Here is a 60,698-nt window from a genome sequence, read left to right as displayed (position 1 = left end):
TCATTTTTTTTTCCAACTTCTTAATAAGTTTATTAGCATTAGCTTGCTAACTGAAATGCTGTAGCTACTGTAACAGTAATGCTTCAGCAGTATACAGTGTACTATAAACAGTATTTGATTAACATGATGTGTGCTGGCTGGTTTAATTGTGTGATGAACATTAGCTTCAACCAGGTAGCTAGCTGCATCAATAGGCTGGTGCGCAGTTTGCGTAGCCACTTGTGTTTTCAGATAAGCTAGCTAGCTTAAAGTTGCAGTATGTAGGATTTAGGGGGATATGACAGTTGTTGCGTTTTTGTTACCTTAGAATGAGCCTCAACATCTGCCATGTTGCACCACCATTTTTCTACAGTAGCCCAGAATGGACAAACAACCACTGGCTCTAGATAGAGCCATTTGTGTTTTCGCCTTGGCCATCATAGTTAGCAGCCTGGCGGTGACAAACAGATTTTTGTTTTAATGTGAAGCTGCTGTTTTCATGTGAAGAGGAAGAGACCACTACGGATAAATCAGCTCTTGGTAAAAAACCTCCTGAACAATGAACACTGAAGGAATTCTAACTGGGAGCTCACACTTGGCACACAGGAGAAGTTTCAGCTGGTTGCCATTTGCAGTTCTCACCACTAGATGCCACTCAATCCTACACACTGCTCCTTCAACAGTCTTCTCAAGGAATGAAAGATGCAATTGTCCTTTTTTCACTCAAATGAATAGAGGTAAAGGAAAAATTATGAAGTTGTTTCAGACAGTGTTTGAATCATACTGACTTCTACTCATTTCAGCACAGGGGTCAGAGGTCAGCGACAGGCAGAAGTAGGTCAGATCTGTGTCTTGTTAGTGGTCTGTAGCCACAATGCTGCACTTCCACAAAGGTGTTGACTAAAGACTGGTTTAAAATTCCTTTTATCAGTATGAATGATGTAGAAATCTGTAGCACTAATGACTTTTAAATACGACATGTATGATTTCATACTAAACCAAGATGCGCTTGTGTCCGATTACGTAACTTAAAACTGTGAGTTGAATTAAAGATGCTTGAAACCTTGAGAAAGTGTTTTCTTATTCCTTCAGATGTTCTTGTCCTTGAGTCCATCTGTGCCACAGATTTTTTTCTCCCCTGTAGCGATGTAATGTGGAAACACTGGTGTGCAGTATGTTTTTCCATATTCAGACAGCCATGAAAAGATTAATGGAGCCATGCAGAGGATTTTGCACAGACACATTAATAAAAGCCAAGAGCATCAGAGTTTTATGGGTACAAAACTGATTTTGCAAACAGCGGTTGGGACCATTTTAGAAATGCTTTCTTGAAACAGAATATGTAAACACCAACGGTGATAATTCGACCAGTGTGAGGGATTGTTTTTGTTGTGTTGATTTTTCAAATGACAAAAAAACCTAGAATGTTATGGTGTGCTGCTCACAGGTCCCTGTGTGTGTCTCATTACATTGAGAAGTAGCAAAAAAACATTCACCTGCAATAACTGATTTTGGCCACGTGAGGGCAGTGGGCAGAAACTGTAAGCAGCACTGACATCAACAACTTACGGCAAACTTGTCAGCAAACAGCTGCTCATTTACACATGTAGCAAATAAAATAGAATCCATGTGGAGTCATGGTTCTGTCCACCTGATGAATGTCCAATAGTATTTTTTTTTTACTCTCCAGCAGCTCCTGAAAGAAATATGTGTCTCATTATCTGCTAAAGTCTTACCAGCTAATGGATAACTTTGTCTTTTGCAGACAGTATGCACTGAGTTTTTAAAGCTTTGTTTTTTAGTTAAAACAGCTGCCTGATGCTGCTGAAAATAATTGTGAGTGTGAACAAAAACAGAAAAGTTGTGGGCCAGGAAACCAAGACAATGATGTAAACATTTCCTATATTAGTAGAGCAGAGGGAGTCAGGTGGATTCTGTGGGTTTATCATGTAATCATTTGATTCATTGTTCATAAATATTGATTATATCCACTTTGCTTTTCCGTAATGGCACCTAGGTGATTGTACATGAGAGGGATGGTTGACAGCAGCAGGTGAATCATCTTCCTGGAGGCTGTTTGTCAGACAGGCCTGCTCATCGGCCATTTTACTTGACTGCTCTTGTCACACTTTGGTGATGACATGCAGCTATTTGATGAGAAGCACTGGGGAAAAAAGACTTTCAGCAGTTTGTTAGCACAGTGCTGTCTTTAGCTTGGACTGCACGTAGGCAGAGCCTGAAGAGGGGAGAGCAGGGCTGGTTGGGACACTTTTGTATCAACACAAAATGACATTACTCACAGACCAGAGTGAAGGCGGGTAATTTGAAACACTTTTTAGTAGATTACCAAGAACACCACATAAAATTCCGCAGACTACCTCAAGTGTTATTTTTAGTGTATGTATCTCTGCTCCATCTCTATAAAGACAATATGTTGCCAACTAAAATACTAAATAAAATTTGAACTTTTAAACACATTGAGCGCCTCTACTTCACTCCCATGACATGTTCAGGTAAAATGACACTGTCATGTTTTTTTTTTGTTAAATGGTTAAATTAATGTATCAGTCCAATCATTGATTCATTAAATCATTAATATTATGTAACTATTCATTTGTCTACAATGGACATGAATATGTGTGCTTGTGTGTGTAACAATTATGGCTAATTGTGGACTGACATGGACCTGCTGCATCATCTTTAATATTTTAAAGTGACAAAAATTCAAAAAATGTGTGTTATAAGACAAGGTGACACACAACTGCACAAGTCATGATTTTATGGCACCTGGTGGCCTACAAACATACTGTTTTCACTTCAGAAAAATGTCCCATTTTTGCTTCATTTTTTGTCCCATTTACCTGAAGGCATCAAGTACTCACTCAAAACCCTAAAAATAAAAAGTAAAGTGTACTGTGAAAATATTTTGATCACAAGTCAAGCAGTTAATAAAAAACAAGATCTTACAACCAGGGCGGCACGGTGGTGTGGTGGTTAGCACTGTTCCCTCACAACAAAAGGGATCCTGGTTTGATCCCAGGAGGGAGCCCTTCTGTGCAGAGTTTGCATGTTCTCCCTGTGTCAGCGTGGGTTTTCTCCGGGTACTCCGGCTTCCTCCCACAGTCCAAAGACATGCAGATTGGGGGCAGGTTAATTGGTGAGTTGGTTAGTAAAACTAAATTGTCCGTAGGTGTGAATGTGAGCGTGAATGGTTGTCTGTCTCTACATGTCAGCCCTGTCCAGGGTGTACCCTGCCTCTCGCCCAATGTCAGGAAGTGCAAAATTCTGCCTGTGGACAGTTGGGACTCCTTATTCTGGGCTAAAAAGATACAATCATGTATATATAAACTTTACATGAAAAAAACCTTATTTGAAAACTCTACATTTGAAAACCTTATATTTACAATGTCATTTGTTCACACATTTCATAAATTGTTGAACTGTGCATATTCAAAGTATGCTCAGGGTTTGAAATGTAGGACTAAATGAAGTTCTTCCATTTTTTTTAAAATGGGTAATTAATTCAGCTTAACATTATAAATCATTTAATGAATGTAACGTTCACTCACTTACTTCACATGGGTCTTATTCAATCAAGATAATCAGTCTTTGTCTTGTTTTGTCTACATGTTGTTGATTTGTAACAAGGTCAGAACCAAAAACAATACTGTCTCAACCAACCCCACTCTCCCCTAACATAAGCCTTTTAGAGACAGATCTGTTGGACTGGCCCAGGATCAGATATTTTTCAGACATAACTGTTTACACAGCACATGGAATGGACGTTAGAGGTGTTCAAACCTCAGCAACTCTGCCACCATCCATGCTAACATCCATTCACCTTCATTTTAGTGCATTTATCCTGTTACGATGTGTGCTACAAAACATGGCCCTGGGAGCTTCATTAAGTCCCAGCCTGCACTTTGCTCACTGAAGAGGACCTTGGTGAACCATGTGTAGGGGTCTACAGAATAACAAGAGCACTTCACAAAATAATGCAGTCCGGCAACACTCAAATATGATCTTTCTGTTTTGCTGTTTTGAGTGTCAGATAAGTGTTTATCAATCTCTGGTAACTGGATAACCGTTGGTCCGACATAATAAGTGAGTAAGATTATCTGTACAACTGCTGGCCAAATAGGCATGACATAATGCACATCACTGTTGACATCAAAGAGTCTTTAAAGTCTTAAATGTTTTGAAGGAATTTTAAAAGTATCCAATGTTTTGCTCTCTCATCGTTAAAGGTCCAGTGTATAGAATTTAGGGGGAGATATAGGCATAAATGGAAAATAATATAAGTATGTTTTCTTTAGCCTATAATCACCTAAGAATAAGAACTGTCTTTTTGTTGCCTTAGAATGAGCCGTTTTTATCTATGTAGGGAGCGGGTCCATGTCCACAGAGTCCATCATGTTGCACTGCCATGATTCTACAGTAGCCCAGAACGGACAAACACTGGCTCTAGATAGGGCCATTCACATGGTCCACCATAAGAACATTTTTATTTGTGAATATGTGAAACTGCTTTATTCTGTGTTTTTACCCATTTAAATCACCAGGTATGATTGCTTTAAAGAGAAAGAGACCTCTGTGGATTATTTCAGCTCCTGGTAAAAAAACCTACTAAACAATGAACACCGAAGGAATTCTAACCAGGAGAAGTTTCAGCTGGTTGCAATCTGCAGTCCTCACCACTAGATGCCACTAAACCTCCATAAATCTTACACACTTGACCTTTAAGTACAATTGGCAGTAGAGTCTGACTCAAGTCCAAGTCATGTGACAACAACAAAGTATGTCTTTGCTGGTGTTTTTAATGAATGCCTGAACTTTTTGCACCAACATTTCCATTTGTACTCAAAAAATATCACATTTTCTTTTCATGTTCCACTCAGGATGAAACAATTTTAAACAGTCTTTCTCTTACACCATCATCGGCTCAAGATGCTTTGCACACAAGATATCTCATAGTCTAATAGATACCAACAGGCCTTGCCGTATGTTGAGCACCTTTACATTTCAATTTTGTATTGTTTTTTTTCAGTGTAGTGACGATTTCAGCCTGTAGGGGCCGCTATTTAGTCTTAAAGGAAAGAATTAAAGAGGGCCTGCAGATGGTGAAACAGTCTTGTGAAGTGCTGGGTGCTCTCTCTATACTTCCCCACAACATGTATCACCTGTGTTTCTGGGCTGTAATTCCTCACATCCCTCCCTCTTGGTCACAACATAAAAAAAAAACACTTAAAGCTGGAGTATTACAGTGTGTGCATGTGGCTCTTTTATGATGTCTATGTATGTATGTATGTATGTATGTATGTATGTACACTGCATGCGTGTCACAGTGAGTTCACAGTGGACACACCCAGTCTCAGTTAAACCCCAGTATTAGGGCTCCCTCTCTAAGCCCTCTGGATTCAACATCCCCCCCTCACCACAAACACACATTTCCCCTCCAGTGAATGAAGGACCTTAACGTATAGCATAATTACCCAGAGGCCCTTGGGGTGTGCTCAGCTTACTGGCAGCATGCCCACTTCACATGGCAGAGAACCCCCTCAACACACAGCTTGTATTGTATGCTCTGACATCAGCTAATTTTAGGTGTGGCTCCTGCAGACAGACTGGACCCCCGTGACCACATGATGGCAGGAGGGGGAGCAGCAGAGAGGGCTGAACCAACATGTCTGGATTTGTCTTACACCCCAGTTCAGGTTGAGGATGATACTAACCGTGCACCACATTCTTTAACAGTGATGAAATACACAAACTAACATGCGTTACTGTGGGATCAAATGTGCTCTAAAGAAGGCTCATTAGGGACTGTAGGAAACTGGCTGAACAGGGCTGAACCTATGCTTCAGTTCGTTTTCTTTCGATCCACTCCTTACCCGGCCAAAATGCATGCACTCCCTCTAACATGTCAAAATAAAATAAACATTAAAGTAGGAATAAGGAATATAAGATGAAGTACTCCATATTAAACATTTATTTCTTTATCAGATCATAAAAGTTCACGTTAGAAGTCAAATTAGCAATTATCAAACTTATATCAAATAAACAAAGCTTCCCGTTAACTAATGTGCCAGCCACTCTGTATCTTCAAGCCTCGACCTACTCAATAAAAACATGTTGAACTTGCGTTTAACAAGTTTACTCTCACAGTCAAGTTCTGCCTGCTCTTGGCTCTTTAGCTCAGCGCGTTGTTGCCACTGTTAGGAGCCTTGGAGTTATTTTGGATCAGAACCTCACTCCTGAGTCCCATGTTAAAAGGCTAACCCAGTCGTACCTTTTTCATTCGAGAAACATCTCTAGAATCAGATCTTTTACTTCTTTAATGATCTTCAAAAAGTGATTTATGCTTTTATAACATCTTGACTGGACTATCGTAATGCTGTGTTTACTTGCCTAGGACAAAACTTGATTCAACGGCTTCAGGGTGTCCAAAATGCTGCAGCCAGACTTTTAACTAGAGCACGAAACTAGAGCACATCTCACCTATTTTAGCTTAAGAGCTTCCCCTCATTGGTTACCTGTACGTTTTAGAATTGATTTTAAAGTTTTACTCTTGACTTTAAAAGCCCTGCATGGTTTGGCACCAAGCTACCTGGCTGAGCTTTTAATACGTTGCACTTTGTAACAGTTGTTTTGAACGATGCTATATAAATAAAGTTATTATTATTATTAGTTATTATTAATGCATTAGAGGGGTAACCCACTTTCACGCTTCACACATGTTATTCCTATGGTCAAAGACAGTCCAGAAAATACAAGTAAACATGAAGAACTCCAAAAACAGGAGTGCTAAACACCCAAACTTGTGATGTCATAGGGTATAAAGTCTGGAGCTGTTCTGACAGTATCATATGTAAGATATTACATATGATACTGATTTTTTTGTTTCACACTTTGATAAAATGAAGCTCATTTGAGTATAAAAAAGAAAACAAACACTGTGTGGGTCCATAAAATCAGCCTCCCATTCATTGTCTGTGGAGCAGCTCTAGTCTTTACACCCTATGACATCACAAGTTTGAGACTTACTTCTCTGGTTTCTGGCTTTGAGATAGAGCAGCTCATGTTCACAAATATTGATTGAACTTTCCTCAACTATGGAAATTACATATTGGAATTCTTAGTTTAGGTGGTGTTCCCCTTTAAGGGCCCTGGAACACCAAGCTGACAGCCGTTGGTCAATATTGGGCTGTTGGTTAGCGTCTGTCGCCCCAGTTTTTGCGGTGTGTGGCACACTGTTGGCACTGGTTGGTCCATGTCAGCACATAGTTTAATACCATGATGTGGGTTTTTACAGTTTATATTAAGACACATCAAAGGCCTACCAACAGAAGCCTCAGGGTTTTTTTTCTCTCTCTGGCCACTGTCAGGCCTCAAATCACAAATCTGATGACGTTAGACTCAACTTGGACACCTGTGACTCATGACTTCACTTGGACTTGAGCCTTTTGACTTGAAAATACTTGATACCTTCCCTCAAGCCCAAAGATTAAAAGGTTGTTAAAAGTGTGCCTGAATCAACTAACACTAACACTAACACTATTCATTCCCTGCAGGTTGACTCTTAGTTCCCCAACCAAGATGCAAGACGGTTACGTTACTGAGCGCCAGTTGGAAAAAATGATGGCAAAGATAATTTCGTTCTTGTACGAAAACTATGCGGTAGTCAACAAAAACTGAATTGCAGTATGCAAAATGTGTGGATCAAAAATTACTGACAGAGATGCAACAACTTCCAAGAAACTTGTTTTAAGAAATAAATACAAATTTTAAAAAGCATTCATGACTACTGTAAATTTTATCTTATTTTGCTGTTGTTAAACTGGCATGATATTGAGGAAAATGCACATTATGACTTGTTTGGGGATCAAAAGTCTAAGTTTATGAATTGGGACTTGAGTGGAAAGACTTGAGACTTACTTGTGACTTGCAAAACAATGCCTTGGGCCCACCTCTGACGGGACTCGGTGATATTGCCAGGTGAACAATATGTTGGGATGTATTCAGAGGCGAAAATCCAATTTCAGTGTAGGTGGAGGAAATCAAGAAGGGTTATGTCTTTTACTTTTTTTTGTTTGTTTTGGTGGAGAAGGTTGTAAAGCACACACCAAAATTCTCTTTTAGCCAGAAAAGGCTGATAATTATTTGTGGCTAGGGCATGCTAAATATGCTCAGGGAACACAAACTACTGCCACCTGCTGGTGTAGAGAGTTACTCCCTCTCATGCAGGCACAGAACATACATGCTAGTTGGCTATTGGCTGTGGTCTTTGCGGTGTGTTCAAGCACAACCTTCTGGCCAAGACATATAATAGGTGACATGAGGCGACGCAACAGTCAGCCTTTATTACCACCAGTTTTTTGATGTCAGTTTGGTGTGTCTGGGTCTTAAGTGTCTTAGTTATGGTGGGACAGCAAACAGTTATGTGTATGTGTTCATACGGCCCAGGGACTGGAGAAAATGCGCAGAAAGAAGTGATTATATTGGCAGCGTTCCAAACTGTAAACAGTCAATGTAAGCATGTTTCATTTTGCTGCTTCGATCAGTGGAACAAGATGGCAAGTGTGAACTTAAATTACATTCTGACTTTATATAACAAAGGAACTACTGTTCAACAAAGGGGACCTGTAAGTTTGAGGAGTCTACGCTGGTTGCCTGGCAACTTGTCCCAGTGCACAACTCACTGTAAAACAGCAAATTCTTGTTTTTACAGTTTTGTTTTTGTACATATTAAACAAAATGTTATGCATTCATTAGTGAGCTTTAGGTGGGCTAGTAAGTGGATTTTGTTTCCTTTAGATAGAGCTAGGCTCGCTGGTTTCCCCGTCTCCAGTCTTTTTGCTAAGTTGAACTAACCAGCCGCAGGTTGCTGCTACGTTTCGCCTACAGACGTGGAAAAAAAAAAGATCAAATTCTCTCATCTAACTCTCGACAGTAAAGCAGTCATATGTCCATGTCTCTTTGATTTTTTTCTATTTTTTTTGATAGTAAGTCTTCCAAAAATCCCTTCAGCAAAACGAAAAATGTACAATGTCGTACAGTCCCTTACCTCCAGACTGTGGGACAGAGAGCACTGCATGACTTCTGACAGACAGAGGGCTCGTCAGATGCACTCGCCCTGGCATCTCTGCGTACACATTTTCCTCAGTGACTTTGGGCAATAAGCTTGTGCTCCTTTGCACAAAACTATTCCTGTGTTCCATGGTGCTGCCTGTCTGATCTACCTATCTGACCTCACAGGCTGCCCTACATCCAAAGACCTACTTAACAATGATAAACTTGGGAGGCCGACAGATGCATTGAGGACAGTATCACCGGGATGCATTTCACAGCTCCAGCTTCAGTTTCAGCCAACATTCACACCTTTGGGTAACTGTAATGGTAATAAGCTCCCTGTGCATCCCTCTATATAATGATTGAGATTACACTGTTTGTTTATGCAGCAGACTAAATCAAGTATCACTTTAACATATAACCGTGTCGATTTAGTTTGAACTTCATGTATTGCTGTGTTTCTCTGACCTTAGTAAGAAGCTGAAATACTGTGTGTGGTTCATGATGAATGGCCTTGATATATGAATTAGCAGTGTCAACATATTTAGCCAAAGATTTGCTGAGACTGTGTGTTTTCCCCTGATGCGGTAATAAAGATGCACTGATTCACACCTGGGGGCTGCAAGCACAATCACACACACAGCCTGTAAGTACTGAGCAGAGGCACAGTGGGAAATTAACCACCTTAATCTTTAACAACAGCAGAAGCAGTACATCCCTGCTATCACATATTCTCCATGAAAACATCAAAATATTTATTTGAAGAATGAGACATGATACATCAAATTCCTGTGACCACGTGCTTCCTGCTTTTTTTCTTAGCAACACATGTTGTTCTGCAGCACCACCCTGGCCTTTGACCTTTCTGTGAACAGGCAAGAAACAACAATTAAATGTGCAAGCTCCCTATAGGTTTCATTGATCCAATATTTAGTCTTCACAAGGCAAAGCATGTTTTTTTTTTTTTTTTATCTCCGATACTGTCCCATACCCAACTGGAATGTGCATACAATCCGCCTGTCCTGTAAAATACTGGCTATTTGTATGTACTCCCAGCAACACAGATTCAGATTTCTTCAGGTACTTTGATCATAAATTAATTGCTGTTTTGATCATTTCAAATAAGACATTTCACTGCACTTTAAACTTCCTTCCTGATGCTTAAACAGCACTTTGCAAAACATCAGCTTGAGGTCCATGTGCTATCCACTCTGCAACTTTTGAAAACACCACACAGTCTTCAGCAGCAGTTGGAGTTTAGCTGGAGAGGATGAAGAGCGATGCAGAACTGGTCTGTTTTCTGTTGGACAGGTAGGTGCTGGTGGTAAGCTTAGTTAGCTTGCTAAAGTATTGGGTTTTCTATTACCACAAATGTAGTTTTGCATAGGCAGACATTTCCACAGCGCTGTCAATACTAGAGAAAGGTCTGAAAGCACCATTATCATTCTGGTATAGCGGGGAAAAACTCTTTGGGTTGTTTGTATTTCTCCAAACCAATCACAATCGTCTAGGGCAGTGCTAAACCCAGGGCGGTACCCTTGTAAAACGGTAGCACACAGACAGTGAAAGGGAAGAACAATACCAGCTGAAATGACCAGCCTATGGCAGCCTAATAGACTGTTTCAAACTTGACAATATAGAGGCTGATTCCAAATGTTCCAACCAGTCCTCAAGGGGCCTAAAGCGAACTTTCTGCAGACTTCCAGAAAGTCTGCTTGGGGTGCAGACTTCACTGATTTACATCGCCCCCAATTCATTGCAATATGGACATGAAGTTGTACTTTTTTTCCCACTTGCCAACCAAAAAAATAAAAACTTGTGTATGTAAAACAGTTACTCTAGCCTATTAAAACTCGATTTGAATTGTAAGCCAGAAATAATATTCAACATCCTGATACAGAAATATGTCGAAATAAAGGCTACAGAGGGAAATCAAAAGGCTTTGCATTATTGCAGCCTACCTTATAGGTTGCACAGTGTAATGCCAAATATATAGGCTCGAAACATGTTCGAAAAACAACAAAAGATCTACCCAGTTTATTTAGTCATAGCTCAGCCCTTATTTATTTATACCTGCAGTCTACACGTTATACAGAAATTTATTTTGTTCACCCGCAAAACAACCCTACAGACGGGATTCATATCTTATTATCTGCAGGGACAGATGAGCAGACCGCATATGACAGCAGTGATCATGGTGTACATGACTGTGACTGTTGCTCTAATGTTTCTACGGCAATGAGTGAAACAGACTTGAGGCCTGTCTATCAGCAGCTTGCAGACTTTATGTGATGACAGTGAACTCGTCACGGTATGTACGGCTGAAGTCCACGAGGGCTCAGAATAGCAATGAAACTGTCTACACCCCCAGTCTACATCCGGTGAGTCAGACTACAACAAATGTAACGGTCCTACAATAGTGGCTTGCAGTGTACGTACAAGCGGTGTAGGAAGGAGTAGCAAAGTTCCAATGCTGTGTTTACAAACAGTAGCTGACAATCCCTGCATCGTATACCTTTAAGCTAACATGGATGAGAAGTCCTTAATAACTACAACTCCATGATAACCTCGCAAAATTGGTCATTTGACATGATCAAAACCCAGAAATGCCACGACATGGACCTGGAGGTGAGGTGTTGTCCTACATTGTGTTGGGATTAAAAAGACACAGCAATAATCTGAATCAGAGTCCTACAATAAAAGAAAAGAAGAAAAGGCACCAGGTATGAAAAAGATAGATTTATTTAATGACAAATTAAAACAGAAAAAAAGTCAAGGAGTTGAGGGAGAGCAGCAACATTACTGAGACTCCACATGAAGAGGAAGGGAGAGATGATTGGCTTGACCTCCCTCCCTCCTCACAGACAAAAAGAAAAAGAAAAAGAAAAAGACTTACCACACAAACAAGGGGACGGAGAGACAAATAGATGAGGAAAAACAATTCAACTCGAGGGTGGGGGGGTCGGGGGGGGTGGGGGTGAGGGTGGTGGAAACAAACCTTCAGAAGAACGACACAACTTGCTTTTTAACTACAAACACTGAAGTTTAGCCACAAGTTTTACAACTGCCTTTTAATTTTTGTTTTTAAAAGTCATTACAAAAAATGATAATTATGATAATCTCCATTTAATAATAACAATAGCAACATTGTAACGGTAGAAACTGTCCCTCATTCCTGGTTGGGTGATCAGTCAATCAGTGGTTGAGGCTGACACTGGCAGACAGAGCGACATGGAGGCAGAGAAGAATTCAAAGAAGAGCGGAGAGAGAAGGGAGAAAGTGAGCAGAATTTTTGCCACATGTCCATCTCGTACACACACACATATACACACACATACACACACACACACACACACACACATCAGGAGTTCTTTGCTCCTCTCATACAAAAAAAAGACAACTAAAATAATTAAAAAGAAACAGACTTATAAAATAAACCCCAAAAGAAAACTGTGACTCAACTGAAATGCAGTGTTTTTTTTTCTTCCTCGTTCTGAAAAACAACAAAAAGACCCCTCTAATCCTCGGTCAAAGATGCTCCGACACGCACTCAACTCATTCGCTAGTACACCTGCACACATGGCCTGTAATGCAAGGAACAGGTGTGTGTTTTGTGTGTGTGAGAACTCCACTGTGGTGTCCATTCCATGAAAATAATAATAATAAAAAAAATCCAGGGCTGATGTAGCTGAGGGCCTTCTTAAATCCATACAGTATGAGAGCAGAGTCTGTTCTAAGAACTATCAACAACGACAGTCAACTATTTAAAGAGTGTCCAATGCACAATCTTTAGCTTCGGGTTGACCAGATGTGGGCCGGAAGGAAACCAGATGAGCCTGATGTTGTGTAGACCGACTGCTGTCTTGGACATAACTTGATGTCAATGGTTATGGGTGCTACAGCCGTCCATGTCTGTGGGCGGCGGTTCCAGTCCCAGCCATCGATAGCAAAGTCAGTCACAGGTGAAGCTAAATACCCAAATCTGCGACACAGAACTTCATGAGCTTTGGGTTCCACTCTGAGCTAGCTAATACATGAAGACGCCCGCTGAGGTGAAAGCCAGCCACGGTTGGAGCCCTACGAGTGTCGGTAGCGTGTGAACCGTTCAATCCAGGAGGTCTGAGTGGTACTGAGGTGGAATACAAACAGCAGGGAATCGGGGGGTTGGGGGTGGGTGGGGCTAGATAGCTGACTAGCACTGACCGGGAGTCCATATTGAAATATAGCTTGAGCCCTCCTCAGTGTGTGGCTGTCAGGGCGCAGGGCTGCTCAGTGATGACTGGCCTCCAGCGTCTCTGGGTGAAGGTCGCAGAGCTGTAGTGTCTGAAATGTCTGAGGATGACGGAGGGGAAGAGAAGAAAGAGAGACACTAAAATAAGAGCGGTGGGAAAAATCACTTGATGAGACGGGAGTTTGACAAGCGAGTTTGACTGAACAGCTTTTCAGTTTATGTCCTTGTTTTATGACCAAGAGAGGGCGAGACTGCATGTGCGTGCAAGAGTCTCACATATGTTTGTGTGTTTGTTAAGAAGTCTATAGCCATCACTACACAGTCATGTCCTTGTTTTATTCATCCATCCATCCATTCATCCATCCCACCCCCTGGGCCTCCGCGGCTGCCTGATCAGACAGTCCAGTTCCACGTCTCAAGGGGTGAGGCAGAAAGGGGGTTAGCGCTGTGAGGTCACAACCGATTTGACCCCCTTAAAAAATGCCCCCTGACAATCTGTAACTTTTTGACCCTCTTCTCTTCAAAGTTCTTAGCACATGGAGATGGTGACGTTGATGCCCAAGTTGCCGTTCTCCGCAAACAGCTGTGCGATGGACGTGTCGAACACTAGGCAGTCGCTGTTCATGATGGCCGTGGCGATGCCCTCGTGGATGGAGCGCGGCGTGGCCTCCCAGGTGAGGCGGCGCCGGTGCCCGTTGAGCTCCAGCCGGTAGGCGAAGTTCTCGGCCTGCTTGCGGGTCCCGATGAGCTGCACGATGGCGAAGAACTGCTGGTGGCCGTCATACTTCTCCTGCTTCTCCAGCACCAGCATGAAGTGGAAGCCGAAGCAGGACTGCATCATTACCCAGTCCACCGCGCCCGGGAGGTTGATGTCTGTGGCCAGGAACACGATGTCCTCCCCCTGGACAGAGACACACACAAACAGGTCAAACAGGTTTAGTCATCATCTCACAAGGATACATATGAGAAGGCTCTAAACTTGAGAACTAAAACCCTAAAAGTGTGATGGTTTTGATGACGTGTTATGCGATTCACCACCGAGAGATTTAAAAAGCACCTAGCAGTTAGCAGCTAACTCAAAGACGACGAACAGCAACCGAAATGTCCACAAATTGGGAAAACACGGAGGTCCGAGAGCTCCATATAACGGGGACATTAATCACTGTTATTGCTGTGTAATGCCATTGTTATTGTTTAGAAACTGTTGCCCGATGCTGTTGTGTTACAAGTCACACTTCTTTTGTTTTCAGAAAGCCAGCATGCTTCCTAATATCAAACACTGGGGCGGCATTATGGCACAGTTGTCTGGTTCTGTATAAAAAAGCAGAAGTGGTGTTATGAGAGGACTTTAAAGTCGCAGTATTGTGAGATCTCTATGCAAATATGGTTATTGATATGTAAATGAGTAGAGTGGCCCTTTAATTTGAATTTTAATCACACTGTTTTTTCTTGGCAGGAAATGCTAAATTAAAATAAAGTAAAGCACAGTAATGTTTTGCACACTAATGAAATTTGGAAATTTTAAACAAAGGTAGAAGTATTTTGTGGTGTCTGAGTTTGGACGTATTGAAAAGACAACCAAAAAACCATTTGCTAAAATCGGTACAAAACATCCATAATTATATGTGATAAACTGTAGTTTTTAGAGAAATGTGGTCAGTCTCTATGACTAACAGGATACCACAAACAACAGAATGCATTTCCCATTACGGTAGATGGAAAGGTACAGAATAACAGCTGATATTCCACATACACATATATATGCCAGCCATGTTTCTAACCACCCCCAGGACCTGATGTGTCATTCATGGTGCTGTAAAACCTACTTCACCCTAAACACAAATGCGGACAAATAGAGATGTTACCTGTGTCCCAAAAGACTCATCTTTTGCTTCGACAGATGTCACCTAACACCCTTACTGAGCCTAACTTATATAAGAAACAGAGAAGACGAGTCAGTGTCTGACCTGCAGTGTGGTGATGGACTTGTGCTGGTGCATCAGGTGAGGCATGACAGCATCCAGGGAGCCCTGCCACTTGCAGGAGGCGCCAGGGCAGGGGCAGGAGTACGGCCGAAACTCGCACAGCTCTTCGTGCTCCGTCTTGTCAGTGTGAGGCAGCGTGACTTCGCAGCCCGATGAGGCGTACTTGCAGGGGAAGAGGACAGAGTTAGCCACCTTCTCCATGGCCAGGTTCCTGATGGAGCCCAGAGGGCCTCGGCAGGTGGGGCAGCAGGTGAGCTTGGGCCGGCAGTTGGAACATACCTGGGAAAGGACACATAAAACAAGTTAAGGAACAAGTTAGGGTTTTCCTCTGCAAGATGTTCTTCTCTTAGAGGAATGGAAGAGGATTCTGAAATGTCATCAGGGGCCCAAGCACCCAAGATTGGTTATCATAGTTGCCCTCATTTTCTGTGCTCTGATTTCCCTGTATACTTAAACTTTTTATTTTTTGGTTTTCAGTGCAACTGACATTTTAGCCAATAACTTGGAACACTCTGGGTCAAGATGCTTATTTACAAATACAGTCTGTTTCATCAGTACTTTAATTTGGCAGCCATTGTGAGTTGTTAAAACCTGCAGCTTGTGCTACAGGAAGCATATTAAGGGATGACTTTATTATTTTGAGAACCCAGTTTGTCTGCTGAACAGTATTTATCATGAGTAGGTGGAGCAGTTCAGACAGAGGACAGAGGACATTACTGTATAATAATGTATTCAGGCTCCAACAGTTCATCCTGGGACACTATCAGGCTAAATTTTTGGAATCTACCCTTGGAACCCTTTCACGTTTTTAAAAAACACATCATAATTTTTAAACCTTGAAGCTGCAGTGGTTAACTTTTATCAGATTTGCTGAATCTGTCACTACATCCAGAGGGTAGTTCATGCGACAGTCTGTGAAAGAGTCATGTTCCTCTGCCACCTTGTAGGGCTTCAATGGCATTACCTACATGTGAACAAAAATAACCAATCAGAGCCAAGCATTACCTAACGCAGCTGTCAATCATGTCAATTACTGCTCGTGAACTGTGGTCAGAAATATATTTTAGTGTACTGTTTAGATGTAAAATGAAAAGTTGGTTACCCAGTGGCTGGGTTAGATACAGTAGTCAAAAACTAAGCACTGCCCACTGGCCTGTCTCAAACTTTCTCATTTTATAGCTAAACACTACATTAAAATATGTTTCTGAAAACATCTGTTGTGAGAAATAGGCAATGCAGTAATAGAATCTTGATTCATATTTGATCAGTGCTGCCCAGTTTGACAGTCAATAGCAGTGATTGACATGACTGACAGCTGCGTTAGAGACTCCTCAACTCTGATTGGTTGTTTTCATTCAATGGTAATGGTCAAGCCATTGGAAGCAGAACCTGGTGCAGGGAAACATGACTTTTTCCTCACAGAATAACTGTCTCATGAATATCGACAGTTTCAGCAACTATGACAAAAAAATACTTTTAGTTACCAACTCTAGCTTTAAACAATATTTTTAAACAGTGGCATATATTGGCTAAAATATATATTTCAAGAAAAAAGGAGGACAATAAGACAGTTATATTGAGACAGAAATAGACGTGTATCTCTAATCACTGTGTGGGGGCCTAGGTTACTTAATAAATAAAAATTATGAAATTAATAATAAAACTTCCTCTATTTTAAAGTTGCAATAAGCAGTCAGCCTCAAATGACCAATTGCAACACTAAGAGATTTCTATGGGTAATACTGAATAATGACCATGAATAGATTAAGAATATAGCAATTCAGTATGTTGTTATTTACTAACTCCAATGGGACAGAATTTACATTTAACTGAAATACTTCAAACAGCTGTTATCATAATGTCTGACTGAACCCCTGACCTTATTCTGCAACTTATACTGTGCACAGTACAAACACACTGGTAGCTGAGGTACTGAAAACAGTGGTATGTCAGTTCTCACTGAGCTTATTTTATGACCAAAATTATTTAGCAATTATTTTGGTCATAAAAAGCCATGGTCACACTTCTTTCACTAAATAGGAAGCTGTGCTATTCATGACTATTAATGATATTATAATTATTAAATCAACACTATTAAAGCCTAACTAGTTTAATGGTGAAATAAGCTCAATAATATAACTATTTTTGCCCATGAGGAAATGTCTGACTACTTCGCAGGCTGTGTGCAACACACCCACACATTTAATTTAAAATATAATGAAAGTGAGACACTTATATCAACCAGCTTTGGTCACATTCCAGGCCGGACAGTACATACCAGGTGTCCAGACTGGCACTGCAGGATAGGGGGTAGGACATAGTCGAAGCAGACAGGGCACTCGAACAGGCTGGCCAGGTCGCTGTTGGAGGCAGTGGTGCCTGACAGGGTGGGCACGCGCTGGGAGGGGGGGCACTTGGAGGTTCCTGTGGGCAGCGCGGTGGCAGTCTGGCGACTCATTTCTGGTGAAGGGAGAGAGGGAGAGGGTGGTGATAAAGTTTTCAGCACATTATATGGCACTATATCAGAGAAAAAAAAGTCTTTGTATCAGAGAAATACGGCCTCTTTCTCTAACTTTGACGTTTCTTACTTACAGCACCTCTATGAGTTATGTGCTCTGAGTCCCTGGCCGTATACCTCTGACACCCCTACATCAAAGCTGAGGGACAATCGATTAATACGAGATGTGGGAAAACAGAGGATGGTAGGCAGACTGTGACTGACAACACCAGCCTGTTTGATGGGACATGAAATTTGGTCATTTCATACAAAATTTAAAAAAAAACCCAATTGGTTGGCTTTCAATAGGCCGACAGCCATTAACTAACCAGTTAATGTTCTACTTTTCTACTTAGTCTGGTGCTCCATTGCCTCAGTGAGCTTTAGTGCTGCATTTCAAAGCACTATCCATTTAGAGGTGGTGACATTTGAATGTTTTGTGATGTTAATGTCTTGACTTTTAATTTATTTTCTGTTACCTTTGCTGACAGCTGGCCAGCCGTGTTAACATGTGGATACATGCCCACTGCCCAGCTTTCGGTCTCTACTGGTTTCTTGGCTGCTCTGCACTGTGCACTGTGTTGGGTGGGAGCTAACATTAGCCAGCTAGTGGCAGCACTCATTTGGCTCATAACACCGTCCCAGTGGCAGAACATGTTGCTGCGGAAACACTGTGTTCACCAACTGGTCTCTCCCCAGTTCTCCATGGTGACTAAGTGGCTTCATTTTGACTGCAAACCCCTTTTAGCATTGTTTACTGTGTTAGCACAATTAGCCGTGCTGACAGTGGTAACAGAGCTAACAGTAAAAGCATAATTGACAATGCTAAAGAAATTTAGGGGGTTTACCCACAGGAGCAAGCTGGGGGGCAACGGGAGGATGGGCACAAAGTTTCCACAGCAACCCTGTTGGGTCAGGACGACATTACTAGTGATAATTGCTGAATGAGTGGTGCCGCTAGCTAGCTCCCACCAGACATAAGTGGTGTGCAGTGCAGTAAACTGAAAATAGCAATTAGTATAGATTGACATGTACAACTGGTCAAAAATATTCTCGGTGGTAAACCCATTAACAGATAACCGTTTTTCCAAGTTTTCATCATCAGATGAGGGATCATCGTTTTAATTTGGTCCCAAATGAACAACTCTTGTGTTGAGGGAAAAATAACTTCCTTCTTTTATGCTTTCACCAGTTGTGCTATTCAGTGTACATGATGTCATGTAGGTAGATGCTAAACTAATCTATTCTAACCTCATCACTGACAGTCATCATACTTTGTAGCTCTAGCAGTAATAGAAGCAGAGCCACGAAGTCAGTGTTTGTTGGTCATATATTGCATGTTAGCTATCAAAAATAACACACACATATTTCAGAATTAACCTCTTCAACTCCACTCCAAATGTGTTATTTTCTTTTATTGTATTAAAATATTTCTGCATACTGGGGTTCCTAAACTGTCTTGGAATTACATAAAATCGATATGACTGGAAAGCTGAGGATCATGTGAATTCAGTGAGCCCATTTTTTCAGTTGTGATGATGTTAACACCATAGTAGCCATTTCATTGTATTGAGACCATTTTTTAACAGACATCACTGTATTAAAATTACGTATTGTGACCTCTGGGTTAATAACAGCCACATGAAACACAACAGCCACAAAATAGACAATGGGCATTCAGGGGATGTATGGTTTTCATAGGTATATTGACAATAAGTGGGTTTCTGAGCAGTTTCCAGAACAAAAGTGCTCCCCGTCCAATCACTAAAAAGAAATTCTTTTTTACAGAAATCTCAAGTTTTTGATTCCAAATCACAGCGTGGATTTTTTTTATTGTGTTCCCCACGGTCTGGGTGTCTTAATGTGGAATTGGGAGAGATTTTTGACCATGTTTATCAATTATTGGGTGGTAACCAACTCATGAATTTAGCACAATGGAAATGGTAAGCATGGAAATGGCCATCTGAGGGTTCCATTATGATCTAAGCCCTTACACACTCTAAATTCAAATAAGCGCCTAACCAAAACACAATTTTTATTACATATTTGTGACTAGAAAAACGTGACAGTGCTGAGCTGCATCTTAAATTACTCTTCAGGCTTCCAGCTTTCAGATGATGTATACCACTTCTATGTGGCATATACTGCTGACCTGCTATCTCCCCCTAAATATCCCCTGTGCCCACCTAAAAAAGACAAAAAGGATTCCATCACAGTGAAGGGTGGAGTAGAAGAAGTTAAGAATCCTATCTTTGTGATCAACTGTGGATGGTGACAGTATGATTACATTCCACATGGATTCAGTATGTGTATCAATGTAAAATCAATCATCATATAATACTATACAGCTTTGCTGCCTTACAGAGGAAAACAGAGTGGTTACCCACATGTCTCAAACTCTGTAGGCTAGTCATTCTACCACACTTCCCTATTTGTGTGACTGTTGCCTCTAGGAGTTTAGACACTGGTTGCTTCAGGCATTTGGATTTCATTTGGAGCTTCTGTACTTTTAAGGGGGGATATAGCATCTTTCTATAGCACCATATGAGGAATGAGCAAAGAACACATCAGTATCCTCTCTGTCACTGCCTGGCAGTCTCTGAGCCTACCATGTTCAACATGTCTATTATTGTCACAGCAAAAAGTCAGCGCAGCACAGACTTTCTTGGTCACATATATATAAAAAAAGAACAAGCAGACACTAAAGTGAACTCAGATGTGGTGTGTGAAGCTGCTGTTTCCTATCGTGCTGTGCAGTTGCCTTGGTAACAGGTTTGTGGTTAAGTATGGGATGGCCTGTGGAGCAGAGAAAAGGAGAGGGTAGAGAGGAGGAGAGTAATAAATGATGGGCAGGAGAATAGGTGTGTGTTGGGAAACGGGGGCAGAAGGAGAGCTATTGGAGACGAAGGAAGCAGAGGGGGAGGAGGAGATGATGAACAAAGAAGGGAGGGTGAGTGAGAGGAAGAATGAGACAGCAAACTTTAGAATCACACAGGGCAAGTATATCAGGGGTGGACAGAAAATGCTACAAACTTAAAAGGAACATGGAAAAATGAGGAGGGGTTAAGAGGACATAACAGGGGAAGAGAAAAGGAATGAAAAATGTGCAAATAAGCAAAGAGTGGACACAGCAGTGTGGGTGTGGAGATAAAAAAGGGAGGGAAGGACAGGAGGATAAAGGGTATGTTTCACATGCCAGATCTTTTCCGGGCAGTTCAGGGTTTGGGTGGGATGACTGTGCATGCCTGTGTCCCCACCTACTCTGCTACCTGGCATAGTTCATCCTTTTTATAGCCCTGCCCACAGACAGATGCAGCACAGGGAGACCCAGAAGAGAGAGGAGTAAATGTGGAGAGAGGAGAGGCTAGTATGTGTGGGAGGTGAAGACAAAAGAAGAGAATCAGGTAGTGAGACAGCACGACAATATGTACACAGACAGTGCAACAGCTGGCAAATTAACACCCACTAGCAAAATGCTGCCAAAGCTTTAGTAATGGCTGCTCAATTTGGCTAACCTAGCAGCTAATTTAGCAATTTTGAGGTGTTAAATAGAGTTCTGCAGCAGTCGGGGAATGATAATAGTTAGTCTTTCCATGTGCATCAGGATCTTTGTGGTTAACGCAGCATTTAAATCCTACTTTTCTTTTTGGAACTGTTTTTTTTATTAATGATTGGCTTTAACTATTTAAAAAATCTCTGAAAAGCACAGTCTGGTCAGTTTTCTGAAAACAGCACCATAAACCAAGGAGTCAGTTCCAGGGGTCCGAGCAAGGAAGCCTTTCCAAATTTAAGTGATTTCCTGCTGATGTTTCTGACCTCTTCCAGAGGGTTCGGATTCACCCAATAACCGTAAATACCAAATGTGATGCTTTTATCTACGTCATCACTACTTGCATAAGCTTCCCTTTTACGTCTAGCTTGGTAGCTGGCAGCACTGCCAGCAGGCTGACCGCTTTTGTAAGTGCATCTGTCAGTGTAAAGCCTCTCTGTGCGCGCACATGCACACACATGCCAACTGCAGAGGTAAAAACTGGACCTAATGAGAGACAGTATTAGCTAGCTGTGACTGTGTCTGCTGGCTTGTAAACACATCTGCTGTGGTGGAGATAATGCCTTAGCAGCTATTAATAGAACTTCTTAGCTGGTTAGCATGCTAGCAGCAACGTTAGGAGCAGTGGTACCGAATTAGCTCAGGACATTCAGCTAGGCCAAGGCCAGGGTCACAGTCAGCTAGCATTCAAGACTGAAATAACTAACACAAAATAGCTTCATACAGGCAGTCACTAACTTGGCAAATACAGTTGGAAGACAATGCTATGATCAGAATTGGTGGCAAAGAGTATTTTCCTGCAGATGGGTAGCTTTATGACACGTGTAAATCTTAAGTATTTCTAAATTCATGGTATGTTTTTTTCTTTTGGTTGTACATAGAACTCGCAGTTTTTGCTGAACATTTTCTCAGCAAGCTTATTACCTAAATTACAATATTTGTTGAAGCACTAACTTCTCTCTCTGTACCATCAACATGAACTAAATATTGAACATAGTTCATTATTACACTTAAGGAATACAAAACACACCCAGTTACATTAAAAGATATGTCAAACCTTACACATTCAACACGGCCTCCGTTTGGTTCACACTGATACCACAACTCTGATGACTACATGACCAACACCATACTTAAATGTGCTGTTTATGTCCATGTGTGGTGATGTGTTAGGAAAATCCTTCTAATAGATACTTGCTATATTTGGAAAAATGTAAAATCCTTTTGCTTACACAAGCATTAATAAGAACTCAACTAGTAATTAAGAGTGGAGACTGACTGCCAGCTGTGTGTATCTGTGTGACACACCACAGTGCCATCATGATATGTGTGACCACTCACGATGACAAGTGAGTGGATGTCAGGGAGAAACATATCAAACTGCCGATCTAGACTGGCTGGAATCATGATAATACTTAAAAGGTAACTTCAGTTTTTGTGTTTAAGTGACTAATAGGGACAACAATTTTTGAAATTGGGCCAGTATTGAGTGACAGGGCTGCAGCCAGCAGCAGCGAAACAGGCTGCAATGTAATCACTCGGGGCAATTATGTACCATCAATGTAGGCCCATTGCAACGGCTTGTTTTTGCCACTGAGATGCTCAGATTGTTATTTAAGTATCTGATAGCATAATGAAAAGGATCCCTACAGAGATCAACCTTTTTTATTGAAGAGTGAGATTCTTGTTGTTTAATCAGAAACAGCCCCGAAATTGCTATGTGTTTTACAATGACAAAATTACCCTTTATTCAAATGTAGTCTGGTGAGTTTGGTGATAGCAATATCAAGACTGTTTCCAGTTAAACAAAAAGATCTTACTTTTTAACGAAAAGGTCTATGTCTGTAGAATCCTTGCCATAACGCAATCTGACCCTTTCAGGGAAAAAGACAAGCAGTTTTAGTGGATGTACATTGATGGTGCATAATTGCCCTGAGTGATTACATTGCAGCCTGTTTCGCAGCTGCCGGCTGAGGCCTGTTGCTCAATACTGGACCAATTTCAAAAACTGTTGTTCCTATAAAGTCTATTACACACAAAACATGGGAAAAAGTGGTCCTGGTTGAAAAATAAAGAACTTACCCTTTAACTGTAACAAAAAAAGAAGATGTATCCCTTGTATTCACCTGAATGTAGCCTAGAAAAAAATGAGTGGGTTACATTTTATACTACATGAAGATTTCTGACTGCAGCTCAGTCAGCAGAATTACTGTATGGCTAAACATACTTTTCTGAAATAAAATCAACACTGGACCTCAACCAGGAGGCCAGAAAAGGGGGAACGTTTTGTAGCTGCAGAGTTGAGAAACTTATGTTGCCAAACCCAATCCCAGTATGAGTGAATTACTGTATTGTTTTAATTCAACTTAGAGGGTTTTATCTGTTTACAGGTGATATTATAATGTAAACCTATGATGTGAATTCTGACAGAAGAGCAGTGATTTTCACTGGTGCACAGCAATGCTTCAAAAAGCCAGCTCGGTTGTGATTGATGTGATTAACACATTGCTTCTGATTGGCTGAGCTATACACACTTTTGGGATCTGGGCACGCAAAACACCAACAGCAAAACTGGTGATGGTTATATGGCTTTAAGAACAATATAAACAAGTTTCCTCCACTTTAAGAAGGACATGCTGAATTATGTTCTCAGTGGTTTAAACATTTACTCTGACATAAATGCTGCCTGGCTAACAGCAGCTACAATAGCTAGTTGGCAGCACGTAGGGCTTCAACAAGTAGCAACAAGCCCAGCTAAAAGGAGCCAGTGGGGGGATAAACATAGTAGCACTTGTTCAGTTGGCACATGGGGGGCTAAGAAGTCACACTGCCACGATGAAGACAAAGTACAGGCAAGCAAGGCCCAGCGCCGTTTTGTTGATCGCAGGTGTCTTACAAAAGGCTTTCCAGCCTGAATTTACAGTTTAGATGGCTTCTGTGTTTCAGTTTTTACAGCGTGGACATAGAAGAGAACCAGTGGCTCATTATGGATGATACTTCCCCAGAGAGCCTTTACAACAAAATTATACATTCAACAAAGTGGTACAACAAAGAGTGTGAGAGGAGGAGGTGAAAACATGAGCTCAGAGGGGCTGGAGAGACAGAAAGAGTGAGTCAGCTAACCAGAGAGAGGACAATGAGCACATACTGCTCTGTGCCCAGTCATTGTTTGTGTCATCCTTCCCTCCACCTCCTTGATACACAGTCCTCTGTGTTCAGAGGGAGCAACATAATGGGAAAGGCAAAAGGACTGTGCATAAACTATTTGTTAGGCACATAGTGCGCACAAAAAAGGGAGCAGTGTCTCTCTTAGGGACAGTGTACCATGGCTCCAGAGTTTTCATTAGCTTCTTAGAGGTATACTATTCTAGATTGTCAGTTCGTGTTTGTAAACAAGCTCGCCAGTGAAAGTCAAAGTAAAAGCCAACCCTAGATTTACTCGTGTGGCGTTCGCTGCTCTATATTTGCATTTTTTCTGTACTTTGTCTCTTGGATGCCTGCTGCTTGTGGTCTGGCAGCTTGTCCCTACCTTTTTATAAAGCTTCAACCTCACCTTAACGTTTTGGGGGTTCACACCCATAAGCGTCCTGAACACAGAACATATGAAAATTAGAGAATACAGGCAGAGTGAACAGTGTCTCACCACACACTTCTCATGGGTGATAAGTAATGACTGAGACGATTACTTTGATATGAGTCCATACATTGTTCTTAGGAAAATCCCGCATAGTGTATCTCTAAATCCTCCACCCTCAATACTCCATCTTTAGAGCTGCTGTCTGCTCTCCTCTAAAAAGTAGTCCCTAAGCGGTGGAAGTGAGGCGGAGCGACCACGGGTTGTGCTAGCATGTTAGCTTATCTCATTTAGCTTGTCTTATTTGTGATCTGATGAAAAGAGAGAGAGAGCAAGTGTGGAGGGGCTGAGCAAATCATGCACTGTGCTCAGTGCTGCGATGAAATAAGATTTTACTTATTTCAAATTGAAATAGTCAATATGTAGTAGCCACAGTTGATATTGTGGTGGGCAGCTATAAATAAATCAGTGTATGATGAAGTCTAATTTAATGCACACTGACTGACAACACACACAAAAAGGCAATTTAAAGAATTTCAGGTTTTGGGTGGTCACAGAGGGATGATTCGACCCATCAACTTTCAGGGGTCAGCCCTAGCTAAAACACTATGTTCTAACAAAAACTGAACTTAAAAGCTGTAAGCAGATAGAGACATCATGTTGCACACCTGTCTGTGTTGGACAAAGAATAAACAGTGCTATATGTTGCCCAAATGGAGCAAGACTGGGAGATCCAAATCCTCAAAGAGGAAACAATCCAACTAACATCTATGACTACACACACACAATCTGTCAACAGAAGAGGCTGCTGAAACTATTGTCATCAAATACAACTGCAGATGGACAGGGAGACAGATAACGAGGGTGGAAAAATACACTAAGAGAAACAAATACCAACCTTCGTCCATAAGATTTCCAAATAAGGCCTTCGTCTTCTCTTGAAATGTGGGGACCTCTGAAAAGAGAGAAAAAACAGAGGTTAATCATGACTTTGAGAAACAAATCTAGAAATAAAACACACTGATTTGGAATTGTACCAACTAATTACACCACAACAGTAAACCTACAATAACCATCTACAGAAAGAGAGTTCAATGTGCAGTACTCTGGCCAGTGAAGGAAGATGTTAGTCTACCACATTGTGATGGCCTGGTTCTGTCATTTCTGACAGTGGGTATTACACATGCTCAAGTCAGTTCACATATGACGTGGATGTGATTTACACGATGACACAGTCTCCTGTTTATCTCTGCTGTGCCAACAGGCCAGAAGAGAACAGGAGAGGCGCTGCCTGTTCTGAGCACTTGACAGAGACTAAGCAATGCTCATTCAAGGCATTTAAGCCACTTACTGTGCTGCTAATGCAATGCACATTAGACTAGACTTCTACAATCATTGATTCCTACTGTGCTGTCTGCTGGCTCCACACTTGTTTCCCAGCACTGTTTATTCATATTTCATAAAGCAGATAAAGCTCCATCCCCAAAGTTAAAGTCTGTGGCTCCTAATCACTGTGTCGGGATGATAACATGCTGATGCATCAGTTTCCAGAAGTGACCAAACAGCTGGCTAACATCTGTTTACCAACACTGTTGATTGATAGGCTTTTTAGAACGCTCACTTTTTACCAAATAGCTTCTACAATTAATCAAAGATGATATCATCCTGACCTCAGTGTCATTTAAATAGCAACTCAAATGGCAATGTTAATTAACTATGATCTAGCACACTTGCAAGCCTGATGATGCTCTGTCACTGCCTGTTACCACTTCTACAGCCACTGAAACTGCTACCTGCTGCAGAGAAGCTGTTCTATACTGAAACAAACATAAACAGAGTCATTATTTAATGTTAAAAACCCTTACACTGCTCCAACAGCTGTGATACAGCCCCTCAAATACCTGTATTAGAATCAGGGATTACTTCTGAAGTGATAAACACAATTGTATCAAGGATGCACAGATTGTTAAATTCTGGGCTGATACATATGTTTTTGTTCATTTTGTGGTTATTCATTCCTCCTTTTGTGCCAGGGAAACAAAATCTTTGTTCTAAAGTACGCCTTTCTAGTCTTTCCAATCACTCAAACTGCCTTTACACTGCATGTCACATTCACCCATTCAGACACTGGTGGCAAAGGCGATCATATCTCTCACATTTTGATGGAACAGCCATCAGGAGCAATTTCGGGTTCAGTATCTTGCCCAAGGATACTTAAACATTCGGACTGGAGGAGCTGGGCAATGAATCTCTGATCTTCCAATCAGTGGATGACCTGCTCTTTGAAACAAGGGGACACTATATAAGTCTAGAGCCCCGCTTTAAAGCCTGCACCAAACTGATGCAACACAGCTGAACACTATCGGCCACTTCCATTGATGAACGTTATCTCATCTGCCAACAGACTGATGTCAACAAGGTGAGTATCAGCCAATACAGATATTCGACCAATAAATCATTGGATCCCTAAGATACATTACATTTCAGAATCTGGACCTAGTATTAAAAGGCATAAATAGTCCAAGGTATAAGATCCTTTTACCAGGGTTCGGACATGAAAGGTAATTAGTCCAATACAACATGTCGATGTGTGTGTAAACCATCAACAGGAGGAGACGGCCAGTTTCTTTTCTCCACTTACAAAACTGTTTGAAAACAACACAGCAGGCAAACCTAGCAGAGGTATATTTTCTAAACAGTATGTACCTGCATGTCTTCAGCAGTCAATTTGTTGTTGGAAAATGGAAAAGATAACAGGGCATTCATTTAGGAAGCGCTGTGACACTCCCTTAGATATTAAGATTCAAGCACGCAAAGTTTATATTGCACACAAATAGTCAAATCATGTGACTGAGGCAGTGATGCAAGGTGGAGCCCATGTAAATATTACACACTTTGAGCACACAGGATTTACATAATGATAAACACCCTCCTTAAAAGATTATGTTGAGACTTTTCACTTTAACAACATTAAAAGGTGTCTTTGCCATGTAGATGGCTTCTTCCAACTGTAGCAGATTTTTCACTCCTTTGTGCACCACACATGGCAAACAAACTGCTTGCCAACACATGGCAAAGATGTTGCACTGGGAACGCACTTACTCGAGCTCTTCTATTGTTTCATCTGTTATCAACACTCTCTAGGCTACAAAAACTTCCTGTGTTTCAAGCTGCACCACAAAGTCGGGTGTTTTTAAGGATCTTTGCATGAGCTATATTCACGTTAAAGCCAATATAAACAGAATGGCTTAAAGCACAGTTTTACTACATCTTTACACATCACAGCAACAACAGCTCACCATGTGTACATGAAGTCGAATAAATCCAATGTGAGAGTGAATATTCACAAGCACATGGAAAAAGAGCCATTTTGAACTAAAATATTCAAATATTTACATGTGTAATTCAAGAGTAGGGCCTAATGTATTCCAAGTTAGCATTATATAAGGCAGTGTTTCCCATTACATCCCAATAGTAAATACAGGTCTGTGACTGTAAACAAACACTTTGCTTTGTAGTATTGTATATTATACTACTCTAAAATGTACTCCAACTTCTCCCTGACATACCCTGTCCGTCCTATCAACCCCTGCTAAAACCCTCCCCATGACTCAAATCATATTGATAGAACCCATGACTGTAGTTCGTATCCTTTTTCCCCTCTGTTCATGCCTTTCCAATAGAATTAGAACAGAATACAACAGTTTGAAAGAGCCTGTCAGTGAATACTTCTACATTGTACAATGTGTGTCTTGACTTTTCTGCTCAAGATGTGAACTGCTTTGGACACTGACTTTTCTGCAAATCTTAAAGGTTCACAGTTTATCAAGGCTCTCTTGCAACTATAGTATAAAAAAATATATCCACAACTTTATCTAAAGTTAACAGGCTTCTGTAGTAGAATTGGGTCCCAACCTTTGTTACTTATAAGGGTAGTGAGTGAATCATGGGCACTACAGAGTGCCATTTCATGATAAATCCATCAATGCCAAATGTTGGTACCTGATAGCACATCTGGGTGAGAACACTGGGTTTAGGCAAGAAACAGAAGTGCCGCAAAGCGCCCTGAAGCTTGGAAGCCAGTCACTTCCCAGTGAGGCAAAACTATCGCTGCGGCGCCAATCTGCCGTGACAGTGTCAGCATCTGGTCTATTTTCTTTTCTATTTCATTTTAATAATAGCATATTATCACTGTTTGATGAGAACATACAAACAGACAGACAGAGACAGGAGATTAGCTCTATGTGTGATTAGAAAAGAGTAGAGGAACAGAATTGCTTTTTAGTCTACCACGTCAGCCCTGCAGTTTGTACAAAAATTACGGAGAAAGTAAAGTACTGAAAAAAGGTACTGTTGGGTAGCAGTACTGAATTCCAGTTACCAGAACTGGTTCAAATGTGAATGGTAACCAGTCCTGTTCTGCAGAGTTAGATAAATCAAATTGATATCTTCCAGTCTGTTCTTTTAGTCCAAAATTTCCTCTTTTTGTTACTTTCTCGCCCCTGCAGCTTTACAAAGAAACACTGTCCAGAGAAAGACAAGGAGGGTATTGATTCAAAAATGTCCATCTTTGGAAGATATGCACTTAATTTGTCTAATTTGGATATCTCAGCCTATCTTTTTTTGAATTATCTTTGGAATGTATTTTTTGCTCAAACAAGGACTGTAGATTTGGTCCCCAATCACTTACATTGAAAGTGCATTAGGAAGAAATCTCTTAATAGCCACTGTTACCAGGAGGAATGATTATATTATGTGCTCACATATGTCGTTTATGTGAGCACATCATGTGTGTAAACCCACATAAAAATCGTAACTGGAGAATCAGTTCACTAAGTGCATGCAAACACAGCCATTGCTGGGCTAATGGATCAGCACATAGTACACTATCCTTCCTAGAGGAAAAATTAGATCGATTTTAATGCATCTAAATTTCTGCTTATCAAACACTAACGAAGATCCCATTTTTCCCAAAGTGGGAGGTGGATTTATTTCAACGTGCAAAGTATTTGTAGTTCTTGCTTTCACAGCAGAGACAGATCTCCAGGGAGAGTTTATGGCAGTTCTAAACAAAGCACTAATCCAAAATGCTTTAAGGTTGACTTTAAGTTAACCTGCAGCATGCGTCAACTTGCCTCAGACAAAACACAAACACATTGGTTCACACGCTACAAAGACTCAGATACCTTCAGCACGCCAGACAGATGAAAACTGAATGCAAAAGAGGCAAATATTCAGAGATCCTGAGACTGTAAAACATAAAAGGACAAATACAGACAATAAAACAGAAAAGAAAGAGACACAAAGGGAGAGAAACAAGTGGAAAGAAGGAAGGAAGGGTAGCAAACAGCTGGGGGAAAAGATAAAGCTACAGTAAAGAGGATATGGAAGAAGACAAGAGAAAGAGACAGGAGACAGACTAACGGAGCACGAGCAGAGGGGGAGGCAGAAAACAAGCTGGGCTTCAACACAAACATGCCATTCTTTGTTCTCAACTCATAGCCCACTCTTTCTCAGTCACACACACTGTACAGTGTTCATACACAACACCACATATAATTCACAATGCACACAGGCATGCTTGCTTGAAGCGTCTTCTGTACCCAGACATAAGCTATTCAACATACATTCAGTCACAACACTCAGTATGGACACTTTTGTTAGCCAAGCTCCCTCTACACAAAGTATCAATTCATCAACCTGACACAGACAGAGCTACAGCTGGACTCAGCACAGGAATTTACGACATTTTACAACACCTTGGCCGCAGCTGCAGGGAGAGCTGCACACAACACATTACGCTGATGAGGAGAAAAAGGTGTAAATGTTTCCAGAAGTATGTGCGCTTTCATGTGCATAAACTTTTAAAAGCTCATTCACCTTTAGTCCTGTGCACGCTCCTTGTGGCTACACATGAGAAGAGTCTGAACAAGGAATTCCAGGGCGGAGCTTGCAGTGCTACGCTAGCTGGCTTTGATTTCACTTGGACCAGAGACATAGGGGTAGAGCATTCACGCAGCCCCTCAACGCCATATTTCTCTGGCCTTTTCCATGGAAACCACACTGTTGCTGCTGCCCAAAACACACCGCAAAACAGAGGATCACATTTCTCCCTCCCGGTCTCCCACTTTGGAAGCATAAGCTCATGAGGGTCCAGGGAAAGCTGGAATGAAAGAATGAGGGCTGTGTCCAGACAAGGGCAAACTGAGATGCCTAATACCCGCAAACATAACAATCCTCAAGGGGAGGGGACAAGAGGAGGACAGCAGAGTGTCTGTCTATGTCCGTGGAAAGTACAAAATAAAATTCTTCAGTCACTGGAACAGCAAGCAAAACAGGCATCCATCAGACCTGCCTATCAGGCCAAACTGAATACCAAAAAAGAACGAACACCAAGCAGGTTGCTAGGTGCTTTTGCGGCAGCACAAAGAAACAGACAAACTCAGTGATTTGCTCTCTGTTACACTCAAGCCTTGCAAATGTAGTCAGCAGTGTGTTAGCAGTATGTCAGTGTGTGGTCAATCTGCCGCTCCCTGGCTCCTCCTAATCAGCCACTAGGAACTAAAACATGAGATAGTCACAGTAGATTGCCTCCAACTCTGGATAATTATCCTTTTACAAGTTCCACCTTTGTTTTCCCTGGTGCCAGATCTTCAGGGACTGTTTGGTGCTGTACTACTGCAGCTTTAAAAAGGTACATCCTCTTCCAAAACTAATTTTCCAAACTTGCAGGTTTGAAGCACAAAAGCACAATTCCCACGGCAAAAGACAAGCTGGTTGCCATGAAAAACAAATCTTGTATGGTGTTAAGAGTTGCTGGAAGAATAATCCTTTACTGATTGGAAAACAAAGCCCCGCTCTCTCTTGCTTTCCCGGTAGAAGAGGAGAGGTCTGTAACTCGCAAGAGAGGAAAAGGAGGGAAAGTCCCGAACAAAGTAACTCTCCCTCTGGCTTTTTCTCCTCTGTGTTCTTTTATTCAAGCCATGTTCTTTCAGTCCCCTGGAGTGTGGTAGGTGTCACTGCTGCTGGGTGTGTTTCTGTGCAAGACGGAGAAGAGCTAAGCCGGCATCCAATGTCAGTCCAAACAGAGCATGCTCACTCACACCCTTCCCCTTTCTCTCTTGGCAGCTCCCTAACCAAACACATAACCCCTTCTTCTCCACGACACATCATTTTTTCTTTTACACAGACATTGACTCAATTCTTACAAATTTTATTTGCCCTACTACACTTCATCTTTCATGTCAGTATTTCTCCATTTTCCTTTCTCTGCCCCACACTTCCTCACATGCTTGCTCTGCCTCGAGCCTGCATATTTTGCCTTCTTTCTCCTCGATGGACATTCTCTCCCTTTCTCTCACTTGTGTTTCTTTCTTTCTGCCCCCTCCCTCCGCCCGGCTCTGTGGTTGTGCAAGTCTCAGATTTCAGCCTTGTCTGGCTGGAGGCTGCACCACCAGCTGCCCTCATTGACACCATACCTCACTTTCTCACTGCCTGTTCTTTTCATTCTATCCTTCTATTGACTTCCCCTCTGCCTGTCCGCCACAATGTAATAAGTCTATGTATCACGTTCAATAACGTCACACCACTTTAGTTGAAAAAAATCTTAAAACTTGGGGAGTGTGGTGCGTGTTACCGCTGAGTTCAGGCATTTGCAAAATTAAAGATTTGCACAAAAGCCACATTTTCCAGTTCCAAACAGTGTGACGTTTTTCTTAGATCATCATCCCTCATGATGATTAAAATGCTAACTGTTACTTTCTAGAATTATTCTAGCTGTGCAAAATGTTCACCCCTCCTTTGCTCCTTTCTTTTACACACTCTCTCTCCTGCACACTCTCTGGCTCCCTCTCCCACTCACAACACACTACACAAAACTGAGCTTGCCAGGAAAAGAAGCACAAGTGAAACCAAAATATCACTGCGAGCCAGAATCTGTCTGTCAGCAGGAGATAGTGTGATACCTAACTTATTGCAAACAGAAAGAGAGACGATGCCCCTGGTCACACACAGCACTAAAATGCACTTTGGGTGATTCCATAACAAAAAGAAAAAAAAAATTGCATTACAATTGTTCCAATCAGTGGTCAACTTGCGCATTACTTTTGTAACCACAGTTTCCCCATTTTGAAACCACCACTGACAGAAGGACCATCTCTCTGAGACACCAGAATTTCCCTTAGGACTTGTTCCAGCAGCAGTGCTGAAGTGCATGACTTTTATTTTGTGCCACTGAAAGACATTTAGCCTGTCCGCCGACACAAGAAGTGCTGTAGACACATATTTGTACAAAGTTGTAGATGTCAATCAATATTGTGACTAACATTGCTTGTAAAAACAATATGTGACTGTTAACAGTGATCAACCCTATGTTTGCTGCAGAGACAAAACGGCTCAAATCCTGAGGAAATGTGAATTGGAAGGAACTGGTAGTCAAACAGCAAACTGTATCACAGCCTCTACAGAAGCATTCAGTACAGTATGTGTTTTTGGCGAGCGAGGAGAGACAGTGTGTCTGCACTCAGGACAGGCAGGTGAGCGAGATGTAGGTTAGCAGTAAACCATCAATGTAAAACTGAATGTTCCTTGTGGGCTTCAGTTTGTCACAACTGGCAGACTGGTCTCACATGTTATGTGCCATCCGATCGGCTCCTTGCCTTCCAACAATTCAGAGTGAATATCGGCCGATAATCATCGATGCCTATCGATGCAAATTATCTAAGGGTTTTTCAGTTTATATATCCTTAGTCATCCCCAACTCTGGCTACTAAAAGTAGAGACAGTGAGTTAACTGTGTATAGGGAGACTTTTATATAGCCACATTGCTAATCATTTAGCATCAGTGCAGGGGGAATACTGGAAACCAGGAAGAAGTGGAAAAAATACCCACCTTCACTACTTGCAAACAAACAAACTGTGGCATCCTGTTGGGCTTTAAAGCTGATCCCTGCTCATACACCACCATAGGGGTGCAACCACTGATTATTTTAAGATTATTTAGGGGAACTGCTCCTGGATTCTGGCTAAACTACCAGTGTGACAGCTCCTTTAGACTTGCTCAGCTTAAAGAGAAGACAGGAGGCTGCACTCCCTCTACTGTGTTCTCTTCGCCATCGTTACACTACATCTGTTCACATTATCACCAGACAATAGAAAGCATAATGCAGTCAGAAATCCAGCAGCACAAAAAATATGGGCACAAAGAGAACCTGCTGTGACACACACACACACACAGAGCTATAAAACAGCACTAGTGACACTAGCCAATGCCAGAAGTGTGTTATTAAAGAGGCAGGACAGCAGATACAACAATGAGCCATCTGGACCGAGCAGCAGTTCATCACCAGAGACCCAAACACTTCATCACCTACAGGCAGGGGTTCACAAAAGAGAAGACAGTGGGAGGGAGGGAAGAGACTGATTATTTACATTTTAAACACGCTTTGGCAATGCAAAGGTCTGAAAGTTGTCACGCCAATAAAGCATAACTGAACTGAAATTAAGGGAGCAAGAGAAACAACAAGACAAGTGAGTTAGAGGTGTATGAAGCACGCCTTGGCAGGGAGGTTGTAAAACACGCAAGAATAGAGACAAGCACAAGTCCACATTTCCATATGAAATGACCGCTGCTGCTACTTCTGTTGACAGTCTTGCTTGTACTAATCTGACGCAAGCTGCTGAAGAAGAAATATTTTCTTTGTTACCTGTTAAGTACATGCTTTGATAACATTAAGTCTCCATTTACAGTAAAAAAGATTTATCATCTGACCTGCCAAACGTGCCATTTAACAATCCTCTTGAAGGTCTAATTATCATGCTTTATGAGATTTTACTGGACTCAATCATTTGACTGTTGCTGAGTACATCCTGCAGCTAATTTTCACATGAATTTAAACATTTTGTTTCCAGTCTCAACAAGTCATACTTTCCAAACTGTAAATACAGAATGACGGGGGAGGAAAACATGAAGTCCATTTAAAATCTTGGACTAGCAGATTTCTGCACCCATAAACACCTGTGTAAACCTTATGTCTACAGGACTTTTAAAAATAAAATCAGTGCATAAGAGAAAGATGACAGTGTTTTTGGCAGGTTTAGACACAGCTGGAAGTCTCAAGCACGCCCAATTCCCCAAAAACCAGTGACCCTGACCTGACACTTGGGTCTACAATCTGTGAAGCTACTAAAGTGTCGACGTTACTGTTCCAAACGAGGCAGTTTGACAACTGTGTATTGTGTAATGCAAGTGTGAACAAGCCAATGGAAGCTTTACATGTAACATTTAGGAGCCAATTCACTTTTAATGAGAGGTACTTCCATCTGGCTCACAGCTAGATAAGGTAACAGAGGAAACCACTCACAAACAAACGGATAGCAGTGCACCAGGAAGTGGATTTGTTGAGGCTCAGGTGCAGTTGTGATTCATTTTTTGTTTAGGTCATGCTAGTACTCTCATGTTAAGCGAAGACAGAAACAGGTCCTTTGAGTCAGGTAAAGGTTTTACATTCATGAGGAGCTCTAGTCAGAGCAAAGAATCGACTATAGGTTAGTCCTTGGTTGTCAATAGGGCTCTTCTGAACAGTCCTAAGGGGTTTACCACGTAGTGAGATTAGTGGGTTAGACTATGTATGTAAATCTGAGCAAAAAATTGTTTTATTTTATCTACAAAGTTGTTGTTCCTCTTACTGAACTACTGGATGTGTCTGTCATGTTCTCTGGTCCACACTGGCTTTAAAATAAGCCTTCTATAAAACCACAGGTGGCATTGTACATTAATAGATCACTATATTATGGATCAGGATGATGTTGACTTGCATATGAAATGCAGTATAATCCCTTCAAACCATACCATAATGTTACCACTTTGAATAAGTTTTACACTGTATATTACAGCTGATAGAACACCAATCAGTTAGTCTATTTGGTATTAATCATAGGTAATATTGAATCCGTAATATAAATTTCTCTTTGATTTTCCTGAAATACTAAAACAATTTCCTCATATCTTTCATAAACAGTGTCAGTATAAATAAATGCAGTTCTTACGCATAACATCAAATCTGCTGGTTAAAGTTTAAAGTGTAGGAGCTGTAAAATGTGCAAGTTAGCTGTTACGTTAGAAATAAATGCAGTGGTAAAATAAATGTACTGACTTGTGAACTCACATAGTTATTATTTTCTGCTACTATTCTACTCTTGCCTTAATTGAAGCAACAGTGTTGATTTTTACTGAAGTACCTTTTTATATTCCTCAAAGGTGGAAGTAGTCAGAATGGACTAATCAACTTTAAGAGTCAAATGATGCACTAAACACACTATCTGACTCATGTTATGGGAACGCACCCAAAGCCTGAAGGAGAAAGCCTGGGTTAACAGAGCACATTGATAACCACCTTCATGGTACCCCTTATTTCTGACTGAGGCTTTAGGGTTGTTGAGCCAGCTAAGGCACAGAATGGCTCTGTTGAACTTACTTCGTGGTACAACCCTCTGCTTGCTGACTGGAGACTTTGTGAACCAGGTGAATGACAATTTCCTCACTAACAGTACTCCGCTGTCTCTAAGCAAGGTTGTACTTTTGCACATAGTCAGAGACCATCACTACATGTATTCCATCCAAGGACATTTTGTTAGCAGAGTGCTGGAATATCACTTTGAGTGTGTGTAGCAGCCAGCTCTGGCCCCAAATTTAATCCCTGAATGAAACAAAGACAACGGCAACACATGAGCATTTCCTTTGGGGGGTAATGTTGTAACTTCTTTTGCTTTGGCAGTCACATCTTTTCCACAGCAGGAAAAACAACTGAGTAACAGTGCTGCTTAGCAGCTTGTTACCATGGAGAAGCCACACAGTGCTGGGATATAAGGGACAAGGCAAAACTGAACTCCACACACACTCATACACAAAACCTCTCACCTTGTGTTTTAATGAGCAGATATCACACACACACACACACACACACACACACACACACACACAAATAAAACAAGCAGGGACTCCCTTTGGCATTAGTAACAGATCTAGAATTACCTCACTGTTACAGAGCCAATGACTCACTCTCTCTCTGTCTCTCTTGCGCTCTCTCACACAGACACAGACACACACAATCAGGCAGGCAGGAACAGCTGTCATTCTTGTGAGCAAGAGCTGAGCTCTATTCGCCGGACATGTGCTGCTGATGTTGTGCCAGAACAGTAAACTAAAATTATGTATGCCTCTGCCAACCACTCAAGTTGCAGTTACAGTTTATATCCATGTCTGTCCAGACTCATATATATATATATATATATATATATATATATATATATATATATATATATATATATATATATATATATATATATATATATATCCATGACAGTAGACAATGCTTCAAATATAGATGTTGCTGGAAGAAGACTTCATATTCTGGAATTTGGATACTTCTCAGATGTCTTCAACCAGGCAGCACATAAGATGTATACAATCAGCACAGTTTAAAGATGGACATCCAAGATTAGTGTCACCAATTCAGTATCTGACCAGCTGTCTCCCTTTCTGTTCTTGAGACATGACACTGAGTAGACACAGTGAAGTTGACCTTTGATCTTTTGGATATAAAATGCCATCATAATTAGCGGAAGAATTTTTGACTTATGGCCATTAGCATGTTTTGTGAGGTCACAGTGACATTGACCTTTGACAACCAGACTCTAATTAGTTCATCGGTGAGTCCAAGTAGACATTTGTGCCAAATTTGAAAAAATACCCTCAAGGTGTTCTTGACATATCGCATTCACAAAAATGAGACAGACAAGTTCATATTGACATTGACCTTTGACCTCCAAAATCTAATCAGTTCATTGTTGAGTCCAAGAGCATGTTTCAGCCAAATTTGGAAAAAAAAAAATAAAAAATTCTCGATGCATTCTTGACATATCATGTTCATGAGAATGGGACAGACGGACAGGCAGACAACCTGAAAACACAACTCCTCCAGCCACGATTATCGCCAGTGTGGAGGCATAAAAAAAAGCAAAGGTCTGACAAGCTTGGTCATAGACACATGCTCACATAAACACATAGCAGCTCACCCACCCGTTGATAAGATTAAATACCGCCTGAAAGCACCAACAGAGTTGTGAAGTGGGAGAAGTTATTTTGGGCATTATTTTCTCCCATAGACATGGTTACATGACTCACAGTAAGAGCCCTTCAGCTTGGACTAAACTTACCTGGTTAAATCATTAATACAAAATATTAAGAACTGCTTAAGAAATATCTGGTTCTTGAGAAAAAGTCAAAGTTGAAAGCTAGTGTACATGGTGATTTGCACCACTATTGATGGGTGAAGCTTAAGAAGACAGTGCTAAAAATCAAGTCATTTTATATTCTGATTCAGTGTGGGTGAATTCCACAACTATGACGTCATGCCTTATTTCTCAACTGTAACAAAGTGTTTCGAATCTGCAAACACTATGATTCACAACTCTGACTAGCTTCTTATCCATGCCAACAGCCGCCAAGGTTCATGGGCATCATAGTATTTAGACCCGTCTGCTTGGCAAAAATGACAGAAAAAGCATATCTCAGACTTGAAGATGAAACAATTAAAACTGTTGGCCACAACATAAAAGGGTCGTTACATGATGCAAGAGGAGGATCATTATCCACATTACATCAAATATTCTGATATTTGTTTTGCCAAACTCTACATACATTTAGCAGTGTGACATGTAATTAAATCTTAAGACAACCCTTGCCATAAGAAGGCTTAAAACTTACTCAGAAATGTCACATAAAAGGAATTCTGTAGAGACAATCCCCTCTGTATTGCCATGTGACACCAGGCACACACGAGCACACACAGGTAGTCATGTGACAGCAGCAGCAACACAAGCAGACACAGCTCAGATGGACTGCATTAAAATCAAATACAAGATGAGTCAACCAAGCTTTTTGCATAATGCTGAGGATGCGAAGGTGAGGTTGGTGAAACAAATTTGCCAAGGCCCATCAGCAAAAAAACTATGGGGTGCTGAAAAAAGGTGCATCATCAAGTGTGTTGCAACTTTTCAGTCCCAAGCACAAAAATATAAATAAACTTTACTCAAGCAATGTTTCCAAGAAGAGACAGTACCATAGGCACATTATAGCTAATCTACTGAACCACCCGAATCATCACAACAGAATATTGCCTGACCAATAGATTATGGCAAGAAAAACTGTTTCTTTCTTTCATTCATTCATTCATTCATTCATTCATTCTCATAACCGCTTATCCTCTTAAGGATCACGGGGGGCTGGAGCCTATCCCAGCTGACACTGGGCGAGAGGCAGGGTACAACCTGTACAGGTTGCCAGGCTATCACAGGGCTGACACATAGAGACAGACAACCATCCATGCTCACATTCACAACTATGGCCAATTTAGAGCCACCAATTAACCAAACCACCAAGTGGGAGGAAGCCGGAATACCTGGAGAAAACCCATGCTGACAGGGCGAGAAACTGGGCTCGTACCGGGACCGCCTCTTACTGTAAGGCAACAGTGCTAACCACTACATCACCGTGCCCCCAAAACTGTTCAAGCACATAGATTAACATTTGGACTGTCCCACACGAAAGATGACCAATGTGAAAGAAATGTGGCGATATCTTTGGTTGTGGCTCTAAAATGGTGGTCCTACGTCACACAGTGAGAGGTTCAAGGATGGCCGTTGTTAGCCTAGCGATCAAAGACATTCTGGGATAAAACAGTGACAGTGTCAGAATATTAGGATGCCCGTCTCACAGTGTGACTGCTGTTAGCACCTATGTCTCCTCACCAACCAATAGAGTTGGCAGCAGAAGCCTTGTCTGTATGATGTGTCCTCCAGTTCTTACCATGAGGCAGAAGGACGAAGCACGGATAGAAATAGCGATGGAGTTGCAGCTGCCAGGTGAGCAACCTAGCAGCTGGCAAACACACACACAGACACATCGCAGTATATAGTGCCCAAAATTCTTTAGGTTATTTAATAATGTGATCCTCTATATTGAAATTGGAGAGGTAATAACCCGTTGGACAGGTAATGACCCATGCAGTGTCCTTGCGCCCTCAGTATGGGAGGCTACTGCATCGCACATCGCAGCCTGCGATTCAGTAGGTGCTGTCATCAGATAATCTGCATACATCAAACTCTATGCCATTTAAATGAATAAGAATACTGTTTTGGAACTTTTTAGAATTATTATTACCAACAAAAAACAAAAAAACATTCCCACAGTAGGCTATAGCCTAATAACATTTGAGTCCTTTTGGGGAGTGACTAGTCAACAACCTGTAAAACATCCTACACAAGGTTAGTTAGCTAGCTATTCATCATATCACCAGCCTCGATTTCTTCTCTTCTCTTTGCAGTGATATTACAGGCCACAAAGGCAAGTCCGGTAACACCTCGGGTTGATGTGCCAGGTGTCCAAACCATTAGAGCCACTGTTAGCACACATAGGGGGTTACATCATCTTCACCGCAAAACTCACAATGTAAATCCAATCGGCCACCAACAGGCTATACCACTGAGGAGAAAACCAAAACACAGCATGGGAAAACAGTTTGTAATCTCTAGGATTTCACAGAAAGGCCACATATCAATGTAAGCATGTGAGAATGGGTCAACATTTAGCACAGTGCCAACATGTGTGTAAATGCTACACAACTGTGACCAAATACACTGCATTGGTGACATGATAGAACCAATATTAAATAAGCTGTGAGGTACGCTACCTCAAGCATACCACAAACAACGGGCTGACAGGCTCTACATGCAAATACAGACAGAGGACATCTAATAAACACATATGTATTGGTATTTGTTGCTACATGTGTGCACTTTGACAATTCAATTGACAATTGTCTGTTTTTTTATTTATCATTTGCAAATGTTTGATTTAATTAGATTGACAATTTTGATTTTCTATTTGTGAGTGCACCAAAAAATCAAAGCGGCTCTATGCGAAACTCAGAGCATACAAGCTGCCTGGAAATGGGAGGGTGGCAGAGCTGGCGCTTAACAGCTAATGGTGCTAACTCCATAAACAACGGCAACAGTGCTGAGAGAGCTAATGGTGTTAATTGAGGGGAACCAGAAGGTGGGCGCTATGCTTCAGCAACATTGCAGTTATGGAATCAGTGGTAACTGTCTTATGAGTGCAGTGCAATGAGTTAGCCAGTGGGATACACATATGTAACATTCATGAATGGCCGGACCGGCTTACCACAACAAACCACAGAGAAGCTCAGATTACATAGCACACACTGAGGGAGCACGACCTCATTCTCTGCTCAGGACATCATTACGCCACTATATCTTTATATAACAAATGGTGGTTTGCTGCCATATTAATGCTCTGAATGTCACATACAGAACCTTTACGTTGCCAACTATTTTGAAATTTGATTAATTGTTAAGCTTGTTGTTTTAGCATTTCATGTTGTTTTAGCATTTCATACAAGGGTATCTATTGAATTGTCCTCAGTTTCCAAAGTAGCTGAAAGACTGGTGGCAGAGCAGCTCATTAAACATCTGAATGACAGTCCTTACAACCTAAATCCAATGCAGTTTGGCTTCAGAAAACACCACTCTACTGAGACAGCCATTTGCTTTTTTTTTTGAAAACTTAAAGTCTAAAATTGACACTGGGGGTGTCATAGGAGCTGTTTTTCTTGACTTAAGAAAGGCGTTTGACACTGAATCATCAGATCTTATTAACTAAGCTGTCACATTTTAACTTTTCTGTAAAAGCACTGCAATGGATAGAATCATATATTGGGCAGAGGAAACAGTGTGTTAGAGTTCATAATACAACATCCACAACCTCTGAAAATAATCTTGGTGTACCGCAGGGCTCGGTCTTGGGACCACTTTTGTTTAGTCTGTACATTAATGACCTGCCCAATTGTTGTCTGTCAAATGTAGCTTTCCAGATGTATGCTGATGATGCAGTTGCGTATGTGCATGCTAAAACAAAATGCCAAGCTGCACGAGTTATCAGCAGCTATGTCTAATGTGTCCAACTGGCTGAGACTTTCCCATTTACATCTCAACATGTCAAAAACTGTTTGTATGTTCTTTTCTAAAAAGGCAAATGTTGATGTGGCTACTGATGTGCTTGTCCATGGAACAAAACTTGAAGTTGTACAGGAGTTTAAATATCTAGGAATTATTATTGACTCACAGCTATGCTTCAAATAGCAAGTAAAAAAACTGTGAATACAACAAAATTCAATCTGTCAAACTTCAGATACATTCGAAACAACTTAACTACTGATTCTGCAAAATTATACCTAAGTGCGATGATCATGCTATATATGACCTACTGTATAACAACTTGGGTACTGGCATGCAAGTCCACACTAAAGCCTGTAGAAATTGCATATAAGCAGGCTCTAAAAGTCTTAGACAAAAAGCCCAACTCACACCACCATTGTAACATCTTGAAGAAACATGAATTGTTGAGTTGGGAAAATATAATAACATATGCAGAATGCAGATGCCACCTTAGTCTTCAAGATTCTCCATGGACTAGCTCCACTGCCATTAAAAGAATTTATAAAGACAAACTCAAACATGTCAACCAGAGCAGGGTCTAGAGGTGACTGTCTGGTCCCTTTCAGGAAAAGTGTTTTTGGGCAGTCACTTTTTTCATATCGAACGTCTCACTCATGGAACACGATACCAAGTGACATACGTGACTTATCAACCCTTACATCTTTCACTAAGCATCTAAAAATGTGGTTATTAGAGAATCAAAGCTGCAATCACAATGAATCCTAAAACCCATTGGATATGCTGTATTGGCATGTGTACTGGATTTAAATGATATTTGTATTGTTCTTTGTGTATCTGTCTGGTTGTCGGGGATGTTGCTGGTGACAAGCCAGTCTAGTGACCTTGTATGCTTACATACATTTGTTATGTATGCAAATTCTGTGAAATAGTGCGTACATAATTTTACCTATGTGTGCTAACCTGTGCAATAACACCTGCACACACATGTCTGTGTGTGTAAAATATGTGCAACAGGGCAACGTGCAATATACAACAGCACTTCAAAACTTAAGCAATTTAGCACTTAAGCAATCTAGCACTTTAACACTTGATATTCCAAATTCCTATGGTCACTTTATTCTGGTCTGTTATGAGTGACATGGTTTATTGTCTATCTGGACTGTTTATTGTACCTTTCATTCTTAATGTCATTGTATTTTGCTATTGTATCTCTGTTTTATTGACTGTACATCAACATCAACCAGCCCAGGGACAAAGGATGGAAATTAGCCAATGGCTACAATCCTACATATTTACATGCAAGTGTCTATTACTGTCCCTGTTATTTTAAAAAATAAATAAATATAAATACAAATCTGTTTTTTTCCATTATACATTAAATCTAAATAGTTAAATATTTTCTATACAGTAACATATTTTCTACATAACTGACAAAAAACTCAATCTTGTTTTTCTTGCTGTCCCAAATATATACTGATGTATGCATCAAACCGTGATCTCTGCAAACGATTACAGCTCAGCTACAAACAGTTGCTGAGTATGAGCCACTACAACTGAGCTATATTACTTTTTCATCCAACTAAAGAAAATATGCAAAAGCAAACCTTTATGTTCTGCATTTCACCAAGTATGAAGATTTCATGAGGATGAGTCTTTCCTATCCATGACATAAATCCCTGTCATCTTGGCATCTGTCAACATCCATCCACATATGACAACCACCCCGGTGGCTACATTACCGAACGACTAAGCCTCTTAAAAGCTACGGAAAACCCTCGGGTCAAAACAAGTTCATCTATGCTGCTGCATTACAGACAACCAACACTGTACAGAGCGCACTCAGCAAAAAACAAGAAGCCCATTTTTTGGCTCAGGATTGTATGGCTGCATGCTTATTTTAGCTGATTAGACCTCATCTCAAGACTGCAAGGGCATGTGCAGACTGATGGATTAGGATCCCTAAGTCACCTGTTAGTTTTGTTGCACCTTTTGGGGCTGGACAACTCCCACCTTTATCATCCAACTTCAACCTGAGTAGAAGCCAGTGAGAGTAACAGAACATATGTCGTATGGGTGTCCAAGTCATTTAAAAGGAAAAGGTTCCACTAGGATTTTTTAGTCGAGCTTTAGGCAGGTTTCCATTTGGGTTTGGAGACCAGGCTTTTACCTGGATTTATTCCTACAATCACATCTGTGACTTGGTTGTAAATGTGTTAAGTCTGGATCCTGAGTACTCTTTAGTGCAGTTTCACTGTAATAATATGCAGAACTCTAAACCAGTGGTTTTAACTTCATTCCTCTGGACCCTGAGTATTACTGGTTTTCATTACAGTCATCCAATCAAGGGCTGATTTACCACTGCGATTAATGCATTTGTCTGGCAGCACCAGACAAGTTAAAATACATGCTGAAAATTATTACAAGCTGTGAGCAGATGTGTTGCAATTCCAATCTTTGACAACAAATGGGACCACCTCTCTTCTTATCAATGCCATGCAGCTCTCAAGCCTATATTGATCTTTAATGAATGAAAACTGAATCTATATTTGGTGTAAATCATCCGAGAGGACAAGAGACCCTGCTGATGAGCAGACTGATGGCCACAGTGTTATCTGACCGTAGAAAGCAGAGGGCCACTGAGTTATTGGTCTGGCCATATAATCAACGCCGATAGGATGTTACACTATCATTATTGCCGGAACTTGGCTTCGATAGTGGCCAATGGCTGCACAGTCTCCACCAGTCACACAGGGACACGCATCACCGATCGGACCTGAAGAGGGGAGGGTTGTATTAAATGGAGCAAAAGGAGCTGACTGTTGATACGGCACCAGAGAAAGCAGCTCCCTTCTGCTCTGTGATTGTGTCTAAGTTGTTCTTCATTTTAACATGTATTTACATGAAGTTTATAGCTGGACTGCAACAGCGCTAATAGCACTATAGCAAAAGTCTGTGAGTCTGTAACTGTTTTATATCAACATTGTATTGTTTTTTATGTTTGACGGATCATGGAGAAATTAATGTGAGTATTTTGAAAACACAAAATGACTCCACTTAGGTATGAAATACATATATCAAATACAAGGACTAGAAATACTGTCTCTCTCTGATCACCGTATTGCATGGAAGCTCCACACACAAAGTAAAGATGAAGTCATTGTGTATCTGAAAATCTCAGGTTGATGTTGAGGAAAATTAAAGGATAATTTCAGCATTTCTCAACCTGGACCCTATCTCCCTGTGTAAACTGATTAAAGAGACTGATGTGAACAATTTTTTTTTTTTTACTTGGGCCAGTATTGAGGGAGCCAGCAGCGGCTGGCAGCAGCCTGGGCAACTTAAGTGTCTCTTTACCTTTCATTCGATCCATTTATAGAAGATGTATTTTAGTGTTTTCTAACAGATTTTCAATTTCATAGATGATTATTTACCTGATTTCAAATACAGCTCAGGCTTTAGAATTCTGTCGCCGCCATTATTTGTCACGGAATCTATGTATGAAAAATGGAAGAACAGCAAGAGAGAGAAAAGGCAGCTGAGGTTTACTTCTTAATTATTTTACCATTTACACATTAATTACTTCTTGCTGATGCTTCTTGTTATTACACTAATTTCCTTTGCTGCTCTAACACCACAAGTTTCCCCGCTGTGGGAATAACAAATGATTGTCTTATTTGAAAAGACCGTGTGTAGAGGTTCGTACAATGACTAACATTACTGTGGTCATTCATAGCCAGTAGGGATCTCCCTGATGTATAGGAAGGGCAAATGTAGGCATATAAATATAATAAAAATATATTACAGGTTGTATAATACCAAAGCAAAAAAAATCTTGTTTTTCCACGTGCGCACACTGTGGCATAGACAGTGTCAGCTTGTTGATGTCACTTATTTTATCATTACAAATGTCAGCTGATGAAAATGGGTAATCAATATAGATTTGTTATAATCAGTGCTGTATCAGTTGATATTTTGGACCTTCTAATTGTTTATTGATTGTTTTTGCTGTTATTCTGCCGTGCTTTCATGTGTGACACTATGCACAGTAAACATAATCACGTTAGCTAATAGCGTTAGCCTACCTCCACTTGTCTGCAGCAGGTAAATCCACTCTTGGAACAGTAGTTTTCTTTAAGAAAATAAGCTCCTGATATCTTCTGCTCTTGGCAGCAGTCATCCCTGTGGTCACTGCAGACCTGCAGGTCTTCATAGGCAGTGTATGGACAGGTGTGTTAGGATCCATTTGTAGCACAACTAGCCAAAACTCTAGCGCACCTATATCCAACAAAGTGTATGACAACTGCTCGGAGATTCACTCCTCATTTTGTCGGCACAGGTCGGAAATGCACAAATCTGAACCACTCCTTACAACATAGGCATTTTCCCTCTGTGGGGAGAGGGTCACAGCAACATCAGAAACTCCATGGTCTCTCTGCTTTCCATCCTGCAGAGCCTCCGCTGCCTCTTTCCTCTCTCTCTCCTTGACCACTCTTCTCCGCATATACTCCGTTCACATAAATGCAGCAGCGGTCAAATCCAAAGGCGTCATCCACATTATTGAACTCAGGTAAATCATCATCCATGACACTAAATATCTTTCAGATAACAATGAACTACAGTAAAATGTAAACTACTCTGATTACTATACCCTCTCCAGAACTCAGACACAATTTCCACTGTTGTTTTCCTGCAACAAGTGACATCTGGTGATACTGTGATATTTCAGAAGGAGACTTCTGTGTAAGGAGGTAATAACAAACACACTGGATCAAGTGAAAGGTAAAGGGACACTTTAGACAAATAACAATCTGAGTGTCAAAAATAACTACTTTTAATGGACATACAGTGACGATGTTTAGTTGCCCCATGTGCTTCCATTATAGCTCGTTCTACAGCTCCCTCAATACTGGACCAACTTCAAAAGTTGTTGTTCACATCAGTCTTTTTGATCAATAGACATGGGAAAATAGGGTCCAGGTTGAAAAATGCTGAAGTTATCCTTTAATAGCTATAAAACAATAATCACTCCCACCTGTATTTTTACAGTTAGTTTTATGTTCAGTTCCAGATTTATGTACCTATGTAGGTATTCATTAGTTAATATTCAGCGATCCAGATTGATTTATTTAAGTATTTAACACCCTGACTTTGATGTTCAGTTTGACTGTTATCCAGTTTGTTGTAAAGTCAAAGACAGCTCATTTCCACCACCGTCAGATTTTTTCTGTGGGGCTTGGGGGTGATATCGGGTGATTATTTGGCTGTCAAGTTGCACGTTCCAAACTATTGCTATTAAATCAGCCTTTAAAAATCCATTATTGGTAAACCCCTAGTAAAAAGTTAAGCATTTTCATTTGTTTGTTTTTTGATTGTTAGTCATGAAAAGGGAAACATTTGCTGGTTGTCAATCAGGAAAATAATGTGACAAATACTTCTGTCATCAGTAACATACTGAACTGATGACCAAAGGACTTTTTATGCCCATGTACATATCCAAAATAGATATCCCTATTATATCTGCTCTGTTTCAACAAGCTGTATAATATGCCGTCAGTAATTATCAAATTAACGTGAACAAAGGTCATTAAAAGCACAATTTGTGACATTAACAGTCAGGGTTGGAAATTAACTTTCCTGTCCACGTGCCACTGTGGCTGGTGGATTCCAAAATCTATCACCCCTTAACAGATCATTATTTTTTGGTGACGGGTGAGTGAAGCAAATTAGCAGCCACTTGCATATTTTACCAGCATTTGGCTGGTATCTGGTGCTTATTTCCAACACTGTTGCAACTGAACTAGCAATATCAGGATGACGTCAAGGTTCTTCACCTAGAGTTTGGCGATATAGTCAAATATTTAATGCATACTTGAAAACATTAACAATGACTTAGGGTCAGGGTCTTCCTTATGAAATTGTTTAACAGAGCTTACCAACTCTGTATAGGCTCAGCTCTAAAGGTGTCATCTGACAAACTGTTCTGTTGTGTTATTGTATGTGTTTGTGGAGCATAAGTATATTGAGAAGAACACGTACAAACAGGCTCACCAGCATGTCATATGACTACAAACACAATCATACATTAAAAGGCACTGCATTTTGCATGTTGACATCTTTCTGCTCGAGTATGTGTTTCCCATCTGCATGCTCCCCTTTCATGTAAAGATAATGAAAACCTCCGACAGGATTAATTAAAAGATTCTATGTTTCCAACTGAGAATAAGTCATCTCCAATCATCACAGAGTGCACAACAACAGCAAGAGTTTTCAACCTTGCAAACTTAACATACTGCCCAGTTCATGCATTTCATGTTGCAGCATTTTTACATCTGAAGCTTTTGCATCAATGAAGACACTGGAGACTCCCTTGCTTGACTGAAGTAACTCAATTATAGGGTCCTACCGGGTTACCATTACAGTTCTGTTTCTAGCAGCACAGTTCCTAATACATCTACAGGTGTCCACGTTTACAATACGTGCTCAGCTGCTGCACACAGAGGTAAAGATGCAATAAAGCAGATCAGGGTAATCTCAGGAACAATAACAACAAAAAGCTGACATTCACTCGTCCTCCCCTTTGAGACAGGTCAAACACACACACACACAGTCACGGTGGCTCTCTGACAGCAGCCGTAGTCGTTACTTTGAGTAAACATAAGTCATCACTTCCTCCACATCCGTGACTAAACCGGGTTCTGCCAGTAACGTATCCACACAAAACAAAGCCATGATGGGTTTCTGTTGACCTGAACTAACCTGCTTTGAAAGCAAAATGGCCTTGTCTGGCAAGACAGACAACGGCGAAGCCTGGCTAGCATTAACTGTTACAGACACATAAGGCCTTGTCTTGCCGTAAAGCAGTACCCCGTAGCATAGAGGCTAGCTGAATCGGTGACTTGTTAGCTTAGCATGTGTGTGTGAACAAGCTAAGAAACCGATGCCTTAACGTTGTTCATGCATAGCTCAGCGGACGTTAACATAGACGTTTGCTCCTCAGGCATGCCAATCGACTGCACACCACAGAGAAGTGTGTATTTCAAAACGTCACGACAACAAACAAGCCACCGACACAGCTAGCCAGCTTTTTGCCAAGCACAGCTAGCTAACAGCCAACATTAGCACCGCGCTAATGAAGGAAGCTAACGTCTGCTACAGCGGGGCTGTTGTTTTCCCCCAGCACACACTACACTCGAAAAACCGATGTTCCACTCGCCACGGCACACCCGCTTACCTTGGGCGAAATATCCTTCAGTTCACTGCAGATCCAAGGGTGAATGTATGGCGAGGTGATAGATACAGGATCCTTCTTTATCGTCTCATTCGTTTGCTCGGTGTACACATTCGCACTGCTCCTGTAACAGAGACGAGACGCCAGGCGTTAAGTACCAGCCGCACCAGAGCGCGCGCAGTTGTTGAAGTTTGTCGCGAGAGCGCGCTCTGCATGAATCGCATATTGTAGCCTACAAATGGGTCCAAACTGACAATTACATTACAATTTAGAGTAAATACATGCATAACCCACTGCCTTACACCTAATTTCATACTTTCGTATTGTTTAAGGATATTTCACATAACACACACACTCACATGTTCACACGCACCTGCACTATCCCTGGAGAATCAAGGTTGACAGTGCTGCTCACGTTGCACTGTACTTTGACATCATTTTGCTTTCACTTCTCCAATTCGTTGTCATATCTTTTACCACAAGTGAATGCCCGTGTTTGGGTTGTATTGTAATTAAAGGACAACTGAGTTAAAAGCTTTAAATTATTTGGGGAAAAAATGATGATTGAATGAGTGGCAAAAGTCTTCAAGAACAAGTCTGGTAACGTTGAGATGAGTGCACCTACATATCCTGTACCCTGTGATCCTGTGAGAAGCTTCATTAACATTTCACTAGTGTGGGAAGACAATGGACACAATTTGACACTTTAATAGCCTAATTATGCTCCTTAATGACATTGCATGAGATTTTGGGCAGCTCTCATTATTTTTAACAGCAAATTACAAAAAGTTGACAGTCTGAAACTATCATGTTTCCCAGCAGAACACCAGTGTCTCAGCATTTGAGAATGAAGCCGTGTGATTCAGTCTTGATGCTGAGCATACATGTAACTGGGTGAGATTAAGATTAAGAGGTCATGTCGCTTCCTCCATAGTAATCTGGACATAAGGGAGTCCCCCCCTCACCACCACCAGCAGCAAGGGCATCAGGAGGGGGAGAGATTGGGAGAGAGACAGGGAGGAGTGAAGGGAGGCAGTGGGAGGGGCCACTACAGGCTGGGATTACAGAGGAGGATTGGTTATGTAAGTGCATTGTCCCAGTAGGCTGGCAGCAGCCTGAGCGCATGGGAGGGCAAGAGAAACTCACACAGCAAAAAAAAAAAAGTGAGAGATAGAACAGACTTTTGTAAATATAATCCTATTGTCCTGTCCTCAACAATGGTTTAGGCACTGTAAGTATACATCTTATTGTAATCATACAGACATACATTTCTCTCTGAATATATTGAGGACACCACTTCTTTCTCTGAACATTCAGCACAGTACAATGTAGACTACCTCTATCATGACAGTATCAGTATAACACCACCCCTTTATTTTGGATGTAAATGGTATGCTCTTTAATTATCATAAAATATAGACTGTAACACCTCCGTGTCCAATATATGGATAATATATTGAGGAATAACACTTTTTTTCTGGATAGCTTCCTATGTGAATATTCTCTCTAACAGTACATCACACCATCTTTTTGGCCACGCTGATGCTGGGACTAGGGGATGACTATGTCAGCCAGTAGGCCACTTTGGTCCAGACTGACCAAACTCAACAACTTTTGGATAGATTGCTGTAAAAATTTCCACAGACATTGATGGTCTCCAGGGGATAACTCTTAATGCTTTTGGGTAATCCCCTGACTTTTCCTCTAGCGCCACAATGAAGCTGACATTCATGTTTTTTAATAAAATGTCTTGACAACAGTTGGATGGATTACTTTGAAGTTTGGTACATGTAATGTCTGGATCTTAAGTTATCAGGGAACAAAGGTGAGCACATATGCAGGTGCTGGGCTAGTGGCCTGTCTCGGGCATTTCAAACAGTGTTGGCGAAACACTGATTTGTAATGTGAAACTGCTTTATTCAGTGTTTTTATCGGTTTAAATCCCTGGGTCTGTTTGTCTTGGAGAGGAGAAGATCACCCTGCCACCTTTTACTGGAAGCCAATTTATGGCTCCCAGTAAAAGGTGGCAAGGTGGTGCAGTGGTTAGCATGGTTGCCTCCCTGCAAGAGGGTTCCGTTTTGAACCCAGGGTGAGGGGCTCGAACCCCATGGTGAGAACCCTGTGGTGCGGGAGCCACTCTGTGTGGAGTTTGCGTGTTCTCCTGACATCAGCGTGGGTTTTCTCTTGGTACTCCAGCTTCCTCCCACAGTCCAAACACATTCAGGCTAGGTTAATTGGTGACTCTAAATTGTCCGCAGGTGTGAATGTGAGTGTCTGTCTCTCTGTGTCAGCCCTGTGATAGTCTGGCGACCTGTCCAGGGTGTACCCCGCCTTTCGCCCAGCGTCAGCCGGGATAGGCTCCAGCACCCCTGTGACCCTCAACAGGATAAGCAGTTATGGAAAATGAATGAATGAATGAATGAATGAATGAATGAATGGACACCAAATTAATTCTTACCACAGGGGATTTCAAATGTTTGCAATGTGCAATCATTCCTGCGAGATGCCACTGAATCTCCCTATATCATATACACTCTTGCTTTAATGGAAGTAACTTTTGTAATCCCTCAAAATTTCATCATCAGTTTCATCTTGTGCCATCATGTAGCCAAAATTTCAATTTGTCCAATCTTGTGTTTCATACCCAAATACTTGAAAATGCTACTTGCTACACTCTAAAAAAAAAACCCAAAACAAAACAAACAAACGAACAAACAAAACACTGAAAACATACTACCGAGTCAATTTTAACCAAGTTTGAGCCAATTGTGGTTCCCACTACTGGGTGAAACTATCGCACCAACTCAAGGGTAAAGTTTACCCACCACCCATGGGTAAAAAACCCACAACATCATTGTAGCTGTCAGCTGTTCTTAAAGTTGAGCACTAATTACCAAATGTTAGCATGCTAATATGCTAAACTAAGATGGTAAACATGGTAAATATGATACCTGCTAAACACCAGCATTGTTATAGTGAACAAGTGAGCATACCATGGAGATGTTAGCATTTAGCTCAAGGAAACGTTGTGCTAAGTAAAGGCTGAGCTGCTAGCATAGAGTCTTACTCTTAGTTATCCACTATATGACCCCCTGTATTTTTCTGAAAGAATTCAACCCACCATATCATAATCACTGCATAAACACTTCTTTCTACATACTATAAGTGACACTACTGCTGCTGCTACTTTAACTAGGCTAATCATAATAAAACACTTTCCCCAAATACACAACTGCTTTAAAGATTAAAAAACAATGCACTAGGCTGCTATAAAGTACAACGATAAAACAGAAGCACTGAATGAAATTCACACATAACTGTAAACTCTAGAGGATATAATAAAAAGAAGGCTATAAAATAAAAATATTCATAATAAAAAAATTCATTATTCATTCATTCATTCTTATAAAGTTTTATTTAAGAAGAGAATTAAATGTCTTTGCTAACTAGATCTGTGCTGACCAGTTATTCTGAAAGTCATCATCACTGAACAAGAGAAACTTTTTGGATGTCCTGTCCTGTCCCCTAGATGTGTTGGAGGCAATTATGAGTGAGCCCACTTCCCTATGATGATGAGAATTATACAGTGTGGGCAAACAGAGAAGGAATGAAAAGCAGCAGAGAGAGCAGCAAGGAGTATGTGGGAGAGGGGTTGGGGGAAGGAAGGGAGAGGAAGTGGGGCGATCCAAACCCAAGAGAATGTTAAGCCGCGCTGGTATGCTGCTAGAATTTGAATTTCTGGTCGGACATAACAACATACATATTGTTTTATTTTTTTCTTATTCAAGTGAAGAGGGTAAAGAAAAGATGCAGACAGAGTGGCTTGAGGAAAAGGAAAATTTGGGAGGGGGAGGTCAGGGGGATAGTTTGAAGAGAGGGGAGCCTGAGAGGAGAGTTTGGGATAAAGAGAGGAAGGAAGTGTGGAGACAGCAGTGATAGATGCAAGGGAGAGGGGAGAAGAGCAGAGGGTGGAGTGGAAAGACAAGTAAAAAGAAAGACGAGGGTGAGGAAGAGGAAGAAGGTGACTGGGAGCCGGCAGAACTGTTCATCAGCAAATTCCAGACATAACGCTGTTTGGCAGTGGATGCTTATCCTGAAACCAATGCAAATTCTTAGCTGTGGATTTCTCAGGCTTCTTACTGAGGAGTTGTTGTTTACAGCTGAGATTCTTGTGGAAAACCCTGACCGGACTGGTTTTGAACCCCTGTCCTCTAGCTCCAGTTGGCTGCCTGCAGCAGAGGAGGTCAAATGAGGGAAATAGCTGAGTATAAGGCAGGCAGCTGGTTGGATTGGGAATGGTATCTGAAGCATTGTTGGTTTGATGCTGCTGATGCGCTATTGTGCAAGGTGTTTGTCTCAGAATATGTTTGACTGAAATTTTATGTATTATCCAACATCAGGCCTATTGTTATCAATATTGTCATTATGATATGCCAATAGCGGCAGTTCATATCGTGAAACTGTAAAAGGACACCACTCATGTCTCTAAGCTAAATGTGACGCTCCTGTTAGAAGCTGGTTAACCTAGCATGTCATAAAGCCTGGAAACAAGCTAGCCTGGGTCTTTCCAAAGGTAACAAAGCACCTCACCAAGTCACACATTATATCTCATTTGTTTAACATGTACAAAAAATACTTCTTGGCAAGATGCAGTGACTACATTCTTAAACTCTAATAAAACCACAATTTGTTGATTTTACACTTCAGTTTTTGTACAGATTAAATAAACGACATATGACGTGTTAATTACAAGAGGCAAGCTCTGGGGCTGAGTGCAGATGTACAAAAAAACCTGCAGTTCCTTTAATGGCCTCTTGGGGCTGCCTCCAGAAGTGCCCACAGTCCCCCACTTGGCAGTAATATACTGGTGATGTATTCAAATATTAATAATATTTAAAATAATATTCATATTCAAATGTTATCAAAATACAAAGAACAGTTCAAAAATTCCAAATAGTTCCTGCTCGGCTCATAGACTTAAAATTGTGATGACGCCTCAGATATTTAAATCGCTTTTCTCAGCTCTAGTGACATTTTACAAACATAAAACCTCCATGGATCAAAAATTCATAATAGACAAATTCATAAATGACTTTGTTCGCCATTAGAGGGGTCCTGTCAACAGTTTTACAAGCATCTCTTTTATAATGGTTTCCTTGGGAATTTTTTTTGGGCTGCAGCAGATTTTTTCACTGCAATACCACGAGTGACCACTGGGAAAAAATATCTGCAAGGCTAAGCTGCTTTCCCGAGGGCCTGGTGATGTCATTGTATGTATGTCCATTATACAGTCTATGGTTTATTGGTGAGCTTAAAGTGCTAGTAGGCAGATTTCATAACATTTGGACAAAGCCAGGCTAGGTGTTCCCCCTGTTTCCTGTTTTTATGCTTAGCCAAGGTAAGCTAACAGGCAGTATCTTCATATTTAGCATATAGACATGTCAATCTTCTCATCTAACTCTCAGCATGAGCATATTTGCCAAAATGTCCAACTATTCCTTTAAGTGTATCTTTTCTCCTGTGAGAGTCTTGGGTCAGGTCTATCAAACTACAGCGTGGGCCAAAGTCCACATTGGGTCACATGACATGGTGTTGCAGGTTCCCACATGATGACAAGAGAATTATGACACTCACAAAGAGGTTGTTTTTATGGATAAAAAGCTTTAACAAACTCAGTGTCACATTACATCATGTCCTGTATTTCCTCTCACCAGCTTGCTGTGTAGCCTAAAGTCTTCTGGCTGCCAAATAACTTTACGGTGGATTAATGTAATTATGTGATTATGAAATCCGGCTATTAAGTCATGGTCTATGGGCAGTGATCAAAGCACAAGTGCAGCAAAAACAGCATTGTCTATGTCTTTATAACCATAACTACAAGGTTGTGTATTACACACACAGGACCATAGAGCAACAAGAAAGGCAATAAAGGACAGAGTCTGACTCAGAAAAACAGGGAAACGGTGGCACAGACAGATTTGAGGGGCCTAATTAACTGTGTAAAAGCCACAAGTCTATAATGGGCACCAGTGTTTCCCCATTTTGTGCTCAGAAGTGGTGGAAGGAGGCACAATCACATCCTGTGCCCACACAGGCCTGAAAGACTCCTACTTTGGCTATACAGAGCATCGCACAGGCATTATCTTGAAAGAGACATTCCTGTTGAGTTTTTCAAATGTGCATATATATATACATACATATAGATATATAGATATGTATGTTAGCGCTTTGAACACCACAAGCCGAGTGGCATCTAGTTCCATTATATTCCAGAGAAGGCTGATGTCTCTATGGCCGATATCTCCAACACTCGCCATCTCACACCAAAAAATCTAGACAGATAGATAGCACTAGGCTATAGGTAAGAAGAAACCTATGAATTTTTGATTCTGGAGTGAACTGTCCCTTTAAAATAACATATTTATACTCACAAAAAACTCTTCTTCATTATGAAGAATTTTCAAAAAACCCATAGGTGCTTAGGATTGAGCCCTGTAGGCATTATTTATATTGAATCCTGTAAAATGGTTCCACATTGAACTGTTTAGGGGTGTCATATATGTACCAAGATAGAGAAAAAGACTCAACGTTACGCCACTTGTTTTAAGAGTGTAGTGTAGTCTAGATCCAATGCTAAAAATTCCCAGGGAAACAAAATATTTGTTCTGTTCTTCCTGTAATCCAGAGTCAAACAGTGTTACTGCCAAATGAGCTGTGCAGTAGCCATACGCTTTGCATGCAAAGGCCTCTTATGGCAACAAGAAGCACCCCAATCTGTCCTGAATTAGACCCCCTGGTCCGCAGGGAATTCCCCCGAAGCTATTTCTTTGGCTCAGTCAGACCTGCGTATGATTAGCATCAGTATTTTTCACTGCAATCGAGGAATAATCTCCGGACACACACATTGTCAGTGTTGGCAAGTCACTTTGCCTAAAACACAAGCCACATGCATTTGCATAATGACAGCCAGGTTTGCGAGAAGCATGTTGCTTATGTAATGCTGCTGCTGGGTTGTGTTAGAACAGCATGTTTCTTTTGTCTCTGAAAAATAATGAATAATCAGATCGTATGATAATGTGGATTTGAGTCTAAGAGGTTTGTAAAAAACTGAATTCTCTGCTGGGAAAAAAAAGACTTTTACCTGTAAGTCCATGTGTCAGCTTAGCAGGGATCAGGCTGAATCCGATCTCCCTTAAACACAGCCCGCACACATTTGCATGAAGGCAAAGCGACTGAAACATGTGCGCTCCTTATATAATCATTACTCCAAACGTGTGTGATCCCTACACCTACAGGGCCTCCCCCTGAAAATCCCTCCATATCCAATATCAGGAAGTACAATATTAAGTTTCAGTCCGGCAGGATTGATTTCCTTTTGGCATCCGTCCTGTCTACATAGACACAACCTTTAACCCTGGGATTTTCAATGGGCCACTGGCTTTTTTGGCAGAATGTTGAATGGGTTTTTCCTTTTTATAATCAAATTGAAAACATGGAAATTGTTCAAAAAGGGGGACCACACCATCCTTAAAACGCCTACTATTATTTGACTCCTATGAATGTTTCACTGTCACAAAGCAAAGGAAAGCAGTGTTTTTGCAATGTGGGTGTTGGATACAAAGTAGAATGTAAGGGAGCGCTGGTTGGTCAAAGGCCTTTCACAACCAAACAGATGTTTTCAGTTATTCAGGCTCATTAGACCTCTGCTCAGGTTTAAGTTGGGTGGAGCTGAAAGTTTCCTGATGAACTGAATGTACGTTACAAGAAAAAAAAAAAGAAGGAAAAAGAAAGCCAAGGTTGTCCTGCCCTAACAGGTGAAACAACCCAAACAGGAGCGTCAGGGACATGCCATTCAAGCACAGTTTGGATGTGTAGGTGCCTTAAGACACTCCCTTTTAAAATATGGAATGAGGACAATGAAAATGGTGAATGAAAGTAGCAGTGACTGAGTGAATCAGATGAATAAAAAGCAGCAGTTTCTCTACTGCCTCCCAACACTGTCAGATTGAAACGTTTCAGTCTCTGGAGGTAAACATGAAGCAATGAGCTACATGGATACATTTGGGACTCAGGCTAAAAATAAAAGCTGATGCCATGGAGACTCACAAAAACCCTCCTCTGTTCACTTGATTAGGACTCTTAGCCATGTGCCCCAGATGTCATCTCTTACAGATCCTGCCTCAGTTATCCTGTCAGGTGAGGCAATGACTTAAGCTTTAAGTTATCTTAGCAGAAACTCCCTCACATATGTTATTTCTTTTCCTCTGACCTTCTTAAAACCCAATATGTTAAAGATATTAAAATGCTAACTCTTCTTTGACATGACCATAAAGCATTGTTCTTACATCAAATAAGGAAGGTTTAATGGTTTATATGATATATGGGTTAACAATGAAAAGTATATATTAATATATATAATTAATATATATATAAGTCATTCACAGGCAAAAAAAAGTACAGTATGTTATGTTACAGTAAAAATGTAAATCATCTAAATCTAAATTAAATCTTATTGTCAATTTTTTTTTACACATTGAAACATTTGGAGCCTGTCACCCCCATAATTATGCAGAACAGTAGGCCTAATAAAATGTCAACGGGTGAGTTATATACAAATTCACCCCTGTACAGTAGTCATGATGGGGGAAATTACCTACAGAGACCAAAACTGTTCTTTGTACCAGGCTGTAAACATGTTTATTTCTCTTGTTAAGTTTGGCATTTTAACATGGTGGTCTATGGGGATTGACTGGCTTCGGGAACTAGCCTCAAGTGGCCATTCAAAGAACTGTACTTTCTTAGTACTTTCATATTGGCTTCATTTTGCAGCCACTGAGGTTGCCACTTGGGGTCGGTCAGGCACGATAGCAACATGTCCTCACTCTGACCTCAACACATACGTTTGGTAACGACGTTACACTTCAAGATATGATGTGCAAGGCACCCTGGCTGTGTTGGTTGTTGATGCTCTGGGACACCTTGTCAAGTTCTGCCTGTTACATGCATTGTCAGTTTTCAAAATACAATTCTGTTTTCACAGGAAATGTACATACAGTCAAAATAAATGCACTTCATCGGTACAACACTGCAAACTGACTTTTTTTTTTCAACAACAAAAACATGTGGTTCTGTTCAGGCAACGAAAGCATGTGGTTGAGTTTAGGAAAAAATAGGGTTTGGCTTTATAATCTTGTGGGAAGTGAGCATTTGTCTCCCATGTGAAGGTCGGTGGTTGTTGGACCCATCCACCAATGCTCCTGCCCATCCTACTCAGACTGCCACCGCCTTAACTTTTGCTTGCTTTTAAATAATAATGCAGATCGGCTGCGTATCATTCCGATGTGAAAGGACAGCTTTTTGCATTGGTGTCCCCTGGAAGTCACTGACCAAGTACCAGGTTTTGACAACTTTGGAGTGAGACCAGGTTGACCAGAGAGACTCCCTGTTAGTCTTCTGTGTTTTAAAACTATAGCCACAGAAATGCACAAAAAGGTACTGATGCATTAAAATTACTGTCACGACAAATCACTTTTATATAGAATAACCCATGAATAAGTTGTGAAACCTGGAAATGAGTTAGCATGTTAGCAATGTTGGTTCCCTTGTCTTAAAGTCAATAGGTTTTTTGAATGTTTTTTTTGTTTTTTTGTTATAGATTCCTGAAATAAGGTATTTGATCAATACATGCAAGTTAAGTTGATCTACAACTTAAAAAAAACATTAGGAAATACCTCACTTGTGAATTTTGAAGCTTCTGTGTGTGTCCTAAAAAAGGCGGTGGCTAACTAGTGGCTAAATGAGGCTACAGAACATCATCACGCTGAACATGGCTTTGCAGCCTCGCTGTGGTGGTGACATTAAGTCATGCAACCATAGTGTAGTTTGTTTATAGCCTAACATTAGATTTTTTCTTCTGGTGGTTGCATTTGGGCTTCAAAAATCACAAAACAGGTGTTCATTTGTGAAGATTATCTTACTGAACAAAACATGCAAATATAACAATTTTTTTTTTGCCGCAGAGCTTATTTTTGGCAAGAATCTAAATCCAATGGAAAAATCCCATAGGCTTTTTGACAAGGGAACCAGGGCGATGCTAACTTCCATGTCAGCCTTCAGAAAAACATCATCCTTGTAGCACTCTGTTAAAATCAGTTGCATTTAACCATGTTTTACAGATGGTGTTTGGCGAGGTATCAAACTGGTAAAACAATACTACAGATTAGTGTCCTTGTGCCAAAGATAAAAAAAAAAGACAAATATCGTTTAAAGTCCATGTTTAAAACTGTGAAAACCTCAGTCTAAACTGCTTTTTGCCACACTAAAGGGTTTACCCTACAAAAATATACTCTTCATGAGAAACTGACCACACGAGAGAACGCAAAACTTGTAAATACACCATGATTACTCATTCACCAGGGTTTGGCTTTGTAAAGCAACGTCATCCTCTATTCTTAGCAACACTACAAACTGAAACAGCTTGCAAACAGTGTGTTTTAATGGAATTTCACACTGTATAAACACTGCTCACAAAAGATGTGCCACGTAATAAATCTAATTGAAAAACAAGGCTCATAAAAGAGCTTGAAAAGATGGCAGCCTGCAGATTTGGAGATAAAATGAACGGTCACAGTCTTCTTAATTACTAACACATGGCCTTTATTACAATAAACCAACCCATAGATTTAAATGGGACTGTCAGCCAGCTTCAGTCTCATGGTCTCACTATTAAGTGAGAAAAGTGATGGAACATTCAGGCAAGTCAAAAATACTGTAACTGAATACATGAATAAATATTTAATGAATCTTGCTGAATAATTCAGTGTAAAAATGCAATACAAAAAAAACAATCTAAAAACAAACAAACAAAAAATGGCTTTATTTTGCTTTATTTTAACAGCAAACCACTATTTGTCATGTAACAGTGTAGTCGTGTGATGGTGTACTGAACAGAGAATGAAGTCACACTCCCTCTGTGTGTGTTGTAATCCAAGATTCATGTGGTTTGTTGTGGTAAATTGGTCCGGCCTCATGCCCATGTTAGTGCGTGTGTGCATCCCACTACTGGCTAGCTCATCCCCATCACATTGCACTGTGCTCATGTGGAGGTTAGCGCTGATTTCAGGATGACGTTGTTGTGGGAGCGCAATGCCCACCTTGCCATTCTCCCTTGGTTATCATTACCTCTCCCAGCACTGTTGCTGATATTTAACACTCTTAATGGAGTTTCCACCATTAGCTTCTAGCTGCCAGCTAAGGCACCTCAATGTCAAGAACCGAGTCCAGACAACTCATATACTCCGAATGTCACATAGAGCCCCATTAATGAACCATTTTCCAGTGCTTGTCTGTTGTTTTCATCAATCACTACTGTGGACAATCATGGACACACAACACATTGACATATGCATTAAGAAAATAGATAATGTGGAAGGTTAGGTACATTTTCAATGGGGTATGATCTCAATGATCACAATATTTAGAATGTATTAAAAGTCCAGTGTGTAGGGTTTAGGGGTACATATTGGCAGAGATGGAATTAGAATATAATAAG

The 60,698-nt window shown here is 40.9% G+C and overlaps 1 protein-coding gene across 2 annotated transcripts; it reads right to left on the bottom strand.

Annotated features, from left to right (window-relative positions):
• Positions 1 to 11,772: 11,772 nt before the first annotated feature.
• siah1 (siah E3 ubiquitin protein ligase 1) lies at positions 11,773 to 49,317 on the bottom strand. 2 transcript variants are annotated; one of them, XM_033635561.2, is made up of 5 exons: positions 49,151 to 49,317; positions 25,784 to 25,840; positions 17,543 to 17,724; positions 15,247 to 15,543; positions 11,773 to 14,180 (listed from the first exon to the last, which is right to left on the bottom strand). In XM_033635561.2, the coding sequence occupies exons 2-5, from the start codon at positions 25,791 to 25,793 to the stop codon at positions 13,809 to 13,811; spliced, it is 861 nt and encodes a 286-aa protein (XP_033491452.1). In that variant the 5' UTR covers positions 25,794 to 25,840; positions 49,151 to 49,317; the 3' UTR covers positions 11,773 to 13,808. The 2 variants fall into 2 exon arrangements, with proteins under 2 accessions (XP_033491452.1, XP_033491451.1); XM_033635560.2 differs by lacking the exon at positions 49,151 to 49,317 and adding an exon at positions 30,766 to 32,363.
• Positions 49,318 to 60,698: the final 11,381 nt, after the last annotated feature.

This window comes from Epinephelus lanceolatus, chromosome 5, assembly GCF_041903045.1.
Source record: "Epinephelus lanceolatus isolate andai-2023 chromosome 5, ASM4190304v1, whole genome shotgun sequence".
Lineage (NCBI taxonomy): Eukaryota > Metazoa > Chordata > Actinopteri > Perciformes > Serranidae > Epinephelus > Epinephelus lanceolatus.
The sequence above is the reverse complement of the archived record's forward strand: the minus strand, read 5'-3'. Positions and strand labels throughout refer to the sequence as shown.

Coding starts and splice junctions, on each gene's coding strand:
- siah1 (XM_033635560.2), bottom strand. CDS start 31,024: ATGCTTCCAAAGTGGGAGACCGGGAGGGAGAAATGTGATCCTCTGTTT. Junction 25,841..30,765: donor GAGCGTGCACAGGACTAAAG/GTGAATGAGCTT, acceptor CTCTCTTTTCAG/AGGTCCCCACATTTCAAGAG. Junction 14,181..15,246: donor AGTCCATCACCACACTGCAG/GTCAGACACTGA, acceptor GTCTCTGTCCAG/GGGGAGGACATCGTGTTCCT.